Genomic DNA, 72089 nt, shown 5'->3' with positions numbered 1-72089 from the left:
AGTGGATGTTCGGAGGGATGCTGACATGGTGTCGACGGTTTGTTATGATAATCCCAGTCCCAGAAGTGGTTTGTGCAGAATCTGCAACCCAGGAGTTTGATTTTTTCATGGCATGGGTGGCTTGTGCCCGACACTGGGTGTTAATAACTCTGGGTCACTGGGGAATACCATCGGAGTTTCAACAACCATGTCATGGAGTATTGGGAACAATGGCTGCGTAGGCCAGTCAGGTACTATCAAAATACCTGAAGCAGAGTCCATTTGTATTGTGTGTAGTCCCCGACTGATGAGGCAGAAGGGAGGAAATGCATAGAAGAAGAATTTCCCCAATCCAGCGCGAACACATCTACCGCTGCTGCCTCAGGTCTGGTTCCCAAACGACATACATAGGTACCTGGTGATTTAGCCTGGATGCAAATAAATCGATATCTGGCGTGCCATATTGCTTGATAACTTTTGCGAAAAAATTTGTTTTGGGTTTTAACATCCATTCGATGTTGTCATTAAATTTACATGGCCTGGCGTCTGCCACTGTATTTATCCTACCTGGCAAGTAAGTTGCTGATAGCCAAATATGTCTTTCGACACACCATTGCCAAATTGTGTTGACCAACTTGTCGCATGATACCGATTTTATGCCGTCCATATGGTTAATGTAGGCCACCACCGTAGTATTTATCTATTTGTAACCGTACATGCAAGTGATGCATATTTGTGCATATGCTTTAAACCATAAAAGTCACCCATCTCTAGATAATTAATGCCCAGTGTAAGTGGTAATGATGACTCCGGGTTAGTCCATCTATTACCTGTGCTAGATATAGAGTTAGGTGCTCCCCAGCCTTGTACACTGGCATCTGTTTTGATAACTAACATAGGGTTAGTGATGATAATAGTGCTGTAAACTATGCCAAACGTTTTTTGACCACCACTGTAGTTCTGATATTGCTTCAGTGGGTAACTTCATGACACGATCATAATGACCTGTATGTTGTTTTTGGTGCAAAGGTCCGAATTATGTAGCCGGAAAATGCTGCTACCATTTTTCCAATTACTCTGTTACTTGTTGAGTAGTTGGTAGTTTGTTGACCATTAAATTGTTGCATGATTGTGCCAATTCAAATATTTGGTCTCTTGGCAATGTTACAGTCACGTAGACTGAATTAATTGTGAAGCCCAAGCAGTCCATGATTGTGGATGCTTAAACTTAGATTTATCTGGATGTAAGACAATCCCAGGGTTTCGAATAACTGTTTTGTAGCTGACACAGCTAACATAGTCAATTCCATGGTCTTGCCTACCATTTAAGACATCGCTTTAAACTGCTATAGCTGCCCCATCCAGGTAAATTCCAGGTATCTGCGATGATCCATGTGAATGGTACTAAATAGTAAACATCTTTAAGATCAATGCTTGCCATGAAGTATTCTTTGGAATGTAGTTGTTCGGCTGTAACGACTGTTTCCATTTTGAAATGTATATACTTAACAAACATATTTAGTGAAGTTAATTCAATGATGATGCGACATCCACCATTTTGTTTGGGTTTAGTGATAAAATTGCAAGGGTTCAGGTTTTCCCATGATACCCTTAGTAATTAGTTTCACCAGTTCAGCTTGTCCCTCTTGTTTCTTTAACGGAGAGGGGAAAATACCCTCTGGGGTGAATGTTTCTAGTATGAATTGTATTTGTATCCACTAATGCCATTGAGTATATACTGATCACTCGTGATAGACTCCCGTGTGTTAGGATTACTCTATATGCTGGTAGGAACCAGACCCACCTACCTCCATGGTTATGGGTATTCTTCTGTTTCCTGCCAGTCCAACGAGTGTTGCACGTCGTCTGACGTGGCGGTGACATTGGTAGGTGGCACATTTTCCATGGGAACTGCTCTGGGCCCTGGTCTAAAGAAGACTTTCGGTGATAGAATGCAGACCCCGAGCTTTCATCAGTCCCATATGCTGGACGTCGACTGATGGACGCGATGGAGTGCTGCTGCTTATTGTTTTTGGTTTTGTTCTTCCCAGGGCCTGCCCTCATGAGACCGAAAGCTTGTTAAGGCCTCTCCATATCCTTCATATGCTTTGTGAGGTTTTTGCTAGAGAGCAGTGGGTCTGGTTCAGTGGCTGGGGTTTTGCACAACCCCGCAAATTTAGGATTTTATGGCAGGTCTTATGATTTGTTTACGAAGGTTGTGGTCATCTCCATATTGGTCCACGGAACGGGCAGACGATGTGATGGCTGACGTCAGGAGCCTGAGGACCGCTGCAGTTTTAGCTCCTGGTTCCGAATGTTTGCCCCAACGTGCCCCCACCTTTGGCTGTTTACAGCCGGCACTTTAAGGGACTCACAGTTCTCTGGAGCTGTATACCTCATTGATCACCTCTCCTGTAGGGCCTTGAACGGCCTCCTGCACGTGGGGTTGCCACGTAGCGGTCCACCACACCTAGCAGCTCTTCCTGTTCCTGCACCCCTTGCGTACTCCCGAGATCTTCAGCCATCGTCCTCTCTTCTTGACCAGCCCAGTCCTGGTCACCAAAGCTACCCTTGGGTAAGGAGGAAGCAATGGACAGTGCAGAAGGCACTGTGGAGGGAGTGCCTGAACTCCCCCCTGCGAGAGCGCCCCTCGCGAAGCGCGTCTCAGGCGGCTGTCTCTCCCCCGGGCGGGTGGAGAGACGTCCCCGCCCGACAAGTCGGAAGCCACCGGCCGGACGCCTCTTCCGTGGCTTTACTTCCAGCCCGCTGCTCAGGCTCTAGCGGGCTGGGCTCGGACGCGGTGTCGGGGAATAGCGGAGGCCGGGTAAGCGGTCCTACTGCCTTGTTGCTGCCCCCCCCCCCCCCCCCCCCCCCCCCCCCCCTCTTCCGTGGCTTGGGGAGCAGGTTTGTTCTAGAGCCTTTCTACTCTGCCTGAAAGCAGAAGGCTCCTCCTGTGAAAGAAAAAACCCGACCTCAGAGCTTACCTGACGGTCCGTTTCTTTAACCCCGTAGCGGGAGCGCTTGACTCCGCCGAAGTCCAAAGGGGGGCCGCTTGCGTCTGGACTGGCACCGGCGCAGCACCCTGTCTGTGGACCGCAGCGTGTGCGGTCCTGGTGGCGTCTCTCCCCCTTCCGTGAACAGAACGCTCCATGCCTGGAGTCCAACGGGGGCCGCTTGCGTCTGCTGCTTTGCTCCACCTGGAGCAACAAACAGACGCGAGTCGCTGGTTAAACTGAAGGTAAGTACTTACCTAAAGCTTCCTCTTTTAGGCTTGTAGCGGGAGCGCCTGACTCCCGCCTGCCGCTGTTGCCTGCTGAAACGTAATGCCGCGCATGCGTGCTGAGCGGGCTCTTCACGGAATCACTCACGTGATTCCGAAGTAAAATCATCTACTCTGCCCTCTGCTGGTATTAAATCACAAGTGGTGCTTGCATGGAGGAGTGATTGAATACTTACTTGCTGTTTCTAAGTTGGGGGTTGTGGATGATAACTCAACCACCAATATTTGTCCATTATTTGTTGTACGTACATGTGCAAATATTGATCTCAGACACTCCACTTTGGCACTATATTTCTCAAACATCTTTTTGGGTTCATAGTTGGATTTCAAATCCTTTTGACTCTGATGAGTTGCCCATTCCACAATAAACCCATTTTGACCATGCTATTTGAAGACAGTTTGATGGGAACATATCGTTTAGTTTAGAGGTACAGCATGGAAACAGGCTCTTCAGCCCACAAAGTTCACATAGCCCATCGATCACTCGTTCACACTAGTTCTATGTTATCCCACCTTCTCATACACTCCCTAGACAAGCATGGGCAATTTACATGGGCCAACTAACCTACAAACCAGCACATCTTTTGGGAGATAACAGGAACACCCGGAGAAAACCTACGCAGAAACAGGGAGAAGGGTGCAAACTCTACACAGACGGCACCCAAGGTCAGGATCAAATGCAAATATTTAGCGCTGTGTGGCAGTGTGCCACTGCTCCACCCTTAACTATCGCATACAAAGACGGTTTAATGAATAGATAACAGCAGAAACAAGGCACTACAGATGCTGGTTAACGCAAATTGACACAAAGTGCCGGAGTAATTCAGCGGGTCAGTCAGCATCTCTGGAGAACTTGAATAGGTAATGTTTTGGGTCAGACCCTTCTTCAGTGTAACAGCAGGAATCTCACTGGGGGAGGAGCAGTGAGTGAGGATCTCACATAATTTCTTTGCAAGAGAGGAGAACTTCTTCAAAATAGGCAGGAAGAAGAGTCACGATCCAAAATGTCACCTATTCATGGTCAACTTCTCTGGAGATGCTGCGTCACCTGCTCATTTAGTCCAGCACTCTCTGTCCTTTAAGTTTACATAAAGTTTCAGGTTTTTAGTTTAGTGTGCTGCACCAAGTCGATGCCAACCAACAATCTAGTTCTATCCTACACACAATGGACAATTTACAGAAGCCAATTAATCTACAAACCCAAAATGTTTTGGAATTTGGGAGGAAACCAGATCACCCCGAGTAAACCCACACACTCAGGGAGAACATACAAGATAGAAAGAAGGGTCTCGATCCGAGACGCCACTCATTCCTTCTCTCCAGAGATTCTGCCTGTCCCAGATGCTGCCTGAGTTACTCCAGCATTTTGTGTCTCTTAAAAAAAAAAGATGGAACAAGAGGACTTTTCACCTCCTTCTTATCAATAATTTAATCTCTGCCTTAAAATTCTTGAATTACTGCTCCGTGAGAACTTGGAAGAGTGTGTAGACCACACAGTCCTTGGAGCCTGTTTTACAATGTGGCTGTACCTCCATCTTACACCATTTTGCAACACATCTGTTGGCCCACTGTAAATGCCCCCTTCTATGGACGAGTGATAGAATCTGGGGGAAATTGATGAGAGGGTAGGGTGAATAAAAATAGGGTTAATGTAGGATTCGCTAAAATAGTATTTGGTGAACCCTGTTGATTCAGTAAGTCAAATGGCCTGTTTCGGTGCTGTATCTCTATATGACATGAATTCCAAAGGTTAAGTAGGTACTGAGCGAAGAGTTTTTTCTCATCTCAGTCCTAAACAGTCAACTTCTTACCCTTACATGGGCATCTGGATTGCTGGTAAGGGTCTATATGCAAGGTGGTGGTTGGGGCAGGTGCCGCCTGGAAGCTGCCGAGGAAGCTGTGTGGGCGGAAGTTGGCAGTAGATTTTACCTAGAAGCGGCTGGGGAGGGGGTGCGGGCCGGTGTTGGCAGTTGAGCCTGGAAGTGGCAGGGGCAATGGTGCCAGCCAGTGGTGCCATTGGCAACCCGGCCTGGAAGTGGCTGGTGAGGTGGTGCGAGTCAGGGTTGACGTCAGCAGCCCAATCTGGAAGTTGCCAAGGAGGGGGTGTGTGCCAGGGCTGACTTCGGCAGTCTGGACTGGCAGTGAAGGTCAGTAGGTCTGTCCTCTAAAACTGAAATCCATTATAAAGAGGTCCACAATACCGGGGTATAGGTAAGATATAAAAATAATCTACCACGCTAAAACAACCTTGCCACAGTATCTGCACATTCATTATGAAATGGGAGTTGAAAAAATGAAGTGGGCAAAATTAGTTGTTTCTTTCCGATTGTAGGTGCATTTATTTAATTTTTCCCCCCTCATAAATTCCAGAGGAGTAAGTTTCATTCCTAACTCAGACTTTTGGAAAGTGATTTGTAAATCCCACGAGGGCCACTTTCCATGACCCGGATGGCCATAATGCGAGGGTTGCTTATACATTATTTTTTAGGTAAGGAAACTAAAATTGTACACTATACTCTGGGTGTGGTCTCATCGAAACTCAATGACTTCCTTATTCCTATATTCAAATTCACTTTTAATAAAGGATAACATTACTTTTGTTCCCTTAATTGCTGGCTGCAACTGGTTTCCTTTGAGAAAGTGTGCTTTGTAGGCTCAAAATGCTGTGAGAAAAAATTAATCCACAGTATTTATGTCTTAAATGGTAGACCTCTTGTGTTTACACAGTGATCCTTGGTTAAAGATTATCCCACAAGAGAAACCATTCACTTCATATACATTGTCAGGGATCCTCAGGATCTTTTGGATTTCAATCAAATCCCCCATCAGCCTTACAAAATAAAGCCTAGCCTGTCCAACATTCCTACATAAGATAACTTGCCCACTTGTCAGTTGACTAAACCTCTCAATGTTTCCAACACATTTACATTCTTCATTCAATAAGGAGACCAATATTGCACACAATACTGAGAATGACATCTCACCCATGTTCTATATTACTGAAGCATAACTTCCCAGATTTGTTTTCAATTCTACTTGCAATAAATAATATTCTGATATAGGCAATAGACAATAGACAATAGGTGCAGGAGTAAGCCATTTGGCCCTTCGAGCCAGCACCACCATTCAATGTGAGCATGGCTGATCATCCCCAATCAGTACCCCGTTCCTGCCTTCTCCCCATACCCCCTGACTCCACTATTTTTAAGAGCCCTATCTAGCTCTCTCTTGAAAGCATCCAGAGAACCTGCCACCCCCGCCCTCTGAGGCAGAGAATATCACACACTTTCCTATCTTTCCTATTACTCATTGTACTTACATACTAGCCTTTTGCTAATCATTTGAGCCCGCTGCTTCCATGGATCACAATAATTGAAGAGACCACCACATAGTCATTGTAGGGATATAACTCCCACCTTCACGTATAATTGTGTTAAATGGGATAGGTAGTTCAGACCTGCCACCTGATAACTGGACATTCAAGAGGTACCATGGATTGTAAACATAATCGTAAACCCTTGCCCTGGTAGATCCCTCTTTCCACTTTCGCTATCAAGTCAGGCATCACAGCCCTGGATTGCCTGGAGTGGAGGGTGTGGGTTATAAGAGTTTGGATAGGCTTGGACTGTTCTCCCTGAAGCAAAGAAGGCTGAGGAGTGACCAAATGAAGAACCTGGAGAAATTGATAGTCTTTTTCCCGGAATAGGGTAGTCTAAAACTAGAGGTCATAGGTTTAAGGTGAGAAGAAAAAGATTTAGAATGGATTTGACTGGCATATTCATCATAGAGGATGGTGGCTATATAGAAACTGCAAGGTTAGGTGGTAGCTGCAGGTGCAATTATATTGTTTAAAATACATTTATGCAGGTACAGGAAAGGTTTAGAAGGATAAGGGCCAAATGCAAGTAATTTATTTAGCTTAGCAAGGCATCTTTATCAGCAGGGATGAGCTGGACTTAAGAGCCTGTTTTCATGCTTTATAAGTAAATTAATCTCTTGTGAAGTCTTTCCGATGTGGTCATAACATGGCTGGACAATGTAGAACATTGTCATATTCACAAAAAGCAGAAGAAATCTGGCAAATTATACCCAATCAATCTACTCTTAATCAGCAAAGTGATGGAAGCTGCCAGTAACTTACCAATACCCAATTTGCATTTCACAAGGACCATTCAGTTCCAGACCTCAGCAGAGCTTTGATGCAGGGAGAGGTGAAATTATAGTGTAGTATCTAAGAACTCTGCTCAAACTTAAGAAAATGGTTAAAATGCTCCAGTGATTGGGCTTGTAGTTTAGATAAATGAAAATGATTGTGATTGTTGAAAGTTAGTCATTTCAGAGCCAGGACATTGCTGCAGCAGTTTGTCACATAATGACTTTTGCCTCAACTTTCACAATTCCATCATAGGGTCAAGAGTAGGGTCATGGTCACTGATGATTCACACTTTACGATTCTATTTGTAACACCTTGTGAAATGAGCAAATTGCTGGAGGAACTTAGCTGGTCAGGCATTATCTACGGAGGGAAATGGACAGACTGATGATGCCAAACATGATGCCTAGATGAACTGATCTACCTGCACATGATCCATATCCCATTATTCCTGCATTTTCATGTGCTTATTCAAAAGCCTCTTAAACACTACTATTGTACCTGCCTCCACCGCTGCCCATGGCAATGATTTCCAGGTCACCACCACCCTAAAAAAAACTTGCCCCACACATCTCCATTAAACTTTCCCCCTCTCATCTTATAGCTATGGCTTCTAGTGATGGACATTTCCACCATGGGAGAAAAAGGTTCCGACTGTCTACCCCATCATTGCCTCTCATAATTTTATATACCTATCTTATCTCCCCTAAATATCTGAGCTTCAGCTTCATTCAGACTGACGGAGTAGAGGGTACTAAACAGAAATGGGGAAAAGGGATGGGGCAAGAGTTGACAAGTGTTAGATGTATTCAGGCATGGAAATACATTGCAGTTGGCTCGGATGATGCGTCCAGAGTGGAATGCTGTGTACAAGAGTGGGGTGGGGGAGATGGGGTGATGAAAATGAGAGGGTGTGGGGAGAAGTTTACGTGAAATTGGAGGGAGAATTCAATTTTCATCCCATTGGCATTTGCACCCTCTTGTGATGGCAGAAAGTTGGTTATTAAAACATTGTGCAATGTTCGAGAGCAATACAGGGAACAAAACGGAATGGGAAGCATGCAAGTAATGTCATGTAAAATGTTCAAGAACAATGTAGGATACTGAAAATATTGCAAAGGATGAAAATTGTTTCCCTCTTGCATCATTGTGCAAGCTAAGCTCATGTTCTCAAGGTGGTACAAATTTTCATGAAAAGAGTTTTCCTCTTCATTTTTTCCTGTTTTCTCTTAACAACCTGCCTGGCTGCAAATAAAACTAATTTTGCTAACTTACTAGACCTGGACTGTTTTCACTTTAGTTGTTAAATGCAAAGGATTTTTGTAGGCAAGAGAAGTGACAAAGCATGGATGCTGAGAATGTGATCTTGCGCCAGGAGGTTTACAAGGTCTGAAATTTGAATGCATAAGGTGCAGTTTCAAGTACAGGTAAATGTATAATGGTTCCAATAGCCCCAATTAATTTTCACCATTCCTGTGTCAATTGAAGTGGTCCCACAAGTACAGGTACAACTGGTACCTACAAAGTCAGGGACAACTGAACATAAAAACAGGATTTCTCATGAGGCTATATTCATCGTGAAGCAGCATGTAAATTTGCTGAGAACCTCTTACAAACAATAATGGTACATTTAAAATACTTGTGCGTCATTTTTAACACTTTAATCAAACAACCAAGCAAATTAGATATTATTTTGCTTGTGTACACCCACTTGATAATGGACTTATTAGACTGAGTCAAATTTACTTAAAAATAACATTGATTTGTGAATGACTTAAGTACACAAGACAATAAAGCATTAGATTTCAAACATAATTTGTGTATGATTACAAATAAGGTGGGGTAGTTCTAATGTTCTTGATTCTTATTATACCTGTGGTATATTTCTTGTTAGCCAATTTGCATTTTGGCTAGATAGTTTACATTTGCAAAACTTCACTTGACAGAATAGCTTACTGGAAATATTCAAAATGCGTATCAATGTAGAATTAATCGGTCTACGGGGTTTAATTAGAAATTCTTTCTTTGCATGATAGAAAAAAGAATATAAAAAGACGCATTTCTATATAATCATTCTAAATTTCCTGCTGATCAGTAAATTTTGCAAACAATCGATTTATTTTGAAATGCAGCAGCAAATTTTCATATGGCCTAGTCCCATAAGAGGTGAAACGAGTAAATAGATAATTATCTTTGGCCCTGTAGTTTGAGGGCTAAATATTGGGCAGCACATGAAGTGGAACTCCTCTGCTCTGTTTCCAAATTGTTTCAGCTATATTTAAGATTACTTCAGAGTGCAAACTATTTTCACTTTAATTTTCTAAATGTTCCGATGTTGTTGCTCTCCATCAGTACCATACAGAAGTACTAACTAGATTTTGCCGTTGTCCCACATGGTATGATCTGAAGAAAAGTTGGAGTGCCTGCAAATGGGTGCACAAATGTTGCTCAGTTTAACATCCACTTCCATTAATGCCGCAAGTCTGGATCTTGAGTTGTAGTGCAGAATTGCAATGAGTCCGAAAAGTCATCACTCATGTGGTTTCCCTGGCACTTGTAACATCTCATCTTAGTATGTGTCTCAAGGACTTGACCCATCTGGATATGGAAACAATTAGCAGTGGATTAAAAAAGGAAGAGGTGCTTCCTGTCTTAAATGATTTGACTCCGAATTTTTTAAAGAACATCTATTCATTCATGGAATTACCTGCTTTTTAAATGCAGCAATGGGTTATTCTGTTATGAGAATCAAACACCTTTTTATCACCACATATAGGAAGACGATGTGCAGTCAATCTACATAATCCAAATGCCAAGTGTTCTACTGAAATCATTCCTTGAATTCATATTCAGTACCATTTGAAATCAAGTTACCTGGAGCCACATCTCCAGTCACATCTTCATTTAATGCTCTTTCTTTTTGAGAATATCCTTTCAATATCCTTTATTTATCCCAGGAGGGAAATTGATCTGCCAACAGTCATAAAAACACAGGGTACACAAAACACAAAATACATGAAACATGAAATTAAAGTGACATGGAAAGGCTTGTGAGATGTGCAAAGATTTGGCTGGGGGGGAAAAGAGGGTAGTCAGTCTGAGTCTACCCCACGACAGAGTGGGAGGAATTGTAAAGTTTGATTGCCACAGGGAAGAAGGATTTCCTGTGGCGTTCTGTGCTGCATCTGATGGAACCAGTCTGTTGCTGTAGGTACTCCTCAGGTTGACCAGTGTGACCTAGAAGGGCTGAGCTGTATTGTCCAGGATGCTCCACAGTTTGAAGAGCATCCTCCCCTCCAAGCCCACCTTCCATGAATCCACCTCCACCCCCAGGACGGAGCCAGCCTTCCTGATAAGTTTGTTGATCCCATTGGCATCCGCATCCTTTGCCCAGCAGCGAAGAAGATGGCACTGGCTAGATTCAAGATTCAAGATTCAAGAGAGTTTATTGCCATGTGTCCCAGATAGGACAATGAAATTATTGCATTGCTGCAGCACAACAGGATATTGTAGTCATAAATACAAATTAGATAAGTGTGACCACATATATATACACACATCAATAAACTGTTAAAGTGCAATAGGTTGTTATAGTTCAGAGTTTGTTTGAAGTTGTGTTTAATAGTCTGATGGATTGGGTAAGAAGCTGTTCCTGAATCTGGATGTTGCAGATTTCAGGCTCCTGTACCTTCTACCGGATGGCAGCGGAGAGATGAGTGCGTGGCCAGGATGGCGTGGGTCCTTGATGATGCTGTCTGCCTTTTTAAGGCAGCGACTGCGATAGATCCGCTCCATGGTAGGGAGGTCAGAGCCGATGATGGACTGGGCAGGGTTTACAACTTTTTGCAGCCTTTTCTGCTCCTGGACGCTCAGGTTGCTGTAAGAAGCCACGATGCAACCGGTCAGCATGCTCTCTACTGTGCACCTGTAGAAGTTCAAGAAGTCCTCCTTGACAAACCGACTCTTCGCAATCTTCTCAGGTAAGTAGAGGCGCTGATGTGCTTTCCTTATGATTGCATCAGTGTTCTGGGACCAGAAGAGATCTTCAGAAATATGCACGCCCAGGAATTTGAAGTTCTTGACACTTTTTACCATCGACCCCTTGATATAAACGGGAAGGGCTTTTCACCATCGACCCCTTGATATAATGTGGATCCCCATCCTATCCCTTCTGAAGTCCACAATCAGTTCCTTGGTTTTGCTGGTGTTGAGAGCCAGGTTATTGTGCTGGCACTATTTGGTCAATCAGTCAATCTCACTTCTATACCAATTGCTACCACCGATTGGTAGAACTTCCTGCAGACGTTGAAGGAGTGACGTTGAAGACGTTGAAGGATCTTCTCAAAAAAGTGCAGCCGGCTCTGTCCCTTCTTGTACAGGGCCTCAGTGTTCCAGGACCAGGCTCTGGAATCTATTTTAATTGCATGTTAAAACAGAGTTGTATTGGTAGGGGTACAAATTAATATGCTAAATTGTAACTAGAGCTATTATTTTTCATATTGAACCTTTTCTTCCTGAGACATTCCTCCAACATTATATATGCCTCAGATCCAGTCTCTCAGAAAACATTTGCACTCTCAGAATTTATATGCAAAAAGTTTAAAACGTTTTCAACTTGTGTTTCTTGAAGCATGTGCAGATGTTGTGGCTTTGCATTGCAGAACATTACAATACAGACCATTTTCTAACAATGCAAACCCCTGTAACATGGGGCTCACCTGTATCCAGCCTCTGACCTACTCTTGCATTGATGTGGCTAGTTCAGTAGAATTGCAAGTCATTGATGACATCTTGGATATTGATAATGGGGGGTTTAATAATGGTAATGTTATTGGATGTTAAGAGAATGTGGCTAGATTATGTCTTGTGGCAGATGGTCATGACTTTACGCTTTTATGGCATGAATATTACTTACTATTTATCAGCCCATGTCTCAATGTTGCATACGCCTTGCTGCAATGCCCCTTTGTTTGCTGAGGAGGTACAAATTGATTATAACTGTGCAATCACAAATAAACTTTCCATTTCTGACTTTATAATGGAAAGGTAATTGATAAAGCAGCTGAAGATGCTTGTGCCTAGGATTTTAGTAGCAGTATTACTCTGGCATTAGACATTTTAATCTCAAACATTCTTGAAATTCTTGTGTGTATTGGAACTCAACCACTGAACTTTCTTCTCCGTCTTTCCTATTGAATTTAGTTTTAGTTGGGCTACTTGATGTCATCATTAATTGAATGCTTCCCTGATGTGAAGGGTAGTCATTCTCTGAAATTTGGTTCATTGATCCATGTTTATATCATGACTGTGATGAGATCCGAATCCAAGTGGTCCTGACTCATCAAATCCACCCTCACAAACCTCCACAAATGCTGTTTGTTAGATCAAGGTAAGGTCCTGGTAGGCTGCTATTGAATCTAATATTCTGTTTCCATAAGGTATGTAATTGAGATTGATTATTAAAGCAGTTTCAAAAATGTTGATGTAGAAAGAGAGGACTAAACACAAGAGTAGCTGGGCAATTCCTTTTATTTTGTTTAACATTTAAGCGGGGGTAAATAGACAATAGACAATAGGTGCAGGAGTAGGCCATTCGGCCCTTCAAGCCAGCACCGCCATTTAATGTAATCATTGCTGACAATCCACAATCAGTACCCAGTTCCTGTCTTCTCCCCATATCCCCTGACTCCGCTATCTTCAAGAGCCTTATCTAGCTCTCTCTTGAAAGTATCCAGAGAACCGGCCTCCACCGCTTTTTGATGCAGAGAATTCCACAGACTCACAACTCTCTGTGCGAAAATATCTGTGCTACCACCCAAAAAAACTCACAAGGAACTCTGCTAACTTCCCTACTACACAAACGATTTGTTAACTAGTACTGTTAGCACTTCTTAACAGCCAGTAGTTAACAAGTAGTTATACCATGTCATCAATGCATCAACCACATTCCTCAGTAAATGTAATTGTGTTTTGAACACGTATTAATGATGCCGCGTTCCTTTGAATAAAATTCATGTGGCATCATTAATTCTTGTTCAAAACACAATTACATTTACTGAGGAATGTAGTTTGATGCATTGATGACACATTGAGAATTTCTTAAAACTTGCCATCACGAGTGAGAGCCCCGGACCGCGAGAAGGGGCTTCTTCTTGGTGTGCAGGTTAGTCATTCACCTACCGACCCACGTTGTGTCTCTGTGTGTTTCGCTCTCTCCCTCCCTCTCTCTCTCGCGCTCTCTCTCCCGCTCCCCATCTCATCTCTCTCTAGCTCTCCCACTCCCTCCCTCTCACCCTGTCGCCCCGGCATTCCCGGAATCATTGACCTTTTGCGGTAGACAAAAATGCTGGAGAAACCCAGCGGGTGAGGTAGCATTTCTGGAGACCTTTCCATGATCATCAGTGCCAGTTCTGATTTGTTCTGAACCTTTTCATACCTCTAGTTTCCCTCCCCCCTGACTCTCAATCTGAGAAAGGGTTTCAACACGAAACATCACTTATTCCTTCTCTCAAGAGATGCTGCTTGACCCACTGAGTTACTCTGGAATTTTGTGCCTATCTTCGATGTAAACCAGCATTTGTAGCTCCTTCCTACACGTGGAAAATTAGGTTCTAGTTTGCACCAAGCCATCATTCACACAGGAGACACTATTCTCAATTCGTCTTGCCACAACACTTAACCTTTCAGTTAGTTTGACTTGGTTGGGTGTTCTCCTTGCCCCTCACCGCCATAGTTTATCCTTTGTCTATCTTAACATTTTCACCAGGAATTCCATTGCTACAACAGAAAAGCAGTGATTTGACTCCCATACCCATTCCCTCTTTCCCTTGCTGGTTCAACATGATCAGTGGAAGTGAATGCATGAAGCCTGCATATCTCACTTCAGGAAAATTGTTGTCACTCAGTCTTTACATGCTTATCTCTACTTTAGCATATAAATTGACTTTTATTCATGGAAACCAGTTATTAATTGAAAACAAATATTAATCCAAATGTATTCATGAGGTTCTTTTTAGTTGAGCATCCTCTTAATACCCGTTTGCATTCTTTTCTCAAAATAATCTGCAGGATCTATTTCCTTGGGACGTTCCTGCAGGAGACTTTCAATCCGTTGCGTGCATTAAGTCCAATTGTATTTTGATTACGTGGTTATGCAACTGCATGATACGTCAACATACTTTATGTAAAGAAATACTGGGTAAATTTTGCAGCCCCTTCTTCCTCATTTCGGTGCCAGGCCCAAATTGAGATATTTAGTTACCTAACTTCTCAGTGTTCAGGAATTATCCAGCTTTCAACTGAGACTCAAGAAGCTGAATGTCAATGTTGACTGTTTTTAATTTAAGAGATTGGTAAATTGTTACCGTGAGGTGAAGAGGGAGGAGAAGTGGAAGCCAGGGCTTATTCTCCATCCCCAAAAACTGCAGAATCAGAATACAGGTTGAATTACACCCATATTAATAGAAAACTGTCCCACTTTATTCTTGAAACTGAATTTAAGACGCCTCGTTTAAACTAGTACCATAAACTAAAACCATAACCTGAAGATCTCACAAACAATTTGCCAAATCATCTGTTAATTCAGAATAGGATTTAATATTGTAGTTTGCAAACTTTTTTCAAGAGTGGGAGATAGAACTATGAATGCAAATATGAACTAGTCTTCATGAATTATTTTAAACTACAAGCAGTAAGCAGTTTGAAATTAAAAACACAGCTGCCTAAAAAGGTGTCACCGGCTGTGGAGAGCTGAGTACTGACCCACAGCAGAAGGCTACCAAGGAGATGTGGTTTGTGGAATGAAATATCCATGAGGCATTCTCAAAAGCATTGGTCAAATATAAATTGGTCCTATAAATTGGCCTACATCAAACCAGGCATCATATGGCTTCAGCTAAGATACTTTGCACAATTGTGAAGGAGATGGAGGGAAAGTTCCTCACTGGTTATTTGTCACCTAGAACCACATGATTGGAGGCATATTGTTCCATCAATTAATAATTGGGATATTTATGTACCCAGAAAGTCAGCCCTCACAACATTATTTTTAGATGCTTGAGGTTTCTGTCCTTTGAAGCTTTCAGCCAATTAATGTGAGGTCCTTTGTCTCAACAGTTATGTGGTCTTGCCAGTAAAGATGTTCTTCCTTTGGAAACACATAATTTGATGGAACCATATGTAATCTGTTGGGTGTAAATATTAAATTTTTGTATTCAGTCATCGGCTGCAAAGTTTGCTCTCAAAAAGTATCAAACCTTAATATGCTTTGAATTCTACTGGGGAATTCTCCCAGGAGAGAGTGTTCCATGAAATCTCCTCTTGAATGCGGTGAATAAAGACTTATTACAGCTGCATCTCTACTCTCTGTGTCACTCATATCCAACTCTAAACATTCAACCTTCCCACAACAGCCCTCTCATGGCTCTTACAATTTATTTCCAGGTTTTAGCTGTTAAAAACAACTTTGTATTTGAAAATAACTAATTGTTTCACAGAGGTGGTTGGTGGGAACAGTGTTTCTACCTTGCAGCACCAAGACCCAGGTTCAATCCTAATTACGGGCACTGTCTGTATGGAGTTTCCAAGTGACTGCGTGCAGGGCCGGCCTTAAGCCGATTGGACCAAATGCTCCCAATTGGGCCCCGCGCCTAAGGGGGGCCCCGCACTAATGTTCCGTTTTTCGTACGCAAATACGAATTCTCTTTGTTAAATAAAGATTTTTTTTTTAATTCGCCATCCGGATTTTTTTTTTTAAACGAACATGGATAACAACCGCTGCACGGCCATCAGACACAAACGATTTGTTAACTAGTACTGTTAGCACTTCTTAACAGCCAGTAGTTAACAAGTAGTTATACCGTGTCATCAATGCATCGATCCACATTCCTCAATAAATGTAATTGTGTTTTGAACACGTATTAATGATGCCGCGTTCCTTTGAATAAATTTCACGTGACGTCATTAATACTTGTTCAAAACACAATTACATTTACTGAGGAATGTAGTTCGATGCATTGATGACACATTGAAAATTTCTTAAAACTCACCATCATGAGTGAGGGCCCCGGACCGCAAGAAGGCGCTTCTTCTTGGTGTGCAGGGTAGTCATTCCCCTACCGACCCACATTGTGTCTCCGTGTGTTTCGCTCTCTGCCTCCCTCTCTCTCTCTCGCTCTCTCCCCATCCCCATCTCGTCTCACTCTCCCACTCCCTCTCTCTCACCCTGTCGCCTCGGCATTCCCGGAATCATTGACCTTTTGCGGTAGACAGAAATGCTGGAGAAACCCAGTGGGTGAGGCAGCCGCCTTGCTCGCTGAGGTCCTCCAGCACTGTTTTTTTGTTTGGCTCCGAAGTTGAAGGTGGGACGGGCATGGGCTCTGGAGAGAGGGTTGCATTTCTGGTCGAGACCCTTCTTCAGACAATCACAAGTACTCTCACAGACGAGAGTTCCGTTCAGTCTGAAGAAGGGTCTTCTCTCCAGAGTCGCTGCGCCGCCTGTCCTGCTGAGTTACTCCAGCTTTATGTCTCTTCAATTTCAGAGAAATACAATTTCTCACGGGGGGATTATAACGTCTACCCCCTCCCCCCCTTCCCAACCTCAGCCTCACAGACCTTAGCGTACCCCTAGTTCTTAAAACCCATTTCCACAATTGTTCATGTTGCACTTATAATACAGAGACGGGCTTGAAGTGATTCTGTGAACCAAAAAGATAAATAGCTGGTTTCAATCCAAACACTTCAGCCTCTTAGCCCTCTGATCAGCTGTTTCAAGTTTTGTACTGCTGTTGGACTGAAACCAGCTATTTATCTTTTTGTTTCACTCCCTGTCCATCCACATTCATTTCCCTTTCCCTCAACTTCCTCCCATGGTGCCTGCTTCTTTGGTGGCAGGTGCACCATCACGTTTACATTGCCAGTTAACCACTGATTTATTTTCACGTGGTCAGTGCAAAATCTGCCTTCTTTAAAAGCTGGTATCGTTGCCAAAAGTGACTTGCTTCATGAAAATGGACATTTGTAAAATTAAACCCCAGTGTCCTCTGAGCTATGTGTTGCTGTATTGTTCAATGTTCTTGCTAATTGTTATATTAGCATTTCAATGCTGTGTGTGCTTCAGCATGGGCCATCCATTAGTTAGATCGCAGTGGAACATAGTATTAAATCGCAAGCGACTGCAGATGCTGCAGATCTTGAACAAAAAAAAAAACTGCTGGAGGAATATTGAGTCGCACCATTTAGTGAAGCCACCTAACAAAGGGTTGCTCTTTGGAGGCGAATAGGCACTTCCTGACTAACTGCAGACTCTTTTTAACTTGGTGCGGAGTGCAATGGTTACCCATTTTCTATTGCACAAATGCATATGAAGAGTCAAGTCAAGAATGTATAATTGTCATGTGTACCCACAACAGAACAATGCAATTCTTATTTGCAGCAGCATAAAGGCGTGTAAACACAATATTCATAGATTGTATGAGAACAAATGAGAAACGACTAAATTCAATAACTTAACCCTAATACTAGTGCAAAAAAAGCTCAGGGAGCCCCATCAAATCTTATCAATTGCTTGCTAATCGCATGACTGCGTCCAACTGCTGTCTGGTTCGTTGATCGTATTGCTAGATATGAACCTTTTTGGGAGAGAAAAATGCTCACGGCAGACCAAACGTGTTAAACAGAAATTGGTCAGATACTGAGCTTTACACAGTGAGAAATCATGTGAAATAATCACTGAATTTTATTTTAAATGAATGTTCCTGCATGTTATACTATTTAGTTTGGAGATACAACCAGATAGTCGACTGAGTTCGCAACCGACCAGCGATTTTTGTTTTCCTATTTGACAATTTATTTGGTAGCCAATCAAACGCTGTCTCTAAGGGGGTTGCATCCAATCACCAACCAGCTTGCCTTAAAATTCCCGTCCAATCAACAAATTGGTCTCCTCTCGTCCAATCAGCCGCTGTTTCCAAGGTCATTGTGTCCAATCACATAATGCAGTTTAATGTTAATTAGCTGCCACGGTAAAGGTTGGAAGCCAGTGGAGCTACTGACAGTCAAACGGGAGCAGGAGACATTCAGACAGTGTATAATCCATAGCACCTTAGTGTACAATTTCATAATATATTTAAAATAACTGGACTGACAGACCTTGGCTGGGAACCTGGGGTTCACCAAAATTGTTCCCAATTGGGCCCCGCACCCCCTAAGGCCTGCGTGGGATTCCTCCAGATGCTCTGGTTTCCTTCCACACTCCAAACACAAACAGGTTTGTAGGTTAAACTGCTTCGGAAAAATTGTAAAATTTTCCCTAGTGTGTAGGATAGTGTTTGTGTAAGGTGTGATTACTGGTCGGGCAGACTCAGTGGGCCGAAAGGCCTATAGGGTGATTTCACGAAAGGTCACTGGATCATAGTTCCTCACCCACGTGACCGCAAAATCCAACTGGGGTACAAGCGTCACTTCCAGTACATGTTATTGATGCTGAAAACGCGCACTTTCACACCCGTTAAAAACTGCGAAAACGGCCCGTTTTTGAGCTGTAAATAACTGTGCCAGTCGGGGTGACCATGAGGCACAGTTATCTTACTTTACAGTCCAGAAGATAGATAAAAACAAAGGTAAATACAAGAGGAAGCTGAAGGGGCAACAACAGCGGAAGTGGTTAGCGGACATTCGCTGTGGAGATATAAAGATCGAAAATATCTGGAATTATCGCGTTTGCTCGCTGCATTTCATCAAAAGTAAGGCATTATTGACGTTTTATCTTTATTTATTTGTTATATGAAAAGTTTTAAAAGTGAAAAATCCATCAGTAAAATTGCGAAATCACCCATGGTTCTCAGGTGGGTTTTAACATGCAAAATAAAAACGCTTCTGAAGCTACATTTACCATTTAAATAATCGTAAACTATCAATGCGTTTTGAAATAAATTTTACTCAGATGCAAGCTAAGGAATTTGATAATTGTCAGCTGTTAATTGGATAATAATAATAAAATGTCCTGATTTTGTCCAATAGTAACCTATTGAAATCCATGTGAACCGAATTTATCAATCAATAATGTTATGTGCAGATATGGTGACTTATGCACAGTCACCATCCCTGCAGATTGTTCAGAAAACAATGTCTCCCTTGTATTTCAACTCATAGGAATCTATACAATACATACTTATAATTTTGAAGAAGTTTAGCACTTTCCTGACCCTCCATGTGAAGTATGCTGAATGATGGAGGTTTTATTCCACGTCTGACCTTTGAGTCCAGCCTAAATCTGTCCTGGTGGAGTAAAAACTGACCAAGCTCACAGAACAACACAACCCAGTGCTCCCTTAAAAATGTATTGAGACCGAGTAATATAATAGATAAATTAAATACACGTACAAACAGATGTTTATGAATTACTGAAGATAATACAATTAAAAGTACTATACATTGTTGTACAGATAACCCTTTGTATATATATATATATAGCCCATTGAAAGTGAATAGTGACTGTTAACCGATTGAGGGATTTGTTCGAACCACCTACAGCGTAAGACAAGTTGTTTTAAAATACAAGTTATTTTTAACAGCTACAAATGTTTTTTAGTCATTGTGAGCTAAAAGTATCAAAGGTTGTTTGTTACATAATTTAATAGAGTATCATTGCACAAGTGTTGATTGAAGCAATTGCTAGTCCAGCATTGTACCCAGCAGCCCGTGTGCTCAAAGAGACCGTGATGTCTGATTACTGTGGGGACACTCCGTCCACTATAACTAAAATTCGTTATTAAGAGGTTCATAATAACAAGGGTAGACTGTACTCTAATTGGACGCCTGCACCTGCTTTAACTATTAAGTGTAATTATAACATCCACTTATTTTTGAGATTCCACAGTGTGTCCACTCCATTGATAAGCATCTTTGAAGTATTTTGGTTACAGTGTTAGAACCTCGAATTTCTGCTCAATTTCCACTTATTGTCCATTTCAAACAGTAGCTTATTTGTAAAATGGTAATAGACTGATGAAATTTAAAAGTAACTAGACCAAGTGCAGACCGTTGGGTCTGTTTCCCCAACTGCGTTTGCGGGGGGGGGGGGGTGTGCTGCGGCATCACACTCACATTAACCTCCCCCAAAACACACAGGTGGGGGGAGGGGGGGGGGGTAAGAAGAGGGGGGATTGGGGAGGAGGAAACGGGACAGATTTTGGAGGGAAAGGAGAGTGGGGTAGAGGGTGAGAGAGGGGGATTGGGAGAGAGAGATGTGGGGGGGGGGGGGGGGAGGGAGAGAGGGGGGGGGGAGAGAGGGGGACACAGTGGGGGGGGAGAGGAGAGGGGGAAGGTGGGAGATGGGAAGAGTGGGGGGGTAGGGGGAGTGATGGAAGAGGGACAGAGGGGTAGCAGGAAGGGGGCGGGTGGAGAGCGGGAAGGGGGTGGGATAGAGAGGGAAGGGGGGTGGGGGAGAGAGGGATGGGTGGGAGAGGGAGTGTGGTGAGGAGAGGGAAACATAGAAACATAGAAATTAAGTGTAGGAGTAGGCCATTCGGCCCTTTGAGCTTGCACCACCATTCAATATGATCGTAGCTGATCATCCAACTCAGTATCCTGTACCTGCCTTCTCTCCATACCCCCTGATTCCTTTAGCCACAAGGGCCACATCTAACAATGAACTGGCCTCAACTAACTTATGTGCCAGAGAATTCCAGAGATTCACCACTCTCTGTGTGAAATATGTTTTTCTCATCTCTGTAATAAATGATTTCCCCCTTATCTTTAAACTGTGACCCTTTGTTCTGGACTTCCCCAACATCTGGAACAATCTTCCTGCATTTAGCCTGTCCAACCCCTTAAGAATTTTGTACGTTTCTATAAGAACCGCCCACAATCTTCTAAATTCTAGCGTGTACAAGCCGTGTCTATCCAGTCTTTCTTCATATGAAAGTCCTGACATTCCAGGAATCAGTCTGGTGAACCTTCTATGTACTCCCTCTATGGCAACAATGTCTTTGAGCATTGGGCATTGTGACATAACACAATGGACCGTTCACCAGGGGCTGGGGCTGGGGCTGTGGCTGCTTCTATGGTTGAAAAGCCAGTTTTTTTTTTAAATATTGGGGGGGGGGAGAAGGATTTGATTGAAAATGTGTACATAAACACGACAAAATGTAATCGGGAGTTTCTATAAGATCCCCCCCCCCCCCCCCCAATCTTCTAAAATCTAGCGAGTACAAGCCGAGTCTATCCAGTCTTTCTTCATATGAAAGTCCTGACATCCCAGGAATCAGTCTGGTGAACCTTCTCTGTACTCCCTCTATGGCAACAATGTCTTTGAGCATTGTGACATCACACGATGGAACGTTCACCATGGGCTTGTGCTCCTGCAAAGGCATATGTAAATGAATCCATTCCATTGGACAAATGTGAACATTGGGCATTGTGACATCACACGATGGAACGTTCACCTGGGGCTGGTGCTGATTCTATGGGTGAGAAGCCAGTTTATTTTTGAAGTATTGGGGGGGGGGGGGGGGAAGGATTTGAGTTAAAAACGTGTACTTAAACACGACGAAATGTAATGAGGAGCGGATACTTAGAAATAAAAGTGAAATCTCTACCGAAATGGAAAAGATGTCGGCGATTCTGCGTCTGGTTTCGGAGTTGCAGGGAATCAAAGGAAGAAAGGCGGCCGGCAGCCGTCCATGTAAATGGATCCATTCCGATTGGATATCTGCGAGTATTGGGCATTGTGACATCACACGATGGAACGAATCAAAAGGCAGAAAGGCAGCCGGACGGCAAGCACACAGTTTTATATATTAACTAGACCAAGTGCAGACCCGTTGGGTCTGTTTCCCCAACGGCGTTTGGGGGGGGGGGGGGGCTGAGGCATCACACTCACATTAACCACCCCCCAAACGCACAGGTGGGGGGAGGGGGTTGAGAAGAGGGGAGGGAGGGGAGAGGAGGAGGAGGAAACGGGACAGATTTGGGAGGGAAAGGAGAGCGGGGTTACATCTAACTCCCTCTTAAATATAGCCAATGAACAGGCCTCAACTACCTTCTGTGGCAGTGAATTCCAGAGATTCACCACTCTCTGTGTGTAAAATGTTTTTCTCATCTCGGTCCTAGAAGATTTCCCCCTTATCCTTAAACTGTGACCCCTTGTTCTGGACTTCCCCAACATCGGTTTCTATAAGATCCCCCCTCAATTTTCTAAAATCTAGCGAGTACAAGCCGAGTCTATCCAGTCTTTCTTCATATGAAAGTCCTGACATCTCAGGAATCAGTCTGGTGAACCTTCTCTGTACTCCCTCTATGGCAAGAATGTCTTTGAGCACTAAACATTAGTATTTATTTTGTGTATGTTTTCCTGTTTATTTGGGATTTTGCCATAACATCGTATAACAATGTAGCATGAGAAAGGTTAGGTTTAATGATTTGTGTAAATTAACTTGTTTGATCCTGAAAAACCTGATAGATCAATTTCAATTCTGCTCCTTTATTCTTTTAATTTCCCTCCATTAAGATATTCACATTACTCAGAAGTATTGTTAAAGACAAACTTTTTGTTATTACAATACTGGGTGGTATTGTCGATAACAAATATAGTTATCAGAAATTATAGCAGGATGTTGATCAGTTTGGCAAGTGAGCTGAGGAATGGTTCATGGAGTTTAATGCAGAAAAGTGCAAGACATTACATTTTGGAAAGTCAAACCAGGGCAGGATGTTCACTGTGAATGGCAGGGCTCTGGGCAATGTTGTAGAGCAGAAGGATCTAGGAACATAGAACTCAGAGCAGTACAGCACAGGAACAGGCTCTTCTGCCCACAATGTGTGTGTCATGCATGATGCCTAGTTTAAATGATCTCATCTGCCTGTACATAATCCATATTCCTTTATTTCCCTTCAGTTCTATATCCTTATCTAAAAGCCCCTAAAAAGCCATTATCGTATCTACCTCCACCCCACTCCTGGCAATGTGTTCCAGCCACCACTATTTGTTTAAAAATCTTGGCCCGCACATCCCCATTAAACTCTCCTCCTGTTGATGTGACTCTTAATCATACTTCAAATCTCCGCTCAACATCTGACGTTCCAGAGAAAACAATCCAATTCTATCCAACTTCTTTCTGCAGCTGAAACCATCTAATACATGCAACATTCTGGTAAACCTCCAATGCACCCTCCAAAAGCCTCCACCAATTTCCTGTAATGGGGTGGTGACCTGAAATGCATGCAATAATCAAAATCCTATAGAGCTCTATTATGACTTCCAGACTCTTATATGCAATGCCTCAAACAATAAAGGCAAGCACACCATACCACACCCTAGGAGTGCAAGTAAGTAGTTCCTTGAAAGTGGCATCACAGGTAGATAGGGTGTACAAGAAGGCTTCCGACACATTGGCCTTCATCAGTCAGGGTACTGAGTATAGAAATTGTAATGTTATGATACAGTTGTACAAGATGTTGGTGAGGCTACATTTTCAGTATTGTGTTCATTTTTGGGTCACTCTACTATAGTAAATATATTGTTAAGCTTAATAGAGTGCAGAGAAGATTGATGAGGATGTTGCCAGGACTTGCGGGTCTGAGCTCCCACACTTGAGGGCCCAAGTTCCCGCACTGAGGTCCTGGTTGCACTCAGTGGGTTCTATTGGGCAGGTTATGTTTCACATGGATATGCAAGGAATCAAGTGATATTGGTCTGTGCAGGTAGATTAGATTATTTTACTTTAGCATCATGTTTGGCACAGACATTGTGGGCCAAAGGGCCAGTTCCTGACCTGTACTTATCTATATTTTATTTTGCTTACATGCCCACTTCAGAACTACCAGAACAGATCTCTATTTCTGATTTTGTCATGTGAGGAGACTATTAAGAGGACAAAGGATAAGTATTCAAGTATAAGCTCAAAATCTGCTTGAAAGCAACTAACCCTTGAGAACAAAAAAAGAAGCAAAGGTTTGGAGTAACTCAATGGGACAGGCAGCATCTCCGGATAACTGCAGGTGATGTTTTGAATCACAACTCTTCTTCAGATTGATTATGTTGGTGGAGGGTAGAGAGGAGGGGCAGGACAATCCCAAGTAATAGGTGAGGGAGGTTTTAATAGACAAAGGCCAGAGATGAAAAGAAAGAATGTGCGAGACAAAATGATTGCAGAGTTACGAATTGTGAAGCTAGAGAAAGAAATGTAAGTGGAGGGAGAGGGAAAGGGGAGAGATGGGTGCGTTCAGTTTGGGCATAGGGGAGAGAGGAAAAAAAAGGGAGGGCGATGAGGTCAGGGTTGGATTATCTATCTAAAATTGGAGAATTCAGTGTTCATACATTGGGTTGTAAGCTACACAAGCAGAATATGAGATGCTGTTCCTCCAATTTGCATATGGCCTCATTGGCAACGAAGGAGGCCCAGGACTCAAAGGTGAGTGTCGGAATAGAAGGAGGAGTTCAAATGGTTTGTAACCAAGTGATCCAGTAAGCCTTGTCGGACCAAGCGCAAATGTTCGGTGAAACAATCAACAAATCTATGCTTGGTCTTGCCGATTTACAGGAAGCCGTGTTGTGATCAATAGATGCAGTATATGCGGTTAGAGGAGGTGCACATAAACATACATGTATGTGGGGACGCTCCGTCTACTAGAACTAAAAGTCTGTTACAAAAGACGTCTCTAATTATGAAGGTTAACTGTAATACCCTTGAGGATGTTTCCAAGGCTGGAAAATTACAAATATGAGCAAGTTTGTTCATTCTCTTTGATTTTATTTATTTGTTTTGTGAGGTGAATTTACTGGCAAAGCCAGCAGTTCTTGCCCATCGCTAACTGCCTTTGATCAGTTGCGAATCACCTTCATATACTGCTGCAGTCTTTCTCTTGAACAAACCCTGTTGTGTTGGCATTCCCAGGATTTAAACGTCAGGTTCTTATTATTGCTGGAAATATGAACTCATGGAGGAAGTTATTCTTCCTGTCCATTTTATTACTCTTTTAATTGAACTCTTTCTTCGTTATTGTGCTTCTTAATTACATACAGAACTTGTTTGATAACTGTTATTTTTCACTTTGTCTCCACTGTAACATTCTCTCCTGGACTGTATTTTTAATTCTTTCAGTCGTTTCTCAGTCCTGAGTTCAAGTAACACCAACAATCTCCATTCAGAGAATGTAACCCATGCGTATTATAGTGCAGAAGAAATGTGTTCATGTTATCTGAATGTCCATGAATTTTAAAACCAAATCATCTAAGATGTGTAAAGCCTAATGGTAAAAATAAATATCAGATACACTGAGACAGCTATACATTTAGCGTCTTTAAAATGCACACAGTTTTAGATCTAAACGTCAGGTTCTTCAACGTCGGGAGTTTCTCAGAGGAGTTCTTCCTTACCAATGAAAGGAACATCCTTTAGTTTTCCTTCAGTCTACAGTTAAATGATATGAATGGATACTGAAGTCATCGTCAGCGGTCACTCAAAACGAGTATGACTGTCTTCTCGGACGCCTGTGCGTGACTTTGTTTAACGTGGGGAGATTTATGTCCTTGACACATTTGGGTCAGGATCCAGTGGCATTGAGTCCAAGACGACCGGGGACCCTTTTCTGCTGCAGCCTTCACCTGCCCAGACGTTGTGATGCTCCACTAAAGTCCTCCGCCTGTTCCACCATTGAGGTCTTGGTTGTATTGCTCTTTGTCAGGGACCTCCCCCTCGACCTTACTGCCATGAGTGGCCCGACCAGGAGTATAGCTTCAGATGCTTCTCCACCATGACAAGGTGACAATCCACGGAGATCTACTGAATTTGAGAACTTGAATAAACTTTCTGGTCTGTTAAGTTCGATGGAGTGACCCAATTGAATGTAATAAACTGGAGATTTGGCACTGTTATTGGGTAGATAAATGTAAACTTTAAGAAAATCACATTCTCCCCTCTATGTACATATGAATTAAAAACAATGAGATATTCACGACAAAAGCAGTGAATCATATGCAGATTTTTTTTATTTTTTTAGTTTTGCATTGAATGATCATTTGGAGGAAAGATATATTGTGAAAAGCCATGTAGTTAGGAATAAAAGACACTTCGGATTTTTCAAACATCACCAAGTAATGTTTGCTTAAAATAAATCAAACAGAGGTTACCAAGTAAAAATTGGCATTCAGTTTAAAATTCCATTTCACGGAGCACTATTTTCACAAATAGAGCACTGACATGTTTTTGCAGAAATATACGAGTACTGTTTACTCGATCCATTACCACACGCCAATGTTACTTCCTTTGTTTCAGTCGTTTGTTCTTCGCAGCACTCACAGTTGTGTTTCATTTTACCTATTGTGTAGTCAAACCTAAAATGTAAGAACATCACAATGAAAATCAATCGGTATCATATTGCGTCTTATGCATTTTAATTACGACAAAATCCCACCATTTGCAATGGTATCATGCTGCTGTGGGCCATAGCCTTCATGCATTGCCATAAAGATGCAAGAACAAAGTAATTTTAACAAACCAATGATGTATTTAAACAAAAAGTTCTGGACTCTCAAATAAAAAGTTTGAAAATAATTTAATCAGTATTAAGTTAGCATTATATCTATTCATTAAATAATATGGGTTTACATCATCACTGAGCCATTACTAAGCTCACAAACAATTTTTCATGAATTTTCTATCATTAATACAGGAGGGGACGCAACTGCCTTTTCTCTTGCTAATTGATTGGTAGTTGATATAAGGCCAGATTGGTGAATTTTGCCAGCTTCCTGCTTCTTGCTCCACCCTACGCCATCATGATTATGTTTTCTTCGGGAAGTGGTAGTGTGGAGCAATGTAAATTGGGGAAACACATATTTTGTAGTAAACACCATCCCCAACCTTTCTCTGAGGTCATATTATCTCAGTATTTCTTTTGTTCTTTGATGCATTAAGGGCCTGTCCCACTTAGGCAATTTTTTAGGTGACTGCCGGCTACTGTCATAGTCATAGTAGGTCGCCGAAAAAGCGGTGACTGGACCCCCACGACAATGTTTATGACAACGTACCACCTAGTTGACGTCAAGCTATGGCAAGCTGCCGACAACCGGCGACCCATTAGGACGTCTACCTATGACCACACCTACGACAACCGAAGTAAACCTACGTCCACCCATGACAAGCTACGACAAGCTACGTCCCTGTCGGCGACAACTGAGGACAATTCAGTTGCCGGCACCTGTCGCCGGTTGACGTAGGTTGACGTAGGTAGTCGCCAATGAAATTCAGCACCAGCGACAACCTACGTCACCTGGCAACAACCTACAACAGCACCTACATCAGGAGAAGTCAAGCTATGCTCATTGGCGTCAAACCCACTGTCGCTGAAAATCTTTGAACATGTTGAAAATCCAGCGGTGACCAGAAAGACGCTACGACTCTTTGGTCAACTAAGGAGACTACTCACAACCGTACAGGCGACACACCAGCAACCATGTGGCAACAGCCTAGTCACCTGCAGTCGCCTAAAAAATAGCCTAAGTGGGACAGGCCCTTTATTCTATTTAACTAGCACAAGACTTAAATTTACTTACATGGAAAATGATTTGCAATTTCCTTGACATGAATTAAGTTCAACTGTTGCAGTACAGTTATCCTTAATGATTGTAAGCGATTTTGGTTGAACTTTACATTGTGTCACTGTTGGGAAAAACACGGAAATTAGAGAATTCCACCATTTTATGTTATAAAAACATGTAATTAGAAATAGATTATCTATTTGATATTGATCTCATGAAGACAGACAGACAAGCTAACGGACAGAAGAGCTGAAAGAGACACCTTCTGAAATAACATATTAAAGTTATTGTCATGTGATACAGTAGATGAAGGCATAATGTTTACCTTTACTACTATTAATCGAGCTTAGAGCAGAACTGAACAATGAAATTCCTAGATATTGATATGCAAAATAATTTTTCGTTGTTAGAATAGGAGTCTTCGTTAAAAATCTAGTAGGAATGTGCAAAGGTTTGACTGTAGTAGGACAGAACTTCGGACTAGTAATGTGTGCCACGATCCCTGCTGCAACTCGGTGAAATTAAATGTGAATTTTCAAATATTTGTAAAATTGGTGCCAATGATAATTTAGCATTGAATGTTAAAGTAAGTACTTTTGAAGTTTGGTCCCTGTTGTGAAATCAGAAACACCTAACAAGGATGAAGAGATTTAAGCAGGATAAACATTCTGCAGGGGGAATATATTTTTCATATAAATTGCAGTGCCCAAAATGTGACTTCTTACCTCGCTGAGGGCAGTAATAGCAACAGTGACGGTCATCCCATTTTTTGTCAATCTAAACGTACAGGAAAAATAAATTGTTATTTTGCATATTATTTAACTATCGATCATGATATGCTATCATATTGTAAAAATGTAATTTTGTGCAGGACGAGAGCCCCTTTAGTTTCACTTCATGTCAAATCATGTATTGTATTTTCACTGTTGGCTAGATTGAGATAGGCCAATACTATTTTACGTGTAACATAGCAAGCAGAAAGTATTTATTCCATTAGGCTAGTTAAAACCTTGGTCACTGAAGTGAAAAGACTGCATGGTAATTCTTATAAAGTTGTGGCATAGAATTCTCATATAGACGAGATTTAGCATTTCTCTGCCCCCTGCAAAGGCATGTTAAATGGTGGCTGTGTGGCTGGCCAATGAATGCCTTAACCCCATGGCCTTGTTTTGGTATATATTGGTGCCCAGGGCCACTGGTGAAACATACCACAATTAAAGATAGCTGCCTTGATAATATCTTTCCCTTGCCCACTGAAGGAAGTAGTTGGGTCTTACATCACTGTTGGGTCCTTTGGGTTGTGGGAGAGGAGAGCGTGATAATGGGAGCTATTTAGGGAAATGGTTAGCTGCCAGTTGTGTGATCGCTGATGAGGGCTGAGGTACAGGACCCTGGGATCATTGATCATCTACAGATGCCAGGAAGCCAGATGACTCTGATTGCCAATTGGTAAGGTAGGTTTGGTCATGAGAAAATAGCACACATGAAGGGTGGAGACAATAGGTTATTATTAATGTAGGGTAGTGAGGGACAGGTTTTGTGGGGAGGGGGTATATTTGAAGGAGAGTGGAAAATCCATTTAATGGGGTTTTAGAGGCAGACAAATCTTTAATTCATGCCAAAGCAGGCTTCATAGGTCCATTGAAGCCTGCATCAGCTGGAGTGAACTCTTGGGATACATCTCAGAAGCATGGAGGAAAATTGAAGGAAATCTCCAGAAATGTATTCAAAATGTATTTTTTTTAGAAGAATTTGGTCATGTAGTGCAAATGACCATGGTGTTTTGTTGAATAAACTTTAGTCAAATGTGTTAACCCACCCAGCACCCAATCATTGTTTAGAATGATTTTCATGTTGTTCAATTAATTTTATACAAATAATTATGAAAAGAACAAATCAATATTGCAATGTGAATGTACATCATGATACATGGAACATGCTACAGTATAATTTGTACAAACCTCATCACAGGTTGAATTATAAAAGCATGTTATTTCTGTCTCTATCACCATGTCTCCTGAACATCTGTAGTAAATACATGTATTATTTTGATCAGACCATTCATCACCATTCTGAAAAACAAAAGCAGAAATATCAGCGATTATCAACCTGAGTAGCAAAGAGCTCTCTCAAAGATGCTATGTGGGTTGTGGTTGTAAATATTCATGTGGTAAACACAGCTCCACTGATTGCCAGGGAAGCCAACCTTGGCTGAAGTATTAGTAAAATCATAACATTATTTGCTGTGGGTTGCAATGGCAAAATCAGCTAAGTTTTTCTGTTCCAAATAATAAGTGTGGATGTCAGACAAAAAAATGATAACTGTTGTAATACTCCACATCTTGTAACCATCATTGTCAAACTTCAGATATGAATCTTGGTCTTTATCAGAAGATGCTGCCGGATAGGCACTGGCTTTAAATTAATGCCCCTACATAAATGAAAGTATTGTGACTTTCATAACTGCAAATAGAATTGGAAAATATATTTGGAAAAAATTGTGAGAAATTCATTAAAGTTTGGGATTTCAGCTGAAAAGAAATATTATGCTTCATAAAATCAGTTGATATTTGAAAGTAATCATTGGCTGTGCATAGAATAAGCTATAACATATCTTACTTGGAGTATGCTTTCTTTGCCCAACTGTGGAACAAAAAATATTGTTCCTTATTTAATTTTGATTGGAATTGAACAAGGCAACGAAGGGGTGTATTGGAGTTGACAATTGGAAATCTCTCATGACCAGGTGTTGAAGAAAATCCATGGGAAACAGCAAAGTAGATTAGATGCTTTTACCTCCTGTCTGGGAATGTGATGAATTGTGGATGGTAAATGTAAATATGAAATAGAAGATAACATAGTTTGTTTAACTTTCTCTCAGAAGTTATAGTAGATTACACGCGCCCCTACCGCTGGTAGCGTAGATACGTTGCAGTGGATGGGAGGCTTACAATTGGCTTGGAATAATGCCACGAGGCCTTTGTATTGTGTTTGAATTGTATCAATCATTTGTTGTTAAATAAGATTAACGTAAGCGAACAGTATGCTATGACTAATGAAATAATTGGTACCCATGTAGTAGATAGTAAATTTTCATATCTAAAAACTAAAGTGTAAGCTGCAGAAGGCAACAATCTGCCAATACTAGGTAGCATCAGAATGACGGATCACCCCTTGTTTTTTTGTTGATTGTTTTACTACGGGCTTGAGAGAAAGAGGGGCTGTGGGAAGCACTTGGTTAGTGGAGATGGAGGCAGAGCATTCTGAAGGATAGAGATAAGGATAGACGAGCGAAGAAAGGAAGAACGTCAGGTGAGAGGCTGTAGAGGGTGGGGGGGATAGAGTTTGAAGGATGGAAGGAGATAGTTAGGAAGTAGGGGGAGAAGTGAGGGTCAATTGATCCACGAGCAAAACATGAACTACTGGAGGAATTCAATAGGTCAGGCAACATCTGTGGAGACAAACGAGTGGTCAACTTGATATTTGCTCCTTTTTTCGAGAAGAGATCCAACAACTGGGCCAAAGGGAAGTTGAAGGAGGAAACGTAGGGCAAAGGCTTCTGTACATCAACCAACCGCTGTGTATATTGAGTGCATATGTCTTGACAGGCACCTGGTTCTTGTCCACACAAATGTATGTCTTAACAATCATGTATCGGGCTTGGTCCCTGTCACTTTGTATCCCCTCCTCCTACCACTGTGTCAAAACATTACTCTAAGTCCACGTGGCAGCTGGGGATGCATTGGCTATCCCAAGTTAAAATAAGTCACAGATTGATAACTTCCATCCCTCATTATGATGTTGAGGACCTGGACATTCCAAACAGATACAGAACTTGAATACATTTTGCTATCATTGTCCAAGCATTCAGAAACCTGGTACTAACATCACTGCTCTGCGGGCAGTAGGTATATCACCATAGTCACAGCCATATAGCATGGAAATAGGTCCTTCGACCCAACTGGTCAATGCCGAACAAGATGCTCATCAAAGCGAGACCCATTTACCTGCGCCCGGCAAGTAAATATTACTCTAAAGCTTTCCTATCCACGTACATGTTCAAAGAGGAACTGCAGATCCTGGAAAATTGAAGGTACACAAAAATGCTGGAGAAACTCAGCGGGTGCAGCAGCATCGATGGAACATCGTACATGTTCAGATGTCTTTTTAATGATGCCATCATACCTGCCTTAGAAACTTCATCTGGCAGCTTTTTCCACATACCCACAATCACCTCTGTGTTTCCCTTAGCCTCATGCATTACAAGTGCTGGACTGCCCAACATTTCTCTATCCCAATCATGTACCCAATTAACTAGTTCTCTAATCTTGTAGAGCAGCCTACCATGTGGAATAGACTATGTTGATGGCCCTGTCATCATCAACATTTTTGGTTACTGCTTCCAAAACCTCAATCACATTTTTGAGACACCATTTCCCACACACAAAGCCATGCTGACTATCCTGAGTCAACCCCAGTCTTTCCAAATGCTTGTACATCTTATTCTTCAGAATCATCTCCAGTAACTTTCCTACCACATATGTTAAGTTATAGGTCTTTTGTTCTCGTGTTTTCTATGTAATCCTTCTTCATTAGAGGCAAAATATTATCTACCCTCCAATCTTCCAGCACCCTACCTGTGCCATAAGAAACAATTCATATATCTCAGTAAGGACTCCTGCAATTTCTTCCCATAATGTTCCTGGATAAACCTGATCAGGCACAGAGATTTATGTACACAAAAATGCTGGAGAAACTCAGCGGGTGCAGCAGCATCTATGGAGCGAAGGAAATGGGCAACGTTTCGGGCCGAAACCCTTCTTCAGACTGATGGGGGGCCTTGACTCCATCCTATGACTCCATCCTATCCACATACCTTGACTCCATCCTATCCCCCTTGGATAAATCACTCCCTACCTTTGTTCAAGACACCTCAGACACTCTCCGTTGTCTCCGCGCATTCCATTCTCAAGGCCCTCACCCCCTCATCTTCACCATGGTGTCCAGTCACTCTACACCTCCATCCCCCACCAGGATGGTCTCAAAGCCCTCCGGTTCTTCCTCGACCAGAGAAGCAACCTATATTCGGCTACTGACACTCTCCTCCGCCTAGCGGAGCTGGTCCTTAACCTCAATAAATTGTCAGAGATTTATGTACCTTTTGGATCAGTACGCTGGAAAATGGAACACTGTTTTAATAGGTTAAGCAATGTTATCAAGAATGAGCTTGTCTGTTGGCTCGTGAACTTCTCCTCTGAAACAATCCTTTGGTAACGTTTGTTTGGCAAGTGAGTAGTAAAAATGAACTCTGCCCGAGTCCTCCCCCTGACAAGATACCTGCAGCACAGAGTTGCCATTACCATGTTTTGACAATAGCCAAACACAAGACCTCATTGTAATATCCCTGATCCAGATACGAACAGCTATTAGATTAGATAATCATATGCATGAGAGACCACAAGAACGTCTGCATAACCGTCTTTGAGTTCCAATTCAATGAGTGATTTTCAGAGATAATTTTAACACCTGAGAATCCAGAACCTTCAAAACGCCAGTTGAACATCAGGGGCCAAATTAACAATTTGTGCAGGAGAATTCAAAGTTCAGTGACATAATTATAATAGTGCAATTTTACTAAATTACTATGTGACACCAGAGTTCATTATTGTGGATTTAAAAATATACTCTGAACTCGAAGTAATAAATCTAGAAAACAATCTAAAATTCAAGATGTTTAATGAGTTTCAACTACCATAATATAAGAACTCCGTACCCTCATGAGGTTTTGCTCTGATATTTGACCACACAAAATAATTTAACTTAAAAGTATCAGAAAATACAAAATAATTTTCATGCACTCACATTTCTGAAGTTTCCTGAGTAGTCTGTGCATCCTGTAGGAAAGAAAGATGTGGAATTACTAAATTTGTGTTACCAATTTGAGTTATAGGAGGGCTTTATCTGAATTATAGTTTATAATTGTTTTGTGGAAATATAACTTACTAGTACATAAAGGAACATATTGTGTCGCATCAAAGAAAATAATGCTATGTTCAACCAAGCAGCCAAGAGGAATTTGTACGCAGCTAGGAAACCTCCAACAGGAATTGATCAGTTGCCACATTTTAATAAATTGTTTTACTGTTGACATTTCCTTCATCATAGAATCATGTGGGAGGGTTTGCTTTGCTGCGACATTTCTTCATTTCTGTCAATCCACAAATGACTATTTTGCTACCATCTCGAACAATCCTCGAACAAGAGTGGTACTCTTGACACTTCGATTATGGATTTCATGTAGAATTCCTACCTCCTTCTTATTTCAGAAGTTGTTCTCCTATTCTCTGGCTGAGATTTATTAAATATTTGCAGTAACAACATAAACAGGCAAGAGGGAAATACAGAGCTTCATTTTAACGTTATCTACCTGGTTTAGTGCTGGTAGTGGCCTCAGTTGATGATGTTGTTGCTGTTGTTTCTTGAGGAAGAAGAGAAAGTTTTATTCAACCAATGTAACTGAGAAGAATTAGCATGAAGTTGAAAAAGCTTCAAAAGGAAATGTTTAAGCTGGGAAATTGTGTCAGAATGTTTTATGCTGTTACTTTTTTAATTGCAGAATAAAGCTGCAGGGCCTACTAAATTTATACCTCACTCTCTCCTTGTCAATTCAGCAGCCGAATATTTCAGTGCCATCACAAACAATTATGCTCTCTTTCATAGCAGCCCAAATATGTTTTTCAGAAATTGCAGCTGATCAGGCATTTAGTAAGATGGAGTTGGCACAGATGTGCAGCTGGAAGAGCTGCCGCCTCATAGTGTTAGGGATTTGTATTCTATTCTGACCTCGGGTGCTGTCTAGGCTGGGAGTGCACGTTCTCCCTTTCACTGCCTGTGCTCCCTCCAAGTTTTCAACAGTGGATTATACCAACCTGGTGTAGTAATGGTGGTGGTCCCAGATGTTGATGTAGTTGTTTCTAGAGAAATAACAGAATGTTATGTTCATCCAAGAGAGTCAAGGAATTGTTATGCAGTTAAGAATTCTTCAACAGTAATTCATCAACTGGTACCTTTTAATAAAACATTTTACACTTGACATTTCCTTCATTGTAGAAAAAAGAGGGAGGACATAGTATGCTGCTAAATTCCTTTAACTCTGTCAAATAGCATCTTAATATGTCCCTGACATCCCAAACAATCCTGCACTCATCGATTGCGGATATCCTTGCGTATCGGAAACACGTCTTCCATACACTGTATGTTCTTCTTTATTCCATTATTACTAACAGTATAGTTGCATGATTCATGCCAACAATGTAAGCGAAGATGAAAAAAATTGAGCCACAGAGTTGATGTTAGAAATGTTGCCCCATTGTCTAAAGATTAGCCAATGTTTACAAAAAGTGGGTTGACTCGCCTGTTGTGGAACCGGTGGTGGACTCAGTTGAGCCAGTTGTCAAAGATGTTGTTGGTGTTGTTCCTGGAGAGCAAATAGAAAAAATAATTACAGATAGAATTGCAAGATTCAGCAATCAATTTCAGTGGGACTCTGCACATTTTCCTGATACTGGGATGAATGTTATCAATGTTCATTGCTCATGCCTAAGCAAAGGACATTTAGAAATTAACCACATTTTGTTTCATCATTTATCAAATCGAACAAAATCATGAAAAGACATTTTGGAAAAATCAATGAGCAGAATCAAAACTGTTTCACAGCGTTGCCATGACCTAAACCTCCCAGAATAGTGGAAGAGGTGAAGGGAAGAGACCTATTCTATAAAAGTAAAAATCCTTATCCATGTCCACTGAAAGGTGCCAGTCTCAATGCTCTTTTTTAAATTATTGCAGGCAATCAGCACCAAAAGGCCTCATTAATTCAGTAGTTGAATCTACATTTTCATGGTGAGAATCTACATTTTTGGAATAAAGCAATGAACATATGTTCCTGAAGAGGGTGCTATATAGAGCTTCACTAAACAAAGCACAGAGTCCTAAAGGAAAAGCTAACAAGATTGATAGATGTTACTAACCTGATGTAGTGCTGGTTGTGGTCTCAGTTGTTGGTGTCGTTTCTAGTGAAAGAAAATAATGTTGTATTCAAGTGGGGCAGCCAAGAGTAAATTGTACGTAGTTATACAGCCATCAACAGGTATTCATGGGCTGGCACATTTTATTAAAACCTTTTATCAGTTGTCATTTTCTTCATCATTGAATAAAACGTTTGCCACACTATACGTCTGAATTACTTTTTCCTTGTCTTTCAGAAATTGCAGCTGATCAGGCATTTAGAAAGATTGAGTTGGCACAGATGTGCAGCTGGAAGAGCTGCAGCCTCATAGTGTTAGGGATTTGAATTCTATCCTGACCTCGGGTGCTGTCTAGGCTGGGATTGCACGTTCTCCCTTGCTCTGCCTGTGATCCCCCCAAGTTTTTAACAGAGGATGATACTGACCTGATGTAGTGGTGGTCCCAGATGTTGATGGAGTTATTTCTAGTGAAATAAAAAAATGTTATGTTCCACCGAGACAAACAAGAGGAATTGTTATGCAGTTTAGAATCCTTCAACAAGAATTTATCAACTGGTACCTTTTAATAAAACATGTTACACTTGATATTTCCTTCATCGTAGAAAAATGTAGCAGGACATAGTGTGCTGCTAAATTTATTTATCTCTGTCAATTAGCATATTAATATTTCCCTGCCATCTCGAACAATCATGCCACATCGATTGCGGATATCCCTGCGTATCGAAACACGTCTTCCATACACTGTATGGTCTTCTTTACGCCATTATTACTAGCAGTATAGTTGCACGATTCATGCCCATAATGTGAGCGAAGATAAAAGAATGGAGCCACAGTGCTGATGTTAGAAATGTTGCCCCATTGTCTAAAGATTAGTCAATGTTTACTAAAAGTGGTTTGACTCACCTGTTGTGGAACTGGTGGTGGACTCAGTTGTGCCAGTTGTCAAAGATGTTGTTGGTGTTGTTCCTGGAGAGCAAATAGAAAAAAAATTACAGATTGAATTGCAAGAGTCAGCAATCAATTTCAGTAGGACTCTGCACATTTTCCTGAGACTGGGATGAATGTTATCAATGTTCATTGCTCGTGCCTAAGCAAAGGACATTTAGAAATGAACCAAATTTTGCTTCATCATTTATTAAATGGAACGAAATCATGAAAAGACATTGTGATTTCTTGAAGAAAGTTCTGAACTCCTTCGTTGATCCATTTTGGAAAATCATTGAGCAGAAACAAAATTGTTTAATAACGTTTTCATGACCAAAAACTCCCAGAATAGTGGAAGAGGGGAAGGGAAGAAACTTTTCTACCAAAGTGAAAATCCTTGTCAATCAGCAGCTGAATATTTCAGGGCCATCACAAACAATTTCAATTTCTTAATGTACCAACTTCAGATTTTGTGGAAGCTCAGCAAGTATTCTAAGAACTACTGATCAGAAATTTAGAACATAAGGAGCGGTAAAGTGCCACAGCTGGTGCAACTCCTACCTCACAGCACCAGAGACTTCAGATTGATTTGTTCCGTTGGTATTGTGTGCATGGAGATTACATGTATTCCCTGTTATGTGTGCCATTCCTACAAGTGTCTGAAATATATTGTCACTAACCTGATGTAGTACTGGTAGTGGTCTCAGTTGTTGATGTAGTTGTTGGTGTTTCTAGTGAAAGAAAAGAATGCAATATTCAACCAAGACAGCAAGGTGGAATTGGTATACAGCTAACTATTGATAGTCAGGAAACAATCAGCATGAATTCATATGCTGGCACACTTAATTAAAATGTTTATCAGATGGCATTTTGATTCTTCATTGAATAAAATGGCAGGGCAAAATATACTTTTGATCAATCAGCGGCTGAATATTTCTGTGCCATCACAAATAATCCTGTTCTCTCTATACACCAGTTGCAGATTTCCTGGAAGATCAACCATTTTCCAATGACCGCAATGTCTACTTAATACCATAATTTTGAATAGTATGCAATGTGTGTACTATTGGTAAGCATGTCTGTTTATATGTCCCATTGATACATGATCCTCAAATTGCGTAAAATGTGTTCATTCGAATCATAGTTTTGTTTTTTTGCTACGGAATGTCCAAAGAAAGAGAAGCAGAAAACACCAACTTATATCCTCCACAAATCAGAACTATTTTGAAATTGTGCAATAATGTGGTCAAATTGTTATGAGCCAAACATTGACATCTTAACATGTATATTTGCACAATTTATGCCAATAATGTAAGCAAATATGCAAGAAGTAAGTCACAAAGCTGATGTTAGCAATGTTGGCTTATTGTCTTTGATTTGCCAATGTTTATTGAAAGTGGTTTGACTCACCTGTTGTGGAACTGGAGGTGGACTCAGTTGTACCAGTTGTCAAAGATGTTGTCGGTGTTGTTCCTGGAGAGCAAATAGAAAAGCATTTACAAATTAAATTGCAAGAGTCACCAATCAATTACAGTACGACACTGCACATTTTGCTGAGACTGGGCTGAATTTTAACAATGTTCATTGCTCGTGCCTAAGCAAAGGACATTTAGAAGTTAACCAAATTTTGCTTCGTCATTTATCAATTGGACCGAAATTATGAAAAGACATTGTGATATTTTAAAGAAAGATCTAAACTCCTTCATTGATCCATTTTGGAAAAATCGTTGATCAGAAACAAATCTGTTTCACAGCATTGCCATGACCAAAAACTCCCGGAATAGTGGGAGTGGCGAAGGGAAGAGACTATTTCTATAAAAGTGAAAATTCTTATCCATGTCTACTGAAACTTTCCAGCCTGAATGCGCTTTTAAAAATTATAGTGGTCTACCAGCTCCAAAGGGCCTCCTTAATTTGGCAGTAGCTTCTAAACTTTCGTGGTGAGAAACTACATTTTTGGAATAAAGCAATTAACAAATGTTCCTGAAGAGGGTGCTATATAGAGCTTCACTAAACAAAGCACAGAGTCCAAAAGTAAAATCTAACAAGAATGATAGATGATGTTACTAACCTGAAGTAGTGCTGGTGGTGGTCTCAGTTGTTGGTGTTGTTTCTAGTGAAAGAAAATAATGCTGTATTCAAGTGGGGCAGCCAAGAGGAATTGTTTCACAGTTATAAAGCCATCAACAGGAATTCATGAGCTGGCACATTTTATGAAAATGTTTTACAAGTATTCTAAGAACTACTGATCAGAACATTAGAACATAAGGAGCGGTAAAGTGCCACAGCTGGTGCAACTCCTTCCTCGAAGCACCAGAGACTTCAGATTGATTTATTCCATGGGTGTTGTGTGCATGGAGATTATATGGATGTTTATGTTACATGTTGTGTCCTGTTTATGCATTTTATGATTTTGTTAACCCATCTTTATGCTTTGTATGGAACTGATTTTTAAATTATGTAAAGCACTTTGGGGTCAATGAAAATTGACTATAAATGTGCTATATAAATAAACTTCTTCTTCTTCTTCTTCTTCTTCTTCTTCTTATTATTATTATTATTATTATTATTATTATTATTACTATTATTATTATTATTATATGTACCTGTTATGTGTGCCTTTCCTACAATTATCTGAAATATATTGTCACTAACCTGATGTAGTACTGGTAGTGGTCTCAGTTGTTGATGTAGTTGTTGGTGTTACTACTGAAAGAAAATAATGCAATATTCAACCAAGACAGACAAGAGGTATGGATATACAGCTAACTGCTGGTAGTCAGAAAACCATCAGCAGGAATTGATATGCTAGCACCTTTATTAAAATGTTTAACAGAGAGGATTTTTTTCCTTCGTAGAAAAATTGGCCGGGCAAAATATACTTTTGATCAATCAGCTGCTGAATATTTCTGTGCCATAACAAATAAACCTGTTCTCTCTACACACCATTTGCGGATTTCCTGGTAGATCCACCGTCTACCAAAGACCGCAAGGTCTACTTAATACCATAATTTCTAATAGTATGGAATGTGTGCACTATGGGTAAGCATGTCTGTTCATATGTCCCATTGATACATGATCCTCAACTTGCGTAAAATGTGTTCATTATAATCATGGTTTTGTTTTTTGCTACGGAATGCCCAAAGAAAATGAGAAGCAGAAAACACCAACTCATTTCCTCCACAAATCCGGACTATATTGAAATGGTGTCATAATTTGGTCAAATTGTTATGAGCCAAACATTGACATCTTAACATGTATATTTGCACAATTTATGCCAATAATGTAAGCAAATATGCAAGAAGTAAGTCACAAAGCTGATGTTAGCAATGTTGGCTCATTGTCTTTGATTTGCCAATGTTTATTGAAAGTGGTTTGACTCACCTGTTGTGGAACTGGAGGTGGACTCAGTTGTACCAGTTGTCAAAGATGTTGTTGGTGTTGTTCCTGGAGAGTAAATAGAAAAACATTTACAAATTGAATTGCAAAAGTCACCAATCAATTTCAGTACGACACTGCACATTTTCCTGAGATTGGGCTGAATTTTAACAATGTTCATTGCTCGTGCCAAAGACAAAGACATTTAGAAGCAAATTTTGCATCGTCATTTATCAATTGGCCCGAAATTATGAAAAGACATTGTGATTTTTCAAGGAAAGTTCTAAACTCCTTCGTTGATCAATTTTGGAAAAATCATTGAGCAGAAACAAAACTGTTTCACAGCGTTGCCATGACCTAAGCCTCCTGGAATAGTGGAAGACGTGACGGGAAGAGACCTATTCTATAAAAGTAAAAATCCTTATCCATGTCCACTGAAAGGTGCCAGTCTCAATGCTCTTTTTTAAATTATTGCAGGCAATCAGCACCAAAAGGCCTCCTTAATTCAGTAGTTGAATATACATTTTCGTGGTGAGAATCTACATTTTTGGAATAAAGCAATGAACAAATGTTCCTGAAGAGGGTGCTATATAGAGCTTCACAAAACAAAGCACAGAGTCCTAAAGGAAAAGCTAACAAGATTGATAGATGATGTTACTAACCTGATGTAGTGCTGGTGGTGATCTCAGTTGTTGGTGTCGTTTCTAGTGAAAGAAAAGAATGCTGTATTCAAGTGGACAGCCAAGAGGAATTTGTACACAGTTCTTGAGCCTTCAACAGGAATTCATGAGCTGGCACATTTTATGAAAACGTTTTACAAGTTATAATTTTCATCATCAGTGTATAAAGCATGCGGCCATACTATACGGCTGCATTACTATTTCCTTGTCAATCAGCAGCTGAATATTTCAGGGCCATCACAAATAATCCTGTTCTCTCTATACACCAGTTACAGATTTCCTGGAAGATCAACCGTTTTCCAATGACCGCAAGGTCTATTTAATACCATTATTTCTAATACCGTTATTCGTTGATCCATTTTTGAAAAATCTTTGAGCTAAAACAAAACAGTTTAACAGCGTTGCAATGACCAAAAACACCCGGAATAGTGGAAGAGGCGAAGGGAAGAGACCTTATCTATAAAAGTGAAAATACTTATCTATGTCTACTGAAAGGTGCCAGACTCAATGCTCTTTTTAAAATTTTTGTAGGCAATCAGCACTAAAAGGCCTCCTTAATTCGGTAGTTTAATCTATATTTTCGTGGTGAGAATCTACATTTTTGGAATAAAGCAATGAACAAATATTCCTGAAGAGGGTGCTATATAGAGCTTCACTAAACAAAGCACAGAGTCCTAAAGGAAAAGCTAACAAGATTGATAGTTGTTACTAACCTGATGTAGTGCTGGTTGTGGTCTCAGTTGTTGGTGTCGTTTCTAGTGAAAGAAAATAATGTTGTATTCAAGTGGGGCAGCCAAGAGTAAATTGTACGTAGTTATACAGCCATCAACAGGTATTCATGGGCTGGCATATTTTATTAAAACCTTTTATCAGTTGTCATTTTCTTCATCATTGAATAAAACGTTTGCCATACTATACGTCTGAATTACTTTTTCCTTGTCTTTCAGAAATTGCAGCTGATCAGGCGTTTAGAAAGATTGAGTTGGCACAGATGTGCAGCTGGAAGAGCTGCAGCCTCATAGTGTTAGGGATTTGTATTCTATCCTGACCTCGGGTGCTGTCTAGGCTGGGATTGCACGTTCTCCCTTTCTCTGCCTGTGATCCCCCCAAGTTTTTAACAGAGGATGATACTGACCTGATGTAGTGGTGGTCCCAGATGTTGATGGAGTTATTTCTAGTGAAATAAAAAAAATGTTATGTTCCACCGAGACAAACAAGAGGAATTGTTATGCAGTTTAGAATCCTTCAACAAGAATTTATCAACTGGCACCTTTGAATAAAACATGTTACACTTGATATTTCCTTCATCGTAGAAAAACGTAGGAGGACATAGTGTGCTGCTAAATTTATTTATCTCTGTCAATTAGCATATTAATATTTCCCTGCCATCTCGAACAATCACGACACATCGATTGCGGATATCCCTGCGTATCGAAACACGTCTTCCATACACTGTATGGTCTTCTTTACGCCATTATTACTAGCAGTATAGTTTCACGATTCATGCCCATAATGTGAGCGAAGATAAAAGAATGGAGCCACAGTGCTGATGTTAGAAATGTTGCCCCATTGTCTAAAGATTAGCCAATGTTTACTAAAAGTGGTTTGACTCACCTGTTGTGGAACTGGTGGTGGACTCAGTTGAGCCAGTTGTCAAAGATGTTGTTGGTGTTGTTCCTGGAGAGCAAATAGAAAAAAAATTACAGATTGAATTGCAAGAGTCAGCAATCAATTTCAGTAGGACTCTGCACATTTCCCTGAGACTGGGATGAATGTTATCAATGTTCATTGCTCATGCCTAAGCAAAGGACATTTAGAAATGAACCAAATTTTGCTTCATCATTTATCAAATGGAACGAAATCATGAAAAGACATTGTGATTTCTTGGAGAAAGTTCTGAACTCCTTCGTTGATCCATTTTGGAAAATCATGGAGCAGAAACAAAATTGTTTAATAACGTTTTCATGACCAAAAACTCCCAGAATAGTGGAAGAGGGGAAGGGAAGAAACTTTTCTACCAAAGTGAAAATCCTTGTCAATCAGCAGCTGAATATTTCAGGGCCATCACAAACAATTTCAATTTCTTAATGTACCAACTTCAGATTTTGTGGAAGCTCAGCAAGTATTCTAAGAACTACTGATCAGAAATTTAGAACATAGGAGCGGTAAAGTGCCACAGCTGGTGCAACTCCTACCTCACAGCACCAGAGACTTCAGATTGATTTGTTCCGTGGGTGTTGTGTGCATGGAGATTACATGTACTTGCTGTTATGTGTGCCTTTCCTACAAGTGTCTGAAATATATTGTCACTAACCTGATGTAGTACTGGCAGTGGTCTCAGTTGATGATGTAGTTGTTGGTGTTTCTAGTGAAAGAAAATAACGCAATATTCAACCAAGACAGCCAAGAGGAATTGGTATACAGCTAAGGATTGGTAGTCAGGAAACCATCAACAGGAATTCATATGCTGGCACACTTAATTAAAATGTTTATCAGATGGCATTTTCATTCTTCATTGAATAAATTGGCAGGGCAAAATATACTTTTGATCAATCAGCGGCTGAATATTTCTGTCCCATCACAAATAATCCTGTTCTCTCTATACACCAGTTGCAGATTTCCTGGAAGATCAACTGTTTTCCAATGACCGCAATGTCTACTTAATACCATAATTTTGAATAGTATGTAATGTGTGTACTATGGGTAAGCATGTCTGTTTATATGTCCCATTGATACATGATCCTCAACTTGCGTAAAATGTGTTCATTCGAATCATAGTTTTGTTTTTTGCTACGGAATGTCCGAAGAAATTGAGAAGCAGAAAACACCAACTTATATCCTCCACAAATCCGAACTATTTTGAAATTGTGCAATAATGTGGTCAAATTGTTATGAGCCAAACATTGACATCTTAACATGTATATTTGCACAATTTATGCCAATAATGTAAGCAAATATGCAAGAAGTAAGTCACAAAGCTGATGTTAGCAATGTTGGCTCATTGTCTTTGATTTGCCAATGTTTATTGAAAGTGGTTTGACTCACCTGTTGTGGAACTGGAGGTGGACTCAGTTGTACCAGTTGTCAAAGATGTTGTTGGTGTTGTTCCTGGAGAGCAAATAGAAAAGCATTTACAAATTAAATTGCAAGAGTCACCAATCAATTTCAGTACGACACTAGACATTTTGCTGAGACTGGGCTGAATTTTAACAATGTTCATTGCTCATGCGTAAGCAAAGGACATTTAGAAATGAACCAAATTTTGCTTCATCTTTTATCAAATGGAACGGAATCATGAAAAGACATTGTGATTTCTTGGAGAAAGTTCGGAACTCCTTCGTTGATCCATTTTGGAAAATCATGGAGCAGAAACAAAATTATTTAATAACGTTTTCATGACCAAAAATTCCCAGAATAGTGGAAGAGGGGAAGGGAAGAAACTTTTCTACCAAAGTGAAAATCCTTGTCAATCAGCAGCTGAATATTTCAGGGCCATCACAAACAATTTCAATTTCTTAATGTACCAACTTCAGATTTTGTGGAAGCTCAGCAAGTATTCTAAGAACTACTGATCAGAAATTTAGAACATAAGGAGCGGTAAAGTGCCACAGCTGGTGCAACTCTTTCCTCAAAGCACCAGAGACTTCAGATTGATTTATTCCATGGGTGTTGTGTGCATGGAGATTATATGTACCTGTTATGTGTGCCTTTCCTACAATTATCTGAAATATATTGTCACTAACCTGATGTAGTACTGGTAGTGGTCTCAGTTGTTGATGTAGTTGTTGGTGTTACTACTGAAAGAAAATAATGCAATATTCAACCAAGACAGACAAGAGGCATTGATATACAGCTAACTGCTGGTAGTCAGGAAACCATCAGCAGGAATTCATATGCTAGCACCTTTATTAAAATGTTTAACAGAGAGCATTTTTTTCCTTCGTAGAAAAATTGGCCGGGCAAAATATACTTTTGATCAATCAGCTGCTGAATATGGATTGGAGATTATATGTACCTGTTATGTGTGCCTTTCCTACAATTATCTGAAATATATTGTCACTAACCTGATGCAGTACTGGTAGTGGTCTCAGTTGTTGATGTAGTTGTTGGTGTTTCTAGTGAAAGAAAATAATGCAATATTCAACCAAGACAGCAAGGTGGAATTTGTATACAGCTAACTATTGGTAGTCAGGAAACAATCAGCAGGAATTCATATGCTTGCACACTTAATTAAAATGTTTATCAGACGGCATTTTGATTCTTCATTGAATGTGTTCATTCGAATCATAGTTTTGTTTTTTGCTACGGAATGTCCGAAGAAATTGAGAAGCAGAAAACTCCAACTTATATCCTTCACAAATCCGAACTATTTAGAAATTGTGCAATAATGTGGTCAAATTGTTATGAGCCAAACATTGACATCTTAACATGTATATTTGCACAATTTATGCCAATAATGTAAGCAAATATGCAAGAAGTAAGTCACAAAGCTGATGTTAGCAATGTTGGCTCATTGTCTTTGATTTGCCAATGTTTATTGAAAGTGGTTTGACTCGCCTGTTGTGGAACTGGAGGTGGACTCAGTTGTACCAGTTGTCAAAGATGTTGTTGGTGTTGTTCCTGGAGAGTAAAAAGAAAAACATTTACAAATTGAATTGCAAAAGTCACCAATCAATTTCAGTACGACACTACACATTTTGCTGAGACTGAGCTGAATTTTAACAATGTTCATTGCTCGTGCCTAAGCAAAGGACCTTTAGAAGTTAACCAAATTTTGCTTCGTCATTTATCAATTGGACCGAAATTATGAAAAGACATTGATTTATTTAAAGAAAGATCTAAACTCCTTCATTGATCCATTTTGGAAAAATCTTTGATCAGAAACAAATCTGTTTCACAGCGTTGCCATGACCAAAAACTCCCGGAATAGTGGGAGAGGCGAAGGGAAGAGACTATTTCTATAAAAGTGAAAATTCTTATCCATGTCTACTGAAACGTTCCAGCCTGAATGCTCTTTTAAAAATTATAGTGGTCTACCAGCTCCAAAGGGCCTCCTTAATTTGGCCGTAGCTTCTAAATTCATGTGGTGAGAAACTACATTTTTGGAATAAAGCAATGAACAAATGTTCCTGAAGAGGGTGCTATATAGAGCTTCACTAAACAAAGCACAGAGTCCAAAAGTAAAATCTAACAAGAATGATAGATGATGTTACTAACCTGAAGTAGTGCTGGTGGTGGTCTCAGTTGTTGGTGTCGTTTCTAGTGAAAGAAAAGAATGCTGTATTCAAGTGGGGCAGCCAAGAGGAATTGTTTCACAGTTATAAAGCAATTAACAGGTATTCATGGGCTGGCACATTTTATGAAAATGTTTTACTATATAGATTGGTTACTTCTTACTAATGTAAGCGAAGATAAACTGCTCAGCAAAAACAGACTGTGTCCCTCGCGGGCTCTCCAAGGAGTTCAGCGCCCAGCTCGCCTATTTCACCACCTCCACCAGGTGGGTCTCCGGGGCCGTCCCCGGCCACTTCCCCGTCACTTCAGCGATGAATTGAATAAGGAGTGAGGCCATACTATACAGCTGCATTACTATTTCCTGGTCAATCAGCAGCTGAATATTTCAGGCCATCACAAAAAATTTCAATTTCTTAATGTACCAAGTTCAGATTTTGTGGAAGCTCAGCAAGTATTCTAAGAACTACTGATCAGAACATTAGAACATAAGGAGCGGTAAAGTGCCACAGCTGGTGCAAATCCTTCCTCAAAGCACCAGAGACTTCAGATTGATTTATTCCATGGGTGTTGTGTGCATGGAGATTATATGGATGTTTATGTTACATGTTGTGTCCTGTTTATGCATTTTATGATTTTGTTAACCCATCTTTATGCTTTGTATGGAACTGATTTTTAAATTATGTAAAGCACTTTGGGGTCAATGAAAATTGACTATAAATGTGCTATATAAATAAACATTATTATTATTATTATTATTATTATTATTATTATTATTATTATATGTACCTGTTATGTGTGCCTTTCCTACAATTATCTGAAATATATTGTCACTAACCTGATGTAGTAGTGGTCTCAGTTGTTGATGTAGTTGTTGGTATTACTACTGAAAGAAAATAATGCAATATTCAACCAAGACAGCCAAGAGGTATTGATATACAGCTAACTGCTGGTAGTCAGGAAACCATCAGCAGGAATTCATATGCTAGCACCTTTATTAAAATGTTTAAGAGAGAGCATTTTTTTCCTTCGTAGAAAAATTGGCCGGGCAAAATATACTTTTGATCAATCAGCTGCTGAATATTTCTGTGCCATCACAAATAATCCTGTTCTCTCTATACACCAGTTGCAGATTTCCTGGAAGATCAACCGTTTTCCAATGACCGCAAGGTCTACTTAATACCATAACTTCTAATAGTATTGAATGTGTGCACTATGGGTAAGCATGTTTGTTCATATGTCCCATTGATTCATGATCCTCAACTTGCGTAAAATGTGTTCATTATAATCATGGTTTTGTTTTTTGCTACGGAATGCCCTAAGAAAATGAGAAGCAGAAAACACCAACGCATTTCCTCCACAAATCCAGACTATATTGAAATTGTGTCATAATTTGGTCAAATTGTTATGAGCCAAACATTGACATCTTAACATGTATATTTGCACAATTTATGCCAATAATGTAAGCAAATATGCAAGAAGTAAGTCACAAAGCTGATGTTAGCAATGTTGGCTCATTGTCTTTGATTTGCCAATGTTTATTGAAAGTGGTTTGACTCACCTGTTGTGGAACTGGAGGTGGACTCAGTTGTACCAGTTGTCAAAGATGTTGTTGGTGTTGTTCCTGGAGAGTAAATAGAAAAACATTTACAAATTGAATTGCAAAAGTCACCAATCAATTTCAGTACGACACTGCACATTTTCCTGAGATTGGGCTGAATTTTAACAATGTTCATTGCTCGTGCCAAAGACAAAGGCATTTAGAAGCAAATTTTGCTTCGTCATTTATCAATTGGCCCGAAATTATGAAAAGACATTGTGATTTTTCAAGGAAAGTTCTAAACTCCTTCGTTGATCAATTTTGGAAAAATCAATGAGCAGAAACAAAACTGTTTCACAGCGTTGCCATGACCTAAGCCTCCCGGAATAGTGGAAGAGGTGAAGGGAAGAGACCTATTCTATAAAAGTAAAAATCCTTATCCATGTCCACTGAAAGGTGCCAGTCTCAATGCTCTTTTTTAAAATTATTGCAGGCAATCAGCACCAAAAGGCCTCCTTAATTCAGTAGTTGAATCTATATTTTCGTGGTGAGAATCTACATTTTTGGAATAAAGCAATGATCAAATGTTCCTGAAGGGGGTGCTATATAGAGCTTCACAAAACAAAGCATAGAGTCCTAAAGAAAAAGCTAACAAGATTGATAAATGATGTTACTGACCTGATGTAGTGCTGGTGGTGATCTCAGTTGTTGGTGTCGTTTCTAGTGAAAGAAAAGAATGCTGTATTCAAGTGGACAGCCAAGAGGAATTTGTACACAGTTCTTGAGCCATCAACAGGAATTCATGAGCTGGCACATTTTATGAAAATGTTTTACAAGTTGTAATTTTCTTCATCAGTGTATAAAGCATGCGGCGATACTATACGGCTGCATTACTATTTCCTTGTCAATCAGCAGCTGAATATTTCAGGGCCATCACAAATAATCCTGTTCTCTCTATACACCAGTTACAGATTTCCTGGAAGATCAACCGTCTTCCAAAGACCGCAAGGTCTACTTAATACCATTATTTCTAATACCGTTATTCGTTGATCCATTTTTGAAAAATCTTTGAGCAGAAACAAAACAGTTTAACAGCGTTGCAATGACCAAAAACTACCGGAATAGTGGAAGAGGCGAAGGGAAGAGACCTTTTCTATAAAAGTGAAAATCCTTATCTATGTCTACTGAAAGGTGCCAGACTCAATGCTCTTTTTAAAAATTTTTGCAGGCAATCAGCACCAAAATGCCTCCTTAATTCAGTAGTTTAATCTATATTTTCGTGGTGAGAATCTACATTTTTGGAATAAAACAATGAACAAATATTCCTGAAGAGGGTGCTATATAGAGCTTCACAAAACAAAGCACAGAGTCCTAAAGGAAAAGCTAACAAGATTGATAGATGATGTTACTAACCTGATGTAGTGCTGGTTGCGGTCTCAGTTGTTGGTATCGTTTCTAGTGAAAGAAAATAATGTTGTATTCAAGTGGGGCAGCCAAGAGTAAATTGTACGTAGTTAGAATTCATGAGCTGGCACATTTTAAGAAAACGTTTTACAAGTTGTCATTTTCTTCATCAGTATATAAACCATGCGGCGATACTATACGGCTGCATTACTTTTTCCTTGTCAATCAGCAGCTGAATATTTCAGGGCCATCACAAACAATTTCAATGTCTTAATGTACCAACTTCAGATTTTGTGGAAGCTCAGCAAGTATTCTAAGAACTACTGATCAGAAATTTAGAACATAAGGAGCGGTAAAGTGCCACAGCTGGGGCAACTCCTACCTCACAGCACCAGAGACTTCAGATCGATTTGTTCCGTGGGTGTTGTGTGCATGGAGATTACATGTACTCGCTGTTATGTGTGCCTTTCCTACAAGTGTCTGAAATATATTGTCACTAACCTGATGTAGTACTGGTAGTGGTCTCAGTTGTTGATGTAGTTGTTGGTGTTTCTAGTGAAAGAAAATAACGCAATATTCAACAAAGACAGCAAAGAGGAATTGGTGTACAGCTAAGGATTGGTAGTCAGGAAACCATCAGCAGGAATTCATATGCTGGCACACTTAATTAAAATGTTTATCAGATGGCATTTTGATTCTTCATTGAATAAAATGGCAGGGCAAAATATACTTTTGATCAATCAGCGGCTGAATATTTCTGTGCCATCACAAATAATCCTGTTCTCTCTATACACCAGTTGCAGATTTCCTGGAAGATCAACCGTTTTCCAATGACCGCAATGTCTACTTAATACCATAATTTTCAATAGTATGCAATGTGTGTACTATTGGTAAGCATGTCTGTTTATATGTCCCATTGATACATGATCCTCAACTTGCGTAAAATGTGTTCATTCGAATCATAGTTTTGTTTTTTTGCTACGGAATGTCCGAAGAAATTGAGAAGCAGAAAACACCAACTTATATCCTCCACAAATCCGAACTATTTTGAAATTGTGCAATAATGTGGTCAAATTGTTATGAGCCAAACATTGACATCTTAACATGTATATTTGCACAATTTATGCCAATAATGTAAGCAAATATGCAAGAAGTAAGTCACAAAGCTAATGTTAGCAATGTTGGCTTATTGTCTTTGATTTGCCAATGTTTATTGAAAGTGGTTTGACTCACCTGTTGTGGAACTGGAGGTGGACTCAGTTGTACCAGTTGTCAAAGATGCTGTTGGTGTTGTTCCTGGAGAGCAAATAGAAAAGCATTTACAAATTAAATTGCAAGAGTCACCAATCAATTTCAGTACGACACTGCACATTTTGCTGAGACTGGGCTGAATTTTAACAATGTTCATTGCTCGTGCCTAAGCAAAGGACATTTAGAAGTTAACCAAATTTTGCTTCGTCATTTATCAATTGGACCGAAATTATGAAAAGACATTGTGATTTTTTAAAGAAAGATCTAAACTTCATTGATCCATTTTGGAAAAATCATTGATCAGAAACAAATCTGTTTTACAGCGTTGCCATGACCAAAAACTCCCGGAATAGTGGGAGTGGCGAAGGGAAGAGACTATTTCTATAAAAGTGAAAATTCTTATCCACGTCTACTGAAACGTTCCAGCCTGAATGCTCTTTTAAAAATTATAGTGGTCTACCAGCTCCAAAGGGCCTCCTTAATTTGGCAGTAGCTTCTAAATTTTCATGGGGAGAAACTACATGTTTGCAATAAAGCAATGAACAAATGTTCCTGAAGAGGGTGCTATATAAAGCTTCACTAAACAAAGCACAGAGTCCAAAAGTAAATTCTAACAAGAATGATAGATGATGTTATTAACCTGAAGTAGTGCTGGTGGTGGTCTCAGTTGTTGGTGTCGTTTCTAGTGAAAGAAAATAATGCTGTATTCAAGTGGGGCAGCCAAGAGGAATTGTTTCACAGTTATAAAGCCATCAACGGGTATTCATGGGCTGGCACATTTTATAAAAATGTTTTACTATATAGATTGGTTACTTCTTACAAATGTAAGCGAAGATAAACTGCTCAGCAAAAACAGACTGTGTCCCTCGCGCCCTCTCCAAGGAGTTCAGCGCCCAGCTCGCCTATTTCACCACCTCCACTAGGTGGGTCTCCGGTGCCGTCCCCGGCCACTTCCCCGTCACTTCACCGATGAATTGAATAAGGAGTGAGGCCATACTATACGGCTGCATTACTATTTCCTGGTCAATCAGCAGCTGAATATTTCAGGCCATCACAAACCATTTCAATTTCTTAATGTACCAAGTTCAGATTTTGTGGAAGCTCAGCAAGTATTCTAAGAACTACTGATCAGAACATTAGAACATAAGGAGCGATAAAGTGCCACAGCTGGTGCAACTCTTTCCTCAAAGAAACAGAGACTTCAGATTGATTTATTCCATGGGTGTTGTGTGCATGGAGATTATATGTACCTGTTATGTGTGCCTTTCCTACAATTATCTGAAATATATTGTCACTAACCTGATGTAGTACTGGTAGTGGTCTCAGTTGTTGATGTAGTTGTTGGTGTTACTACTGAAAGAATATAATGCAATATTCAACCAAGACAGACAAGAGGTATTGATATACAGCTAACTGCTGGTAGTCAGCAAACCATCAGCAGGAATTCATATGCTAGCACCTTTATTAAAATGTTTAACAGAGAGCATTTTTTTCCTTCGTAAAAAAATTGGCCGGGCAAAAAATATACTTTTGATCAATCAGCTGCTGAATATTTCTGTGCCATACAAATAAACCTGTTCTCTCTATACACCATTTGCGGATTATCAGTAGGACTATAAAAGTAAAAATCCTTATCCATGTCCACTGAAAGGTGCCAGTCTCAATGCTCTTTTTTTAAATTATTGCAGGAAATCAGCACCAAAAGGCCTCCTTAATTCAGTAGTTGAATCTACATTTTCGTGGTGAGAATCTACATTTTTGGAATAAAGCAATGATCAAATGTTCCTGAAGAGGGTGCTATATAGAGCTTCACAAAACAAAGCACAGAGTCCTAAAGGAAAAGCTAACAAGATTGATAGATGATGTTACTAACCTGATGTAGTGCTGGTGGTGATCTCAGTTGTTGGTGTCGTTTCTAGTGAAAGAAAAGAATGCTGTATTCAAGTGGACAGCCAAGAGGAATTTGTACACAGTTCTTGAGCCATCAACAGGAATTCATGAGCTGGCACATTTTTTGAAAAGTGTTTTACAAGTTGTAATTTTCTTCATCAGTGTATAAAGCATGCGGCGATACTATACGGCTGCATTACTTTTTCCTTGTCAATCAGCAGCTGAATATTTCAGGGCCATCACAAATAATCCTGTTCTCTCTATACACCAGTTACAGATTTCCTGGAAGATCAACAGTCTTCCAAAGACCGCAAGGTCTACTTAATACCATTATTTCTAATACCATTATTCGTTGATCCATTTTTGAAAAATCTTTGAGCTGAAACAAAACCGTTTAACAGCGTTGCAATGACCAAAAACTACCGGAATAGTGGAAGAGGCGAAGGGAAGAGACCTTTTCTATAAAAGTGAAAATCCTTATCTATGTCTACTGAAAGGTGCCAGACTCAATGCTCTTTATAAAAATTTTTGCAGGCAATCAGCACCAAAAGGCCTCCTTAATTCGGTAGTTTAATCTACATTTTCGTGGTGAGAATCTACATTTTTGGAATAAAACAATGAACAAATATTCCTGAAGAGGATGCTATATAGAGCTTCACAAAACAAAGCACAGAGTCCTAAAGGAAAAGCTAACAAGATTGATAGATGTTACTAACCTGATGTAGTGCTGGTTGTGGTCTCAGTTGTTGGTGTTGTTTCTAGTGAAAGAAAATAATGTTGTATTCAAGTGGGGCAGCCAAGAGTAAATTGTACGTAGTTATACAGCCATCAACAGGTATTCATGGGCTGGCACATTTTATTAAAACCTTTTATCAGTTGTCCTTTTCTTCATCATTGAATAAAGCATTTGCCATATATACGTCTGAATTACTTTTTGCTTGTCTTTCAGAAATTGCAGCTGATCAGGCGTTTAGAAAGATTGAGTTGGCACAGATGTGCAGCTGGAAGAGCTGCAGCCTCATAATGTTAGGGATTTGTATTCTATCCTGACCTCGGGTGCTGTCTAGGCTGGGATTGCACATTCTCACTTTCACTGCCTGTGATCCCCCCAAGTTTTTAGCAGTGGATGATACTGACCTGATGTAGTGGTGGTCCCAGATGTTGATGGAGTTATTTCTAGTGAAATAAAAAAAATGTTATGTTCCACCAAGACAAACAAGAGGAATTGTTATGCAGTTTAGAATCCTTCAACAAGAATTTATCAACCGGCACCTTTTAATAAAACATGTTACACTTGATATTTCCTTCATCGTAGCAAAATGTAGGAGGACATAGTGTGCTGCTAAATTTATTTATCTCTGTCAATTAGCATATTAATATTTCCCTGCCATCTCGAACAATCATGCCACATCGATTGCGGTTATCCCTGCGTATCGAAACACGTCTTCCATACAGTGTATGGTCTTCTTTACGCCATTATTACCAGCAATATAGTTTCACGATTCATGCCCATAATGTGAGCGAAGATAAAAGAATGGAGCCACATTGCTGATGTTAGAAATGTTGCCCCATTGTCTAAAGATTAGCCAATGTTTACTAAAAGTGGTTTGACTCACCTGTTGTGGAACTGGTGGTGGACTCAGTTGAGCCAGTTGTCAAAGATGTTGTTGGTGTTGTTCCTGGAGAGCAAATAGAAAAAAAATTACAGACTGAATTGCAAGAGTCAGCAATCAATTTCAGTAGGACTCTGCACATTTTCCTGAGAATGGGATGAATGTTATCAATGTTCATTGCTCATGCCTAACCAAAGGACATTTAGAAATGAACCATATTTTGCTTCATCATTTATCAAATGGAACGAAATCATGAAAAGACATTGTGATTTTTTGAAGAAAGTTCTGAACTCCTTCGTTGATCCATTTTGGAAAATCATTGAGCAGAAACAAAATTGTTTAATAACGTTTTCATGACCAAAAACTCCCAGAATAGTGGAAGAGGGGAAGGGAAGAAACTTTTCTACCAAAGTGAAAATCCTTGTCAATCAGCAGCTAAATATTTCAGGGCCATCACAAACAATTTCAATTTGTTAATGTACCAACTTCAGATTGTGTGGAAGCTCAGCAAGTATTCTAAGAACTACTGATCAGAAATTTAGAACATAAGGAGCGGTAAAGTGCCACAGCTGGTGCAACTCCTACCTCACAGCACCAGAGACTTCAGATTGATTTGTTCCGTGGGTGTTGTGTGCATGGAGATTACATGTACTCGCTGTTATGTGTGCCTTTCCTACAAGTGTCTGAAATATATTGTCACTAACCTGATGTAGTACTGGTAGTGGTCTCAGTTGTTGATGTAGTTGTTGGTGTTTCTAGTGAAAGAAAAGAATGCAATATTCAACCAAGACAGCAAGGTGGAATTGGTATACAGCTAACTATTGATAGTCAGGAAACAATCAGCAGGAATTCATATGCTGGCACACTTAATTAAAATGTTTATCAGATGGCATTTTGATTCTTCATTGAATAAAATGGCAGGGCAAAATATACTTTTGATCAATCAGCGGCTGAATATTTCTGTGCCATCACAAATAATCCTGTTCTCTCTATACACCAGTTGCAGATTTCCTGGAAGATCAACCGTTTTCCATTGACCGCAATGTCTACTTAATACCATAATTTTGAATAGTATGCAATGCGTGTACTATTGGTAAGCATGTCTGTTTATATGTCTTTTAACAATGTTCATTGCTCGTGCCTAAGCAAAGGACATTTAGAAGTTAACCAAATTTTGCTTCGTCATTTATCAATTGGACCGAAAAGACATTATGAAAAGATCATTGTGATTTTTTTGAAGAGAAAGATCTAAAAAACTCCCGGAATCCTTTTCATTGATCCATTTTTCCAGCCTGAATGCTCTTTTAAACTAAATTTTCGTGGTGAGAAACTACATTTTTGGAATAAAGCAATGAACAAATGTTCCTGAAGAGGGTGCTATATAGAGCTTCACTAAACAAAGCACAGAGTCCAAAAGTAAAATCTAACAAGAATGATAGATGATGTTACTAACCTGAAGTAGTGCTGGTGGTGGTCTCAGTTGTTGGTGTCGTTTCTAGTGAAAGAAAATAATGCTGTATTTAAGTGGGGCAGCCAAGAGGAATTGTTTCACAGTTATAAAGCAATTAACAGGAATTCATGAGCTGGCACATTTTATAAAAATGTTTTACTATATAGATTGGTTACTTCTTACAAATGTGAGCGAAGATAAACTGCTCAGCAAAATCAGACTGTGTCCCTCGCGGCCTCTCCAAGGAGTTCAGCGCCCTGCTCGCCTATTTCACCACCTCCACTAGGTGGGTCTCCGGTGCCGTCCCCGGCCACTTCCCCGTCACTTCACCGATGAATTGAATAAGGAGTGAGGCCATACTATACGGCTGCATTACTATTTCCTGGTCAATCAGCAGCTGAATATTTCAGGCCATCACAAACATTTTCAATTTCTTAATGTACCAAGTTCAGATATTGTGGAAGCTCAGCAAGTATTCTAAGAACTACTGATCAGAACATTAGAACATAAGGAGCGGTAAAGTGCCACAGCTGGTGCAACTCTTTCATCAAAGTACCAGAGACTTCAGATTGATTTATTCCATGGGTGTTGTGCGCATGGAGATTATATGTACCTGTTATGTGTGCCTTTCCTACAATTATCTGAAATATATTGTCACTAACCTGATGTAGTACTGGTAGTGGTCTCAGTAGTTGATGTAGTTGTTGGTGTTACTACTGAAAGAAAATAATGCAATATTCAACCAAGACAGCCAAGCGGTATTGATATACAGCTAACTGCTGGTAGTCAGGAAACCATCAGCAGGAATTCATATGCTAGCACCTTTATTAAAATGTTTAACAGAGAGCATATTTTCCTTCGTAGAAAAATTGGCCGGGCAAAATATACTTTTGATCAATCAGCTGCTGAATATTTCTGTGCCATAACAAATAAACCTGTTCTCTCTACACACCATTTGCGGATTTCCTGGTAGATCCACCGTCTACCAAAGACCGCAAGGTCTACTTAATACCATAATTTCTAATAGTATGGAATGTGTGCACTATGGGTAAGCATGTCTGTTCATATGTCCCATTGATACATGATCCTCAACTTGCGTAAATTTGTTCATTATAATCATGGTTTTGTTTTTTGCTACGGAATGCCCAAAGAAAATGAGAAGCAGAAAACACCAACTCATTTCCTTCACAAATCCGGACTATATTGAAATTGTGTCATAATTTGGTCAAATTATTATGAGCCAAACATTGACATCTTAACATGTATATTTGCACAATTTATGCCAATAATGTAAGCAAATATGCAAGAAGTAAGTCACAAAGCTGATGTTAGCAATGTTGGCTCATTGTCTTTGATTTGCCAATGTTTATTGAAAGTGGTTTGACTCACCTGTTGTGGAACTGGAGGTGGACTCAGTTGTACCAGTTGTCAAAGATGTTGTTGGTGTTGTTCCTGGAGAGTAAATAGAAAAACATTTACAAATTGAATTGCAAAAGTCACCAATCAATTTCAATACGACACTGCACATTTTCCTGAGATTGGGCTGAATTTTAACAATGTTCATTGCTCGTGCCAAAGACAAAGACATTTAGAAGCAAATTTTGCTTCGTCATTTATCAATTGGCCCGAAATTATGAAAAGACATTGTGATTTTTCAAGGAAAGTTCTAAACTCCTTCGTTGATCAATTTTGGAAAAATCATTGAGCAGAAACAAAACTGTTTCACAGCGTTGCCATGACCTAAGCCTCCCGGAATAGTGGAAGAGGTGAAGGGAAGAGACCTATTCTATAAAAGTAAAAATCCTTATCCATGTCCACTGAAAGGTGCCAGTCTCAATGCTCTTTTTTAAATTATTGCAGGCAATCAGCACCAAAAGGCCTCCTTAATTCAGTAGTTGAATCTATATTTTCGTGGTGAGAATCTACATTTTTGGAATAAAGCAATGATCAAATGTTCCTGAAGAGGGTGCTATATAGAGCTTCACAAAACAAAGCACAGAGTCCTAAAGGAAAAGCTAACAAGATTGATAGATGATGTTACTAACCTGATGTAGTGCTGGTTGTGATCTCATTTGTTGGTGTCGTTTCTAGTGAAAGAAAAGAATGCTGTATTCAAGTGGACAGCCAAGAGGAATTTGTACACATTTCTTGAGCCATCAACAAGAATTCATGAGCTGGCACATTTTATGAAAACGTTTTACAAGTTGTCATTTTCTTCATCAGTGTATAAAGCATGCGGCCATACTATACGGCTGCATTACTTTTTCCTTGTCAATCAGCAGCTGAATATTTCAGGGCCATCACAAATAATCCTGTTCTCTCTATACACCAGTTACAGATTTCCTGGAAGATCAACCGTTTTCCAATGACCGCAAGGTCTACTTAATACCATTATTTCTAATACCGTTATTCGTTGATCCATTTTTGAAAAATCTTTGAGCTGAAACAAAACAGTTTAACAGCGTTGCAATGACCAAAAACTCCCGGAATTGTGGAAGAGGCGAAGGGAAGAGACCTTATCTATAAAAGTGAAAATCCTTATCTATGTCTACTGAAAGGTGCCAGACTCAATGCTCTTTTTAAAATTTTTGCAGGCAATCAGCACTAAAAGGCCTCCTTAATTCGGTAGTTTAATCTATATTTTCGTGGTGAGAATCTACATTTTTGGAATAAACCAATGAACAAATATTCCCGAAGAGGGTGCTATATAGAGATTCACTAAACAAAGCACAGAGTCCTAAAGGAAAAGCTAACAAGATTGATAGATGTTACTAACCTGATGTAGTGCTGGTTGTGGTCTCAGTTGTTGGTGTCGTTTCTACTGAAAGAAAATAATGTTGTATTCAAGTGGGGCAGCCAAGAGTAAATTGTACGTAGTTATACAGCCATCAACAGGTATTCATGGGCTGGCACATTTTATTAAAACCTTTTATCAGTTGTCATTTTCTTCATCATTGAATAAAACGTTTGCCATACTATACGTCTGAATTACTTTTTCCTTGTCTTTCAGAAATTGCAGCTGATCAGGCGTTTAGAAAGATTGAGTTGGCACAGATGTGCAGCTGGAAGAGCTGCAGTCTCATAGTGTTAGGGATTTGTATTCTATCCTGACCTCGGGTGCTGTCTAGGCTGGGATTGCACGTTCTCCCTTTCTCTGCCTGTGATCCCCCCCAAGTTTTTAACAGAGGATGATACTGACCTGATGTAGTGGTGGTCCCAGATGTTGATGGAGTTATTCCTAGTGAAATAAAAAAATGTTATGTTCCACCGAGACAAACAAGAGGAATTGTTATGCAGTTTAGAATCCTTCAACAAGAATTTATCAACTGGCACCTTTTAATAAAACATGTTACACTTGATATTTCCTTCATCGTAGAAAAACGTAGGAGGACATAGTATGCTGCTAAATTTATTTATCTGTCAATTATCATATTAATATTTCCCTGCAATCTCGAACAATCATGACACATCGATTGTGGATATCCCTGCGTATCGAAACACGTCTTCCATACACTGTATGGTCTTCTTTACGCCATTATTACTAGCAGTATAGTTTCACGATTCATGCCCATAATGTGAGCGAAGATAAAAGAATGGAGCCACAGTGCTGATGTTAGAAATGTTGCCCCATTGTCTAAAGATTAGCCAATGTTTACTAAAAGTGGTTTGACTCACCTGTTGTGGAACTGGTGGTGGACTCAGTTGAGCCAGTTGTCAAAGATGTTGTTGGTGTTGTTCCTGGAGAGCAAATAGAAAAAAAATTACAGATTGAATCGCAAGAGTCAGCAATCAATTTCAGTTGGACTCTGCACATTTTCCTGAGACTGGGATGAATGTTATCAATGTTCATTGCTCATGCCTAAGCAAAGGACATTTAGAAATGAACCAAATTTTGCTTCATCATTTATCAAATGGAACTAAATCATGAAAAGACATTGTGATTTCTTGAAGAAAGTTCTGAACTCCTTCGTTGATCCATTTTGGAAAATCATGGAGCAGAAACAAAATTGTTTAATAACGTTGCCATGACCAAAAGCTCCCAGAATAGTGGAAGAGGGGAAGGGAAGAAACTTTTCTACCAAAGTGAAAATCCTTGTCAATCAGCAGCTGAATATTTCAGGGCCATCACAAACAATTTCAATGTCTTAATGTACCAATTTCAGATTTTGTGGAAGCTCAGCAAGTATTCTAAGAACTACTGATCAGAAATTTAGAACATAAGGAGCGGTAAAGTGCCACAGCTGGGGCAACTCCTACCTCACAGCACCAGAGACTTCAGATCGATTTGTTCCGTGGGTGTTGTGTGCATGGAGATTACATGTACTCGCTGTTATGTGTGCCTTTCCTACAAGTGTCTGAAATATATTGTCACTAACCTGATGTAGTACTGGTAGTGGTCTCAGTTGTTGATGTAGTTGTTGGTGTTTCTAGTGAAAGAAAATAACGCAATATTCAACAAAGACAGCAAAGAGGAATTGATGTACAGCTAAGGATTGGTAGTCAGGAAACCATCAGCAGGAATTCATATGCTGGCACACTTAATTAAAATGTTTATCAGATGGCATTTTGATTCTTCATTGAATAAAATGGCAGGGCAAAATATACTTTTGATCAATCAGCGGCCGAATATTTCTGTGCCATCACAAATAATCCTGTTCTCTCTATACACCAGTTGCAGATTTCCTGGAAGATCAACCGTTTTCCAATGACCGCAATGTCTACTTAATACCATAATTTTGAATAGTATGCAATGTGTGTACTATTGGTAAGCATGTCTGTTTATATGACCCATTGATACATGATCCTCAACTTGCGTAAAATGTGTTCATTCGAATCATAGTTTTGTTTTTTTGCTACGGAATGTCCGAAGAAATTGAGAAGCAGAAAACACCAACTTATATCCTCCACAAATCCGAACTATTTTGAAATTGTGCAATAATGTGGTCAAATTGTTATGAGCCAAACATTGACATCTTAACATGTATATTTGCACAATTTATGCCAATAATGTAAGCAAATATGCAAGAAGTAAGTCACAAAGCTGATGTTAGCAATGTTGGCTTATTGTCTTTGATTTGCCAATGTTTATTGAAAGTGGTTTGACTCACCTGTTGTGGAACTGGAGGTGGACTCAGTTGTACCAGTTGTCAAAGATGTTGTTGGTGTTGTTCCTGGAGAGCAAATAGAAAAGCATTTACAAATTAAATTGCAAGAGTCACCAATCAATTTCAGTACGACACTGCACATTTTGCTGAGACTGGGCTGAATTTTAACAATGTTCATTGCTCGTGCCTAAGCAAAGGACATTTAGAAGTTAACCAAATTTTGCTTCGTCATTTATCAATTGGACTGAAATTATGAAAAGACATTGTGATTTTTTAAAGAGAGATCTAAACTCCTTCATTGATCCATTTTGGAAAAATCGTTGATCAGAAACAAATCTGTTTCACAGCGTTGCCATGACCAAAAACTCCCGGAATAGTGGGAGTGGCGAAGGGAAGAGACTATTTCTATAAAAGTGAAAATTCTTATCCATGTCTACTGAAACGTTCCAGCCTGAATGCTCTTTTAAAAATTATAGTGGTCTACCAGCTCCAAAGGGCCTCCTTAATTTGGCAATAGCTTCTAAATTTTCGTGGTGAGAAACTACATTTTTGGAATAAAGCAATGAACAAATGTTCCTGAAGAGGGTGCTATATAGAGCTTCACTAAACAAAGCACAGAGTCCAAAAGTAAAATCTAACAAGAATGATAGATGATGTTACTAACCTGAAGTAGTGCTGGTGGTGGTCTCAGTTGTTGGTGTCGTTTCTAGTGAAAGAAAATAATGCTGTATTCAAGTGGGGCAGCCAAGAGGAATTGTTTCACAGTTATAAAGCAATTAACAGGTATTCATGGGCTGGCACATTTTATGAAAATGTTTTACTATATAGATTGGTTACTTCTTACAAATGTAAGCGAAGATAAACTGCTCAGCAAAAACAGACTGTGTCCCTCGCGGCTTCTCCATGGAGTTCAGCGCCCAGCTCGCCTATTTCACCACCTCCACTAGGTGGGTCTCCGGTGCCGTCCCCGGCCACTTCCCCGTCACTTCACCGATGAATTGAATAAGGAGTGAGGCCATACTATACGGCTGCATTACTATTTCCTGGTCAATCAGCAGCTGACTATTTCAGGCCATCACAAACAATTTCAATTTCTTAATGTACCAAGTTCAGATTTTGTGGAAGCTCAGCAAGTATTCTAAGAACTACTGATCAGAACATTAGAACATAAGGAGCGGTAAAGTGCCACAGCTGGTGCAACTCTTTCCTCAAAGTACCAGAGACTTCAGATTGATTTATTCCATGGGTGTTGTGCGCATGGAGATTATATGTACCTGTTATGTGTGCCTTTCCTACAATTATCTGAAATATATTGTCACTAACCTGATGTAGTACTGGTAGTGGTCTCAATAGTTGATGTAGTTGTTGGTGTTACTACTGAAAGAAAATAATGCAATATTCAACCAAGACAGCCAAGCGGTATTGATATACAGCTAACTGCTGGTAGTCAGGAAACCATCAGCAGGAATTCATATGCTAGCACCTTTATTAAAATGTTTAACAGAGAGCATATTTTCCTTCGTAGAAAAATTGGCCGGGCAAAATATACTTTTGATCAATCAGCTGCTGAATATTTCTGTGCCATAACAAATAAACCTGTTCTCTCTACACACCATTTGCGGATTTCCTGGTAGATCCACCGTCTACCAAAGACCGCAAGGTCTACTTAATACCATAATTTCTAATAGTATGGCATGTGTGCACTATGGGTAAGCATGTCTGTTCATATGTCCCATTGATACATGATCCTCAACTTGCGTAAATTTGTTCATTATAATCATGGTTTTGTTTTTTGCTACGGAATGCCCAAAGAAAATGAGAAGCAGAAAACACCAACTCATTTCCTTCACAAATCCGGACTATATTGAAATTGTGTCATAATTTGGTCAAATTGTTATGAGCCAAACATTGACATCTTAACATGTATATTTGCACAATTTATGCCAATAATGTAAGCAAATATGCAAGAAGTAAGTCACAAAGCTGATGTTAGCAATGTTGGCTCATTGTCTTTGATTTGCCAATGTTTATTGAAAGTGGTTTGACTCACCTGTTGTGGAACTGGAGGTGGACTCAGTTGTACCAGTTGTCAAAGATGTTGTTGGTGTTGTTCCTGGAGAGTAAATAGAAAAACATTTACAAATTGAATTGCAAAAGTCACCAATCAATTTCAATACGACACTGCACATTTTCCTGAGATTGGGCTGAATTTTAACAATGTTCATTGCTCGTGCCAAAGACAAAGACATTTAGAAGCAAATTTTGCTTCGTCATTTATCAATTGGCCCGAAATTATGAAAAGACATTGTGATTTTTCAAGGAAAGTTCTAAACTCCTTCGTTGATCAATTTTGGAAAAATCATTGAGCAGAAACAAAACTGTTTCACAGCGTTGCCATGACCTAAGCCTCCCGGAATAGTGGAAGAGGTGAAGGGAAGAGACCTATTCGATAAAAGTAAAAATCCTTATCCATGTCCACTGAAAGGTGCCAGTCTCAATGCTCTTTTTTTAAATTATTGCAGGCAATCAGCACCAAAAGGCCTCCTTAATTCAGTAGTTGAATCTATATTTTTGTGGTGAGAATCTACATTTTTGGAATAAAGCAATGATCAAATGTTCCTGAAGAGGGTGCTATATAGAGCTTCACAAAACAAAGCACAGAGTCCTAAAGGAAAAGCTAACAAGATTGATAGATGATGTTACTAACCTGATGTAGTGCTGGTTGTGATCTCAGTTGTTGGTGTCGTTTCTAGTGAAAGAAAAGAATGCTGTATTCAAGTGGACAGCCAAGAGGAATTTGTACACATTTCTTGAGCCATCAACAAGAATTCATGAGCTGGCACATTTTATGAAAACGTTTTACAAGTTGTCATTTTCTTCATCAGTGTATAAAGCATGCGGCCATACTATACGGCTGCATTACTTTTTCCTTGTCAATCAGCAGCTGAATATTTCAGGGCCATCACAAATAATCCTGTTCTCTCTATACACCAGTTACAGATTTCCTGGAAGATCAACCGTTTTCCAATGACCGCAAGGTCTACTTAATACCATTATTTCTAATACCGTTATTCGTTGATCCATTTTTGAAAAATCTTTGAGCTGAAACAAAACAGTTTAACAGCGTTGCAATGACCAAAAACTCCCGGAATAGTGGAAGAGGCGAAGGGAAGAGACCTTATCTATAAAAGTGAAAATCCTTATCTATGTCTACTGAAAGGTGCCAGACTCAATGCTCTTTTTAAAATTTTTGCAGGCAATCAGCACTAAAAGGCCTCCTTAATTCGGTAGTTTAATCTATATTTTCGTGGTGAGAATCTACATTTTTGGAATAAACCAATGAACAAATATTCCTGAAGAGGGTGCTATATAGAGCTTCACTAAACAAAGCACAGAGTCCTAAAGGAAAAGCTAACAAGATTGATAGATGTTACTAACCTGATGTAGTGCTGGTTGTGGTCTCAGTTGTTGGTGTCGTTTCTAGTGAAAGAAAATAATGTTGTATTCAAGTGGGGCAGCCAAGAGTAAATTGTACGTAGTTATACAGCCATCAACAGGTATTCATGGGCTGGCACATTTTATTAAAACCTTTTATCAGTTGTCATTTTCTTCATCATTGAATAAAACGTTTGCCATACTATACGTCTGAATTACTTTTTCCTTGTCTTTCAGAAATTGCAGCTGATCAGGCGTTTAGAAAGATTGAGTTGGCACAGATGTGCAGCTGGAAGAGCTGCAGCCTCATAGTGTTAGGGATTTGTATTCTATCCTGACCTTGGGTGCTGTCTAGGCTGGGATTGCACGTTCTCCCTTTCTCTGCCTGTGATCCCCCCCAAGTTTTTAACAGAGGATGATACTGACCTGATGTAGTGGTGGTCCCAGATGTTGGTGGAGTTATTCCTAGTGAAATAAAAAAATGTTATGTTCCACCGAGACAAACAAGAGGAATTGTTATGCAGTTTAGAATCCTTCAACAAGAATTTATCAACTGGCACCTTTTAATAAAACATGTTACACTTGATATTTCCTTCATCGTAGAAAAACGTAGGAGGACATAGTATGCTGCTAAATTTATTTATCTGTCAATTATCATATTAATATTTCCCTGCAATCTCGAACAATCATGACACATCGATTGTGGATATCCCTGTGTATCGAAACACGTCTTCCATACACTGTATGGTCTTCTTTACGCCATTATTACTAGCAGTATAGTTTCACGATTCATGCCCATAATATGAGCGAAGATAAAAGAATGGAGCCACAGTGCTGATGTTAGAAATGTTGCCCCATTGTCTAAAGATTAGCCAATGTTTACTAAAAGTGGTTTGACTCACCTGTTGTGGAACTGGTGGTGGACTCAGTTGAGCCAGTTGTCAAAGATGTTGTTGGTGTTGTTCCTGGAGAGCAAATAGAAAAAAAAATTACAGATTGAATCGCAAGAGTCAGCAATCAATTTCAGTTGGACTCTGCACATTTTCCTGAGACTGGGATGAATGTTATCAATGTTCATTGCTCATGCCTAAGCAAAGGACATTTAGAAATGAACCAAATTTTGCTTCATCATTTATCAAATGGAACTAAATCATGAAAAGACATTGTGATTTCTTGAAGAAAGTTCTGAACTCCTTCGTTGATCCATTTTGGAAAATCATGGAGCAGAAACAAAATTGTTTAATAACGTTGCCATGACCAAAAGCTCCCAGAATAGTGGAAGAGGGGAAGGGAAGAAACTTTTCTACCAAAGTGAAAATCCTTGTCAATCAGCAGCTGAATATTTCAGGGCCATCACAAACAATTTCAATGTCTTAATGTACCAATTTCAGATTTTGTGGAAGCTCAGCAAGTATTCTAAGAACTATTGATCAGAAATTTAGAACATAAGGAGCGGTAAAGTGCCACAGCTGGGGCAACTCCTACCTCACAGCACCAGAGACTTCAGATCGATTTGTTCCGTGGGTGTTGTGTGCATGGAGATTACATGTACTCGCTGTTATGTGTGCCTTTCCTACAAGTGTCTGAAATATATTGTCACTAACCTGATGTAGTACTGGTAGTGGTCTCAGTTGTTGATGTAGTTGTTGGTGTTTCTAGTGAAAGAAAATAACGCAATATTCAACAAAGACAGCAAAGAGGAATTGGTGTACAGCTAAGGATTGGTAGTCAGGAAACCATCAGCAGGAATTCATATGCTGGCACACTTAATTAAAATGTTTATCAGATGGCATTTTGATTCTTCATTGAATAAAATGGCAGGGCAAAATATACTTTTGATCAATCAGCGGCTGAATATTTCTGTGCCATCACAAATAATCCTGTTCTCTCTATACACCAGTTGCAGATTTCCTGGAAGATCAACCGTTTTCCAATGACCGCAATGTCTACTTAATACCATAATTTTGAATAGTATGCAATGTGTGTACTATTGGTAAGCATGTCTGTTTATATGTCCCATTGATACATGATCCTCAACTTGCGTAAAATGTGTTCATTCGAATCATAGTTTTGTTTTTTGCTACGGAATGTCCGAAGAAATTGAGAAGCAGAAAACACCAACTTATATCCTCCACAAATCTGAACTATTTTGAAATTGTGCAATAATGTGGTCAAATTGTTATGAGCCAAACATTGACATCTTAACATGTATATTTGCACAATTTATGCCAATAATGTAAGCAAATATGCAAGAAGTAAGTCACAAAGCTGATGTTAGCAATGTTGGCTCATTGTCTTTGATTTGCCAATGTTTATTGAAAGTGGTTTGACTCGCCTGTTGTGGAACTGGAGGTGGACTCAGTTGTACCAGTTGTCAAAGATGTTGTTGGTGTTGTTCCTGGAGAGCAAATAGAAAAGCATTTACAAATTAAATTGCAAGAGTCACCAATCAATTTCAGTACGACACTGCACATTTTGCTGAGACTGGGCTGAATTTTAACAATGTTCATTGCTCGTGCCTAAGCAAAGGACATTTAGAAGTTATCCAAATTTTGCTTCGTCATTTATCAATTGGACCGAAATTATGAAAAGACATTGTGATTTTTTAAAGAAAGATCTAAACTTCATTGATCCATTTTGGAAAAATCATTGATCAGAAACAAATCTGTTTCACAGCGTTGCCATGACCAAAAACTCCCGGAATAGTGGGAGTGGCGAAGGGAAGAGACTATTTCTATAAAAGTGAAAATTCTTATCCACGTCTACTGAAACGTTCCAGCCTGAATGCTCTTTTAAAAATTATAGTGGTCTACCAGCTCCAAAGGGCCTCCTTAATTTGGCAGTAGCTTCTAAATTTTCGTGGGGAGAAACTACATGTTTGGAATAAAGCAATGAACAAATGTTCCTGAAGAGGGTGCTATATAAAGCTTCACTAAACAAAGCACAGAGTCCAAAAGTAAATTCTAACAAGAATGATAGATGATGTTATTAACCTGAAGTAGTGCTGGTGGTGGTCTCAGTTGTTGGTGTCGTTTCTAGTGAAAGAAAATAATGCTGTATTCAAGTGGGGCAGCCAAGAGGAATTGTTTCACAGTTATAAAGCCATCAACAGGAATTCATGGGCTGGCACATTTTATGAAAATGTTTTACTATATAGATTATCTTTGCTTACATTTGTAAGAAGTAACCAAACTGCTCAGCAAAAACAGACTGTGTCCCTCGCGGCTTCTCCAAGGAGTTCAGCGCCCAGCTCGCCTATTTCACCACCTCCACTAGGTGGGTCTCCGGTGCCGTCCCCGGCCGCTTCCCCGTCACTTCACCGATGAATTGAATAAGGAGTGAGGCCATACTATACGGCTGCATTACTATTTCCTGGTCAATCAGCAGCTGAATATTTCAGGCCATCACAAACCATTTCAATTTCTTAATGTACCAAGTTCAGATTTTGTGGAAGCTCAGCAAGTATTCTAAGAACTACTGATCAGAATATTAGAACATAAGGAGCGGTAAAGTGCCACAGCTGGTGCAACTCTTTCCTCAAAGCACCAGAGACTTCAGATTGATTTATTCCATGGGTGTTGTGTGCATGGAGATTATATGTACCTGTTATGTGTGCCTTTCCTACAATTATCTGAAATATATTGTCACTAACCTGATGTAGTACTGGTAGTGGTCTCAGTTGTTGATGTAGTTGTTGGTGTTACTACTGAAAGAATATAATGCAATATTCAACCAAGACAGACAAGAGGTATTGATATACAGCTAACTGCTGGTAGTCAGGAAACCATCAGCAGGAATTCATATGCTAGCACCTTTATTAAAATGTTTAACAGAGAGCATTTTTTTCCTTCGTAAAAAAATTGGCCGGGCAAAATATACTTTTGATCAATCAGCTGCTGAATATTTCTGTGCCATAACAAATAAACCTGTTCTCTCTATACACCATTTGCGGATTATCAGTAGGACTATAAAAGTAAAAATCCTTATCCATGTCCACTGAAAGGTGCCAGTCTCAATGCTCTTTTTTTAAATTATTGCAGGAAATCAGCACCAAAAGGCCTCCTTAATTCAGTAGTTGAATCTACATTTTCGTGGTGAGAATCTACATTTTTGGAATAAAGCAATGATCAAATGTTCCTGAAGAGGGTGCTATATAGAGCTTCACAAAACAAAGCACAGAGTCCTAAAGGAAAAGCTAACAAGATTGATAGATGATGTTACTAACCTGATGTAGTGCTGGTGGTGATCTCAGTTGTTGGTGTCGTTTCTAGTGAAAGAAAAGAATGCTGTATTCAAGTGGACAGCCAAGAGGAATTTGTACACAGTTCTTGAGCCATCAACAGGAATTCATGAGCTGGCACATTTTATGAAAATGTTTTACAAGTTGTAATTTTCTTCATCAGTGTATAAAGCATGCGGCGATACTATACGGCTGCATTACTTTTTCCTTGTCAATCAGCAGCTGAATATTTCAGGGCCATCACAAATAATTTCAATTTCTTAATGTACCAACTTCAGATTTTGTGGAAGCTCAGCAAGTATTCTAAGAACTACTGATCAGAAATTTAGAACATAAGGAGCGGTAAAGTGCCACAGCTGGTGCAACTCCTACCTCACAGCACCAGCGACTTCAGATTGATTTGTTCCGTGGGTATTGTGTGCATGGAGATTACATGTACTCCCTGTTATGTGTGCCTTTCCTACAAGTGTCTGAAATATATTGTCACTAACCTGATGTAGTACTGGTAGTGGTCTCAGTTGTTGATGTAGTTGTTGGTGTTTCTAGTGAAAGAAAAGAATGCAATATTCAACCAAGACAGCAAGGTGGAATTGGTATACAGCTAACTATTGATAGCCAAGAAAACAATCAGCATGAATTCATATGCTGGCACACTTAATTAAAATGTTTATCAGATGGCATTTTGATTCTTCATTGAATAAAATGGCAGGGCAAAATATACTTTTGATCAATCAGCGGCTGAATATTTCTGTGCCATCACAAATAATCCTGTTCTCTCTATACACCAGTTGCAGATTTCCTGGAAGATCAACCGTTTTCCAATGACCGCAAAGTCTACTTAATACCATAATTTTGAATAGTATGCAATGTGTGTACTATTGGTATGCATGTCTGTTTATATGTCCCATTGATACATGATCCTCAACTTGCGTAAAATGTGTTCATTCAAATCATAGTTTTGTTTTTTTGCTACGGAATGTCCGAAGAAATTGAGAAGCAGAAAACACCAATTTATATCCTCCACAAATCCGAACTATTTTGAAATTGTGCAATAATGTGGTCAAATTTTATGAGCCAAACATTGACATCTTAACATGTATATTTGCACAATTTATGCCAATAATGTAAGCAAATATGCAAGAAGTAAGTCACAAAGCTGATGTTAGCAATGTTGGCTTATTGTCTTTGATTTGCCAATGTTTATTGAAAGTGGTTTGACTCACCTGTTGTGGAACTGGAGGTGGACTCAGTTGTACCAGTTGTCAAAGATGTTGTTGGTGTTGTTCCTGGAGAGCAAATAGAAAAGCATTTACAAATTAAATTGCAAGAGTCACCAATCAATTTCAGTAGGACACTGCACATTTTGCTGAGACTGGGCTGAATTTTAACAATGTTCATTGCTCGTGCCTAAGCAAAGGACATTTAGAAGTTAACCAAATTTTGCTTCGTCATTTATCAATTGGACCCAAATTATGAAAAGACATGGTGATATTTTAAAGAAAGATCTAAACTCCTTCATTGATCCATTTTGGAAAAATCGTTGATCAGAAACAAATCTGTTTCACAGCATTGCCATGACCAAAAACTCCCGGAATAGTGGGAGTGGCGAAGGGAAGAGACTATTTCTATAAAAGTGAAAATTCTTATCCATGTCTACTGAAACGTTCCAGCCTGAATGCTCTTTTAAAAATTATAGTGGTCTACCTGCTCCAAAGGGCCTCCTTAATTTGGCAGTAGCTTCTAAATTTTCGTGGTGAGAAACTACATTTTTGGAATAAAGCAATGAACAAATGTTCCTGAAGAGGGTGCTATATTGAGCTTCACTACACAAAGCACAGAGTCCAAAAGTAAAATCTAACAAGAATGATAGATGATGTTACTAACCTGAAGTAGTGCTGGTGGTGGTCTCAGTTGTTGGTGTCGTTTCTAGTGAAAGAAAATAATGCTGTATTCAAGTGGGGCAGCCAAGAGGAATTGTTACACAGTTATAAACCCATCAACAGGAATTCATGGGCTGGCACATTTTATGAAAATGTTTTACTATATAGATTGGTTACTTCTTACTAATGTAAGCGAAGATAATCTGCTCAGCAAAAACAGACTGTGTCCCTCGCGGCCTCTCCAAGGAGTTCAGCGCCCAGCTCGCGTATTTCACCACCTCCACTAGGTGGGTCTCCGGTGCCGTCCCCGGCCACTTCCCCGTCACTTCACCGATGAATTGAATAAGGAGTGAGGCCATACTATACGGCTGCATTACTATTTCCTGGTCAATCAGCAGCTGAATATTTCAGGCCATCACAAACCATTTCAATTTCTTAATGTACCTAGTTCAGATTTTGTGGAAGCTCAGCAAGTATTCTAAGAACTACTGATCAGAACATTAGAACATAAGGAGCGGTAAAGTGCCACAGCTGGTGCAACTCTTTCTTCAAAGCACCAGAGACTTCAGATTGATTTATTCCATGGGTGTTGTGCGCATGGAGATTATATGTACCTGTTATGTGTGCCTTTCCTACAATTATCTGAAATATATTGTCACTAACCTGATGTAGTACTGGTAGTGGTCTCAGTTGTTGATGTAGTTGTTGGTGTTACTACTGAAAGAAAATAATGCAATATTCAACCAAGACAGCCAAGAGGTATTGATATACAGCTAACTGCTGGTAGTCAGGAAACCATCAGCAGCTAGCACCTTTATTAAAATGTTTAACAGAGAGCATTTTTTTCCATCGTAGAAAAATTGGCCGGGCAAAATATACTTTTGATCAATCAGCTGCTGAATATTTCTGTGCCATAACAAATAAACCTGTTCTCTCTACACACCATTTGCGGATTTCCTGGTAGATCCACCGTCTACCAAAGACCACAAGGCCCTGGAACTCTGAGGTTTTAGATGTTCGCTGGCGCATTCGGAGACTTATTTTGGAGCATTTTTGCACCAAATTTATGACCAATATAATGGCCATTTAAATCGGCTTTCGAGTGGGATCCTTTTGAACTCTGTGGAACGCGCTGATTTAGAATGTTCCCATTGCGGTGGATTTGTACCCCAAATGCCCAGAAAAATACTGCGGGATTTAATGGGCCCCCAAATTAGCTACTCGCAACATTAAACTTTGTATAAAGGGATCTTAAGAAGCCCTTTTTAATGTAAAAATAAACAACCTACCTTCCGTTGTCCGCTGTTTGAGATCCATCCTGTTGTCGTCGGTCGCGGGTTTAGAGGATAATTTTTAACTTACTATAACAACTAAATTAACCAATATAGTTTAAAAATAGCTCCAGCAAAATAATCTCCCAGCGATTTTCCATCAGCAACTAAGTAGGCTGAACAACCTCGATTTGAATAGCTTAGGGAAAATCGCGTTTTAAACCCGCCCCCCTCTCAACGGCGTAAAAATCGCGCACACGGGCTGGGACAGATCTGCAGCCCCGCTGAAGGTAGGTTTTGCAACATACCTAAGCCTAGGACTTTTATCATGAATACAGGAAATGGAGAAGTTGCAATAGGAAATTGGAAAAATATAGCAGTGCCAATTCTATAAAATATCCCTGGTGTAGATGAAACTAAGAAAATATGTGCTGAAGTCCCATGTCACATTTTCTTTTGTCGTAATCTAGGTTGCAACTATACTGATATTAACCAGATTTTGCGGTAAAATAAATGTGGCACCTACAGCTTCCTGTTACTGTAGAATTAATTTGACATCATCAAATGTCTGCACATGCATTGTTTAGCTCTCCGTGTCTTGGAGTTTTCTATAATCTATTTTATTTCATGCTATATCCATGGATGCCATTGATCCTTCTGGTGGGTTCACAATAATGAAAGTGGAGGATTTGTGCACTTAAAAGCTGATGAACATCTGTGATTATTTATTGAGAAGATGAATGGGAAAACTTTTCCTTTGCTGCTGACATTAAAACCGTGACCAATAATGGAAAATAATATCTGTAAATCTAATTTTC

At 39.7% G+C, this 72089-nt stretch overlaps 1 protein-coding gene and 2 long non-coding RNA genes across 3 annotated transcripts; all 3 read right to left on the bottom strand.

Annotated features, from left to right (window-relative positions):
* Positions 1 to 26405: 26405 nt before the first annotated feature.
* Positions 26406 to 38487, bottom strand: LOC129708044 (integumentary mucin C.1-like). The gene is made up of 14 exons (XM_055653586.1): positions 38457 to 38487; positions 38313 to 38375; positions 37583 to 37633; positions 36882 to 36944; positions 36404 to 36442; positions 35982 to 36023; positions 35366 to 35428; positions 34881 to 34925; positions 34379 to 34429; positions 33814 to 33845; positions 29913 to 30023; positions 28677 to 28728; positions 27967 to 28072; positions 26406 to 26745 (listed from the first exon to the last, which is right to left on the bottom strand). Exons 1-14 carry the CDS (start codon positions 38485 to 38487, stop codon positions 26577 to 26579), a joined length of 918 nt encoding a protein of 305 aa, XP_055509561.1. The 3' UTR covers positions 26406 to 26576.
* A 2460-nt stretch (positions 38488 to 40947) lies between these two features.
* LOC129708010 (uncharacterized) lies at positions 40948 to 42637 on the bottom strand. Its single transcript, XR_008725266.1, has 4 exons — positions 42575 to 42637; positions 42096 to 42134; positions 41674 to 41715; positions 40948 to 40984 (listed from the first exon to the last, which is right to left on the bottom strand). It is a non-coding gene; the product is annotated as an uncharacterized LOC129708010 (long non-coding RNA).
* Positions 42638 to 63169: 20532 nt separating this feature from the next.
* On the bottom strand, positions 63170 to 64333 carry LOC129708020 (uncharacterized). Its single transcript, XR_008725275.1, has 3 exons — positions 64307 to 64333; positions 63884 to 63925; positions 63170 to 63194 (listed from the first exon to the last, which is right to left on the bottom strand). It is a non-coding gene; the product is annotated as an uncharacterized LOC129708020 (long non-coding RNA).
* Positions 64334 to 72089: the final 7756 nt, after the last annotated feature.

This window comes from Leucoraja erinacea, chromosome 22 (assembly GCF_028641065.1).
Source record: "Leucoraja erinacea ecotype New England chromosome 22, Leri_hhj_1, whole genome shotgun sequence".
Taxonomy (NCBI): domain Eukaryota; kingdom Metazoa; phylum Chordata; class Chondrichthyes; order Rajiformes; family Rajidae; genus Leucoraja; species Leucoraja erinaceus.
Note: the sequence above shows the minus strand (reverse complement) of the source record. Positions and strands in the feature narration are given on the sequence as shown.

Excerpts from the sequence above, each read along its gene's own strand:
- LOC129708044 (XM_055653586.1), bottom strand. The coding sequence starts at position 38,487 with ATGAACATTGTTAAAATTCAGCCCAGTCTCA. Across the intron at positions 34,926-35,365 it reads CACCACCGGTTCCACAACAG|AAACAACTACATCAACATCT; the intron begins GCGAGTCAACCC and ends TTATTTCTCTAG. Across the intron at positions 28,073-28,676 it reads CTATTACTGCCCTCAGCGAG|TGACACAATGTAAAGTTCAA; the intron begins GTAAGAAGTCAC and ends TTTTCCCAACAG.